Genomic DNA, 72,089 nt, shown 5'->3' with positions numbered 1-72,089 from the left:
ATGTACAAAGGATAATAGAACAGTGTACGTACGTACGTAGTGTGAGTATCTTGACTGATAGAAAGTATTGGAAGCGGCAGGAAGTATATACTGAATGATCATATTAGGTAGTACATGGCAGTTCTTCGAAGTAAACCAGAAAAATGATGCTGAGAGAAAAGGGACGTAATAGGAAATAATTTGTTAAATGTCTAGAAACTTTGATCTTAAAGTAGTCGTCTTGTGTTGGGTCATCTTTTAAACACCAAGAGGAGAACATAGTCTGTGTTTTGTAATCATTAATAAATATATATTCTCAACACCTTTCATCACTTCTTCCAGACCTTAACGGATTTTGGCTGAACGATCTTGGCCCTGTGACGGCCACAAAATGCAGCACAATACACATTTATTACAAAAAAAAAAAAATTTATCAAAACAGTCGTTATGTTTTTTACAGGAATCTTTAAGCTTTCAGTAGCATTTTTAAGTACATAACACATTCATCTGCCTCATTTACATGCATATAGATATGTCTACAAGTGTATATGTACATGTTTTATATTATCTATCTGAATTTAAAGTTTATCATGATATCTGTGTAGACAAAATACTAATGGATACCACAAGATATGTACAGTTACTAAAAGATTATTCTGAGCCTCTACCATGTTATGACACACTCGACCCTGGCCTCCTGACCTGCCAGGGCAATAATCCGTTATTGATAAAGAATTGATCATATTCTTAGTTGATAACCTAAACCTGCACCAGTGCGGTGGGAATGTCTAATACAGAGAGAGAGAGAGAGAGAGAGAGAGAGAGAGAGAGAGAGAGAGAGAGAGAGAGAGAGAGAGAGAGAGAGAGAGAGAGAGAGAGAGAGAGAGAGAGAGAGAGAGTATGTTAACCGACACACTCCAGTATTTCTGGAAGCGCCAGTCAGAAGTAAACGTGTTTTCGTCACACAAGACAACGTGATCCCAGAAGCCAGTATCTTTATCACAATGTTCAGGTTCATATTGCCTTCTCTTCTCCATGTTTAAGTTACTCAGAAGCTGGTGTGTGTGTGTGTGTGTGTGTGTGTGGCTGTGTCAGTCCTTGGAGTGAAGTGTGTTTTCGGACAGTGTGAGTGAGGGACGCATCATCATCATCAGAGATGAATCATTATGCCAATGATTAGGGCAAGGCTAACCTGACCTCAGGTCTCATCACAACACGGTATGGCGTAGTGGTGGTCTGTGTTTAATATTAGTATACAGAACTGATGGTACTGGTGAGTAATGGGTAAATGGGGAAAATTTCTCTTAACTTAGTGTGAAAATAAGGAATAAACAAAACTAAATACCAGACGAGGATAACAATATATACACACAACAAAATTCCCGTAACAAAAAGATGAAACAAACCAAAGATGTTGCCCATGTAATATGTGATATAAAAATATCACACAAAAACAATAAAATACAATGAAGAAAATGCAAGGCTCATATAATATAAGTAAAGAAAAGAGAAAGAGAACTAGAAAATATTGAAGTTCTCATACAAGAAAATGACATATAGACTTGGCTGTCCATCCAACAACAGATTAACGTATAATAGGAGATTAAAATCATAGATTTTACATCTTACATTAGTAGATAAAAGGCAAAGAAAATAACATATGCAAATTATGAATAAAGTGTATGCTTATATAAGATTATGTAGTTTATGACACCAATAGAACAAGCACTAACATTCAAAAATATAATAATCTATGGAAATACAAAGTAAGACATCAAATTATGTTGCAGCAAAACAAGGATGGGATAAATCCAAGGCAAATAGATAACAAACAACCACATTTTTCTACAAACTCAACAAAGATAAAGGCGAAGGTTTTAGATATCAAGAAGTACATACCATATTTCCCCAATACCTACAGTTTTGTAATTAAAGTAAAAAATATTCTTGAGCTTACTTATTGACGAGTCACTTATGCTAACTAACTTTGTTTTCAAGCTCATTATTGTTAGAGTATTTCCCATCATCTCTTATCTGCATAATCACTTCATCAGGATCATTAGGCTTACGTGGACCAATTACAGGATATGTATGTAAATATGTTGCTTTAATGTTAAAGAATGAAATATGTCCTGGTTGATATGGCATGAATGTTGATGAAACCGTCTAGTTGATTTAGTCCCTAACATTGTGTTTAATGTTACCTATATATGTTATTGCTCATAGTTGTCTCAAGTCGTCCGTATAATACTTCATCCTTGGGAAAAACATAAAAAAACAAGTTTTAGATTATTTTCTTCTTTTTTTAAACTGAAAACTCACTGTAAAGTTTTCGTCAACAAACAGACAGCCAGACAGCGCAAGGGTAATTAGTACCACAAGCTGTTGACAACGCGCACAATTAAAGCAGTCATTGCTCACGCGAGATTACTCCTGCTTTCCTGTCTTTCTTATATAGTCTTTGTACCACTACACACACACACACACACACACACACACACACACACACACACACACACACCATCATTGATGTCATTATCTTTCCACTACAAGCTACATTACACTCTCCACAAGAGGTAATTCTGCCCAGTGTACACTCTCTATCGTATCCTGCCATCTTCACTATATTGATGTTTCATCTTCACTACACTAGTGCTTCAACTTCACTCTGTTAATCTATCATCTAGGATATTAAATCAATGAGGAAACGCTAGTCTACTATATTTTTGTGTGGCTTCACTATATTTTTGCAAGTGCTGGTCTATGAAAGTTTACTTCGTCAAGTAAATCACTCATCTCACCAGATCGCAGAAATGACTCACGTCCGCGCTGCCCATCGGTACCCTGGCAAGGAATCCTTCCTTGAATTTTTCGAGGCTCACATCCAGCAAACCGGGGCTGTTAAAGATTGTATAAGCCGAACTGAGCTATATTTGCGATACTGTGAATTCTGCGAAGGGTTCGGGTACGAGAAAGCTGCCGTCCTGAACGTCGGCAGAACACTGGGACGGTGGGGCATCAAGGCAGATCGCAGACTTGGAGGACGCAACGGCCGCCACCAGGAGTACGCCTACACCAGAATTGCCTGGTTGTCCGGCAGTGAGGGCCTGGCCCAGGGAGGAAAGCGGTGCCTTCCAGAATGCCAAAGGCCTTCCAGGAAGAGATCACGTCTGGATATCGAACCCGTGCACGAGAGAGTAGTGGTGAAGATCCAGACTCGGCATCAAGATGATGATGACCTGTGCAAAGGCGGACCCAGCGAGGAAACTGGTGTAGTTGACACAGGAGCAGCCGCCATCCCCATCAATGTTTCTTTGGCTCCCACCAAACAACGGGGCAAAGTGATGCCTACCACTGAATTGGTGACCTTGATCCCCTACTTCTATGGGGATGAATCAGGCTTGGTGGATCCCGACGTACTCGTACTGGTCGTCGATGAAGACCCTGATGTGTCCGTCACTGCGACTGGAGGATCAGCAGCACCTGCAGCAGCAGCCGACCCTAAAGCTGAAGCTGCCGTGTTGAAGATTAAAGTCCATACCACCAACATTCATCCCTGAAATTCCTTGAACCTTAAGTTCCCGTCCCTGAGATTGGAGAAGCTGCTCCTCCTCCAGCAGTCGACCCTGTTATACCCGGTCCTCAGAAGACATTTCCTATGGCAAAAGTTCTCATTCAGTTGCAAATTATTGTCAAACTATTTTACGGATGAAGCGGTTATCATAAAGGATTAAATCGTTAGGAAAAGTTCCAAACATTTATGAGTCCCATCTACTGGGAAGGAAAAAAAAATAAAAAAAATACATCCATTCTGTTGGTTGACATAAACATGGCACAAATGGACCCTAAGTCGAACTGCTGACCTCCTAGTGGTAGGGTCCGGGCAACTTTGAGGGAACATTAACCTTCAAAGGCTAACAGCAGTCGCACAAAAACAATAAAGATTAATCATTATTAGTCATTTACAATAATCATAGACGATGGTTATAGCCTCGCCTATCTATCATCTCATTCGCTGTGAACGAAATCATAGGCGACTCTGATTGCACCTACATGTATCAGTTTACCTATTTATATAACCTTTTATCTGTCTATCGTCCCTGTTCGATGATTTTCTGTATCATGTAAATCTCAGCCATTGAAATGTCCTGAGATCAATGTCGAAGAAGTGAACAAAAGAATTCTAGTTTGGACTGAAATACTTAGCCCCGTTTTTGCACATTTTCTCACCATTTATCCACCATTCATTCCCCTTAAGGATCTACGAACTATCTTCAGAGTTGTATTACAAATATATGAAACATGTCACCAACTCACTGTTTTGTTCATATTTCTTGCTATATTACATCTGTCAGTTTCTAAATGCAATCATCGGATGATTATGGCTGTGTCTACACACTCCCGCCATCTGGCCAACCTTGTACATATGATCATTTAAACTCTGACATTTTAACAAATTGTTTCAAAACGACTCCATGAAACGCGAACTTAAAATTCATCCATTTAACTCCCTCATTCATTAACGAACATTTAAACATCATCATTTGAACGTAAATCTTCCAGCTGCATTATGACAACAAAGTCCTTTTAGATACGTCATTAGGTTTGGTTAGGTTAGGTTAGGTTAGGTTAGGTTAATTAACCTCGTCAATTAAACACTTTAATACTACCATGCAACAGTGAACTTTTACACACCGTCATATTGCAGCTGTTGTATGAAATGCTTCACATAACCAAAGAATTTTAAAGTGAATTATTTTAACGATATTCTTGGAATTCTGCACTTTAATATGAACCTTTAAATTCTGACTGTAGAGGTACACATGACCTTTAAATTCCACCAGAGCAATGGAAGTCTGTACAATTAATTTAACTCTGCCACTGAACGCGAACTTTTAAATCTAGCTTGGCGGCCTCTTATTCCCTGACTGCCATTCATACTTTGTTCTTTTAAACTGAGTGTTTATATCGCTCTCATTCACTCTTAATTTCGATCGTCTGATATTTCAGTCGTAAAATTTGTTCATGTTCCCATATTGCTTTAGTTTAGGTTTATGGTTAAACTTAACGAATCTACAGTGTCTACAGTGACGGAGCCACCTGTATGTTGTATCACACAACCAATAATATATGGTGACTGACGTCTACAGTGACGGAGCCACCTGTATGTTGTACCAGACAACCAGTAATGTATGGTGACTGACGTCTACAGTGACGGAGCCACCTGTATGTTGTACCAGACGACCAGTAATGTATGGTGACTGACGTCTACAGTGACGGAGCCACCTGTATGTTGTACCAGACAACCAGTAATGTATGGTGACTGACGTGTACAGTGACGGAGCCACCTGTATGTTGTACCAGACAACCAGTAATGTATGGTGACTGACGTCTACAGTGACGGAGCCACCTGTATGTTGTACCAGACAACCAGTAATGTATGGTGACTGACGTCTACAGTGACGGAGCCACCTGTATGTTGTACCAGACAACCAGTAATGTATGGTGACTGACGTCTACAGTGACGGAGCCACCTGTATGTTGTACCAGACAACCAGTAATGTATGGTGACTGACGTCTACAGTGACGGAGCCACCTGTATGTTGTACCAGACAACCAGTAATGTATGGTGACTGACGTCTACAGTGACGGAGCCACCTGTATGTTGTACCAGACAACCAGTAATGTATGGTGACTGACGTCTACAGTGACGGAGCCACCTGTATGTTGTACCAGACAACCAGTAATGTATGGTGACTGACGTCTACAGTGACGGAGCCACCTGTATGTTGTACCAGACAACCAGTAATGTATGGTGACTGACGTCTACAGTGACGGAGCCACCTGTATGTTGTACCAGACAACCAGTAATGTATGGTGACTGACGTCTACAGTGACGGAGCCACCTGTATGTTGTACCAGACAACCAGTAATGTATGGTGACTGACGTCTACAGTGACGGAGCCACCTGTATGTTGTACCAGACAACCAGTAATGTATGGTGACTGACGTCTACAGTGACGGAGCCACCTGTATGTTGTACCAGACAACCAGTAATGTATGGTGACTGACGTCTACAGTGACGGAGCCACCTGTATGTTGTACCAGACAACCAGTAATGTATGGTGACTGACGTCTACAGTGACGGAGCCACCTGTATGTTGTACCAGACAACCAGTAATGTATGGTGACTGACGTCTACAGTGACGGAGCCACCTGTATGTTGTACCAGACAACCAGTAATGTATGGTGACTGACGTCTACAGTGACGGAGCCACCTGTATGTTGTACCAGACAACCAGTAATGTATGGTGACTGACGTCTACAGTGACGGAGCCACCTGTATGTTGTACCAGACAACCAGTAATGTATGGTGACTGACGTCTACAGTGACGGAGCCACCTGTATGTTGTACCAGACAACCAGTAATGTATGGTGACTGACGTCTACAGTGACGGAGCCACCTGTATGTTGTACCAGACAACCAGTTATGGTATGGTGACTGATCGTCTACAGTGACGGAGCCACCTGTATGTTGTACAGACACCAGTAATGTATGGTGACGACGTCTACAGTGCCGGAGCCACCTTATGTTGTACCAGACAACCAGTTGTAAATGGGTGGACACCGTTACAAACATAGCACCTGTATGTTGTAACCGTTATGAAATCATGAAGTATCGGAACTCTTGTGCCGCTCACGGTATGGAACCGAAATCATGATGGTATGGAACCGTTGTGAATCATGATGGTATCGGAACCGTTATGAATCATGATGGTATCGAACCGTTATGAATCATGATGGTATGGGAACCGTTATGAATCATGATGGTATCGGAACCGTTATGAATCATGATGGTATGGGAACCGTTATGAATCATGATGGTATGGAACCGTTATGAATCATGATGGTATGGGAACCGTTATGAATCATGATGGTATGGGAACCGTTATGAATCATGATGGTATGGGAACCGTTATGAATCATGATGGTATGGGAACCGTTATGAATCATGATGGTATGGGAACCGTTATGAATCATGATGGTATGGGAACCGTTATGAATCATGATGGTATGGGAACCGTTATGAATCATGATGGTATGGGAACCGTTATGAATCATGATGGTATGGGAACCGTTATGAATCATGATGGTATGGGAACCGTTATGAATCATGATGGTATGGGAACCGTTATGAATCATGATGGTATGGGAACCGTTATGAATCATGATGGTATGGGAACCGTTATGAATCATGATGGTATGGGAACCGTTATGAATCATGATGGTATGGGAACCGTTATGAATCATGATGGTATGGGAACCGTTATGAATCATGATGGTATGGGAACCGTTATGAATCATGATGGTATGGGAACCGTTATGAATCATGATGGTATGGGAACCGTTATGAATCATGATGGTATGGGAACCGTTATGAATCATGATGGTATGGGAACCGTTATGAATCATGATGGTATGGGAACCGTTATGAATCATGATGGTATGGGAACCGTTATGAATCATGATGGTATGGGAACCGTTATGAATCATGATGGTATGGGAACCGTTATGAATCATGATGGTATGGGAACCGTTATGAATCATGATGGTATGGGAACCGTTATGAATCATGATGGTATGGGAACCGTTATGAATCATGATGGTATGGGAACCGTTATGAATCATGATGGTATGGGAACCGTTATGAATCATGATGGTATGGGAACCGTTATGAATCATGATGGTATGGGAACCGTTATGAATCATGATGGTATGGGAACCGTTATGAATCATGATGGTATGGGAACCGTTATGAATCATGATGGTATGGGAACCGTTATGAATCATGATGGTATGGGAACCGTTATGAATCATGATGGTATGGGAACCGTTATGAATCATGATGGTATGGGAACCGTTATGAATCATGATGGTATGGGAACCGTTATGAATCATGATGGTATGGGAACCGTTATGAATCATGATGGTATGGGAACCGTTATGAATCATGATGGTATGGAACCGTTATGAATCATGATGGTATGGGAACCGTTATGAATCATGATGGTATGGGAACCGTTATGAATCATGATGGTATGGGAACCGTTATGAATCATGATGGTATGGGAACCGTTATGAATCATGATGGTATGGGAACCGTTATGAATCATGATGGTATGGGAACCGTTATGAATCATGATGGTATGGGAACCGTTATGAATCATGATGGTATGGGAACCGTTATGAATCATGATGGTATGGGAACCGTTATGAATCATGATGGTATGGGAACCGTTATGAATCATGATGGTATGGGAACCGTTATGAATCATGATGGTATGGGAACCGTTATGAATCATGATGGTATGGGAACCGTTATGAATCATGATGGTATGGGAACCGTTATGAATCATGATGGTATGGGAACCGTTATGAATCATGATGGTATGGGAACCGTTATGAATCATGATGGTATGGGAACCGTTATGAATCATGATGGTATGGGAACCGTTATGAATCATGATGGTATGGGAACCGTTATGAATCATGATGGTATGGGAACCGTTATGAATCATGATGGTATGGGAACCGTTATGAATCATGATGGTATGGGAACCGTTATGAATCATGATGGTATGGGAACCGTTATGAATCATGATGGTATGGGAACCGTTATGAATCATGATGGTATGGGAACCGTTATGAATCATGATGGTATGGGAACCGTTATGAATCATGATGGTATGGGAACCGTTATGAATCATGATGGTATGGGAACCGTTATGAATCATGATGGTATGGGAACCGTTATGAATCATGATGGTATGGGAACCGTTATGAATCATGATGGTATGGGAACCGTTATGAATCATGATGGTATGGGAACCGTTATGAATCATGATGGTATGGGAACCGTTATGAATCATGATGGTATGGGAACCGTTATGAATCATGATGGTATGGGAACCGTTATGAATCATGATGGTATGGGAACCGTTATGAATCATGATGGTATGGGAACCGTTATGAATCATGATGGTATGGGAACCGTTATGAATCATGATGGTATGGGAACCGTTATGAATCATGATGGTATCGGAACCGTTATGAATCATGATGGTATGGGAACCGTTATGAATCATGATGGTATGGGAACCGTTATGAATCATGATGGTATGGGAACCGTTATGAATCATGATGGTATGGGAACCGTTATGAATCATGATGGTATGGGAACCGTTATGAATCATGATGGTATGGGAACCGTTATGAATCATGATGGTATGGGAACCGTTGTGAATCATGATGGTATGGGAACCGTTATGAATCATGATGGTATGGGAACCGTTATGAATCATGATGGTATGGGAACCGTTATGAATCATGATGGTATGGGAACCGTTATGAATCATGATGGTATCGGAACCGTTATGAATCATGATGGTATGGGAACCGTTATGAATCATGATGGTATGGGAACCGTTATGAATCATGATGGTATGGGAACCGTTATGAATCATGATGGTATGGGAACCGTTATGAATCATGATGGTATGGGAACTCTTGTGAATCATGATGGTATGGGAACCGTTGTGAATCATGATGGTATGGGAACCGTTATGAATCATGATGGTATCGGAACCGTTATGAATCATGATGGTATGGGAACCGTTATGAATCATGATGGTATCGGAACCGTTATGAATCATGATGGTATGGGAACCGTTATGAATCATGATGGTATGGGAACCGTTGTGAATCATGATGGTATGGGAACCGTTATGAATCATGATGGTATGGGAACCGTTATGAATCATGATGGTATGGGAACCGTTGTGAATCATGATGGTATGGGAACCGTTATGAATCATGATGGTATCGGAACCGTTATGAATCATGATGGTATGGGAACCGTTATGAATCATGATGGTATGGGAACCGTTGTGAATCTCGTACCTATGATTCATAGTGAGTGAACCCAGGTGCCTTGGTGTGGTAACATAGCTGTTCTGGTGAGGGTGGAGGTGACGGCTACGGACTTACCAGTGAATTATCATCCATGGCATTATTTTGGACGGGTTTAATGACGTTTTGTCACACCTGCCACACTTGTTTAGTGTTAATTCTCATTTATTTCACGATTTTGGGTTGTTTCCAGCCTATCTATTTTCCAGATTATATTGTTATAATGGCCACTACCTGGACACAGAGTGTCACATAATGAAATAATTGCTTAGGGTTAAATTAAGAACAGAGAAACTTGGCAACTTGAGCTTGAACAGTTATGTGCTACCCTGCCGCCCGCAGTCATGTTGGCAACGCTGGTCAGTCGTGATGGCTTAGTCCCGGCGACTCCACTTCCCCCCTGGCCGTCTGGGGGGGGGCGCTCCAATCTGGACTTTTTTTCGCTCTGGATATTTCTTTTTGTCTCCTACTTGTTATCTTAAATAATCAACATAATGTAGATGTTCACCGCAATATAATGATACTGTGTACGCAGAGATATAAAACTGATACAGTATCGATTTAAATTTTAACGATAAAATTGGCGGTCAAAATAGCAACAACCAATGAGGTGTGCGTGTCAGGTAGGAGGGAAGTGGAGTGGGCCGGTTATGGTAGTAGTGTTGCCAAGATGACTGCGGTATAGCTATAGGTAATGATAGACTTTACGTTTGTCTTACACAACAACACAGAGCCGGGCCCCCGGGGAACTGAGTGAGTCTTTACCTTTCCAAGGTTTCTGGGAATCGAGACTAAACACTGGAGACTGAGTTTATATCCCTCATACATCAGTATTATAAGGATCCGTTATACTGCTTCCAGCAATTAGAGAGAGAGAGAGAGAGAGAGAGAGAGAGAGAGAGAGAGAGAGAGAGAGAGAGAGAGAGAGAGAGACTGATGGGGTTGTGTGATTAGAATAACCATACAGGACGAACAGGAACATTAGTTTATTGCAGTAACATGACAAATTAACCTTAATTACATTTAATGTGACCTTCATCCCCCAGCCACGGCCATCAACAACTTGGTGAATCCTTGTGGCAACACAATGGACGAAGTTTGTGCATAAAGAGAAGAATGACACAACAATACCAGGCATTAGAAGCCTCCCATATGTAGGATAACCAGACTTACATTCCCTCGAAGGCCACACAATGAGGGCTCATGTGATACAGGTTTAGAAAAGCAGGTTTGTTGATTGATACACACCAGACCTTAGATTTTAGCCTGACAACAATGAACCTTTATTACCATGAATTTCCATATGACAACAAACAAACAGAGAAAAAAGATCAATACCTGGCCATAGATATGTCTCAAGATATCTTGCTATATATAAGGACTGTAAAGATCAATATATGACCATAGATATGTCTCAAGATATCTTGCTATATATAAAGACTGTAAAGATCAATATATGACCATAGATATGTCTCAAGATATCTTGCTATATATAAAGACTGTAAAGATCAATACCTGACCATAGATATGTCTCAAGATATCTTGCTATATATAAAGACTGTAAAGATCAATATATGACCATAGATATGTCTCAAGATATCTTGCTATATATAAAGACTGTAAAGATCAATACCTGACCATAGATATGTCTCAAGATATCTTGCTATATATAAAGACTGTAAAGATCAATATATGACCATAGATATGTCTCAAGATATCTTGCTATATATAAAGACTGTAAAGATCAATATATGACCATAGATATGTCTCAAGATATCTTGCTATATATAAAGACTGTAAAGATCAATACCTGACCATAGATATGTCTCAAGATATCTTGCTATATATAAAGACTGTAAAGATCAATATATGACCATAGATATGTCTCAAGATATCTTGCTATATATAAGGACTGTAAAGATCAATATATGACCATAGATATGTCTCAAGATATCTTGCTATATATAAAGACTGTAAAGATCAATATATGACCATAGATATGATTCAATATATCTTGCTATATATAAAGACTGTAAAGATCAATATATGACCATAGATATGTCTCAAGATATCTTGCTATATATAAAGACTGTAAAGATCAATATATGACCATAGATATGTCTCAAGATATCTTGCTATATATAAAGGCTGTAGAGATCAATATATGACCATAGATATGTCTCAAGATATCTTGCTATATATAAAGACTGTAAAGAGCATCAGAGATAAAACAGAAGTAATGAAAAGTAGATTACTTGTGTTGATGGTAAGGACAAGTAGGGACTTCATGACAACATGATGAAGGTACTGTAACAACCAATGATTTCTAATATTTTTATGATTAAATAAAACTAATATGTATTTGTCTTAGTTAACTGGGTTGACTATTGGGGTTGATTTATAAATTTTGCACAATTATATCAGTCAGAGTTAACCAAACCTCTGGTGGACCATTGCGGTGTGTAGGAAGCAATTTCTTCCCCATCCAAAACATTAATGATGAAGAGGTAGTTCTTGGCTATTATAGTGAACAACCGAAAATAATGGCAAGTCACTTGTTCAAGCAGGAGTCTGGCATCTACGTCAGGTACTCAGTATAAATCATCATTGATTTTAATCTTTGCACACATATTTACAATCAATTCTGATTATTTCATTTTGCGTAGGTCATGAAAAATCCATGTTCCCACCACATTGTTCAGATGTGACTGTTGCTCTGCTGTTATAAGAACTGCCTCACATATGCACAAGTGGAGTGAGTGGATGATATCTGGATGTCACAGAGAATTTAAGGATAATATACAAAACTATTCTTCCAGCATCTTCATCTGAAATCTAACACTGAAGCCAAGTACTTTGTGGGAAACACATTATGACGGATCTTCTGTTATTTGTTTAGCTTCTTTCCTTCTCTTTCCCTTTCCATCTTCCTTTGTGTCTTTTCTGACCCCTGATACATCTTCATTAATCACAGTCTCTCTCTCTCTCTCTCTCTCTCTCTCTCTCTCTCTCTCTCTCTCTCTCTCTCTCTCTCTCTCTCTCTCTCTCTCTCTCTCTCTCTCTCTCTCTCTCCACTTCTCACATAACATGACAAGACGTAACTCACGCATTAGTTCTTCATAACTCTGGATTTTCCAGCAGTGATCGCTAGCTACGCGTTATCTCTGCTGCATTCTGGTCAAATCTTGCCAACACTCGTCAGCCTCAAGACAAAACACAATTAAACCTTTATTAATCATCGTTAAAGGAAGTGAAAACTCGACCTACACCTAGGAAAATCACTGACTAATATTCATTTTATCAAGCCTCAGTTGCCATACTCAGGTGTCTCCAGCTCCTGCCTCAGTTGCCATATCCAGATGTGTCGGCTGCTGCATCAGTTGCCATATCCAGGTGTGTCAGCTGCTGCCTCAGTTGGCAGGTGTTCTCAGCAGATGAGGTCACGCCGGAGAGAGACTGAGCCAAGACAATTTAGGAATGTTGTGTTTACTACAAAGCAACATGAAGCACTTCTGTAGAACTCAAGCTACCAAGGTTAGTCATCATTCATATTTTCCTTATTGCATCAACATAATTATACATTTTTGCTAAAACCTTTTATGGATATTTTATTATATTTTCACACCACATGTCTAAGTGCTACGTAATAGGTGACTGTTATTAATTATACAATTAAGTAATAACTGTTTATGACATAATATCAATATAAGGTACTTACTTAACATACAGAACTAACATACACTTTATATTTTTGGATAAGTGTGTTATTGTCATTTCCAATTTGATGAGCAATCATTTCGTCCAGTATATACAACCTGGGGTTATGTTCTCCAGCAGTCATACACGGACGGTGGTGTGATGTGTGGCTTCACGTGTCTGGCTGCTACACACACAACATGGCCAATCCTTCTGCATGTCTTCTGCTGGTATTTGTATATCTATAAAGACAGTCTTAATGGTGCTGGACTTAGGCGTAATAATCATAGCTAGGCTCCCGTTACTATATGTATTCCTTTTATAATAAACAAAATAAGAAATATAGGAGAATGTTCGTGACCGGTGTTGGGAGGAGACCATATACTGTTCACCAGCCTTACGTATACAAGAGGTGTGGGAGTGGGTCGTCAACACAGCTCAGTAAGACACCAACAGTGGCAGTTAATTGTCAGCAGCGTTTCAAGTGAGCAGTTGCAAGGTGTGGTAATGGTGGTCAGGAAGACTGTTCCTTGTAGCTCGCTAGTTAGCCCAGAGTTGAACGAGGCGGAGCTCAGTAGTGTACCTTCGTCGTGTGTAATGACTGGATCATCTCTGCCACGTGAAGCAATCTACTAATCAACAGTTATGGAGTCAGGATTCATATATGACAACAAATAGTTAGATAGATTGTTGTTGTTAGATTGGGTAGGTGTCCGCCTGACATGGGCCCTTGTCTTACGACAGCCCGTTCTTAGAAGTCTGTTTACTGTACAGTTATGTTATTGTTAGAGTCACCAGCAGGTCTCCTCGTAGCAGTTATCTACTGTCGTTGTCTCACTAGTGAGGTCTTCACCTACCTGTTGTTTGTTGTCGTTGTTAGATTTTCTAGGTTTACGTCCTACATCTAGAGTGTGGACGGCCCCTTCTCTGATCTAGTTTAACAGGTCATTTCTTGTTTACAGATTCGTCAGGTCCTTGCCTGGCTCGGGCCCTTATCATACGGCCTCTGTAACACGTATGTTTTATTATCTCTGAATTTACAGCTATCAACAAGTAAAGTTCGTTAACCAGAATGTGTACCGTACGGAAAAGCAAACAAATAACAAAATTTGCAACATGATAACAGTCGATATTAGCCATCAGCAGGTAAGGTCATCAAGCCGCACCATACATACGTCAGACAGTAACATCAGTTGTATAACAGGATGTATATATGTTGTTGGATTTAAGGGCTATCACCTAAAGGTCATGAAGCCAGAATGTGAACCATAAGTTCAACATAAAATGATCGTCCAGGTCCAGCAGGTAGCTGCATATGAAGCTATGAATGTCTGTCTTGATTACTGACGACGTAGAGGGAAGGGTTTGGGTAGGAAAGGAATTCGGGAGGAGTATTTTGAGGGGTTCTCGGGAGTGTGATGAGTAGGGACACAAAAATAGTCCTTCTCAGGAGGAGGGTAACAGGTCCTGAGGCTCAGCCCAGGTGATGGTGTGAGCAGTACACACATCACCAGCACACCTTTGATGGCGCTCCTACACCTTCGTGGCTGCTGCACTCTACACAGGAGCAGGGGATGATGGCACATATCTATGAAGCGAAAAGGTTTTCGATGAGACTGTGCTATTTCTTCCCTTCCCTGGTCGATGATACAGCCTTTCCCCAAGGTTACTTGTCATTCCTGGTGTAACGACTTATGGGTTGAGTCCGGTAACACCTTTTGAATAATAGTATGGAACAGAGTGGAGTGACCAAGATGAACAGCGTGTTCTGCACCTCAACTGATTAATTATATGATAAGAATTAAGAGAATTACACACCATAAATGTCACTTGCAAGGATCAAGCCAGAGATGAAGCATAGATAACTAGAAGGGTTAAGGAAACAAAAATTGTAAAATACCTTTACCCGGGATCAGTAGCACCTGTGGCAATGGACACACCTTCGTAATGCTTGATCACTTACAAGCGACAAACTATGATACGTAAACCTTAGGTACTGTTCGTCAGGAGAACAATTTACAAATATTCATAAAAGACATATATATGTTAGATATATCTTTATCCGAGACGTGTAACACTTGTGTGGATAGACACAGCTTTGTAATGCATGATCCATTACACGAAATGAACTTCACTAACGAAGAGTTATACAACGCGTCGTTGAAGAACATTAATCAAATACCTATACAGAATTTTTATGTTACGTAAAAGATATTTCTTGATAGTAGTAAACACAAGAAATGGTGACGAAAGAAAAGGGATGTAGAGGTAAATATTTTGTTAAAAAATGAATTGCTCCTGCCTTAAACTAGCTCCTTGCAATGGATTTTGTTTTAGATACCCACAGTAAGATATATTGTGTGATTAATCACTATAAATGTTTATGTTTAACAGATCTTTTATTTCTTATAGTATTTCACTGATTCAGGTTTAAGAACCTTGGTTCTGAACAACCATTATAATGCAACACCATACATATTTATCATAAATAAATCATTTATCACAAAAACCATTATGTTTGTACCAGATTCTTTAAGTCCTCAATCACGTTTGTTAATATATAAGGAATTTTTCCGCCACATTTCAATACATAACATATATCTACACGTGTGGAAATATATGTATATGTTTTTATAAATTTTTCTTTGGCTTTTATAATCAAGGTGTAAGATATCCTTCTGAAGAGAATACTAGATAATATTATAGGTTATGTGTGTGTGTGTGTGTGTGTGTGTGTGTGTGTGTGTGTGTGTGTGAGCGCACATAGGAGTGAAAACATATTTTACACTTACAAGGTTAAGAGACGGGGCAACACGAGTGTACAAATCCTTCCTCAAAAGACTCACGTGATAATGATTAAAGTAGTATACACACACACACACACACACACACACACACACACACACACACACACACACACACGCACACGCACAAACACGCACACACACACACACACACACACACACACACACACACACACACACACACACACACACACAGCGGCGCTTTCAATTTTTGATGTAGATTGATTTCCTATCTTAGTTTCGTCTACGGAATTCTACATCTTTAGTTCAGCACACCATTGTGGTAATGAAGGGAAAGTCACCACATTTACAAGCCGAGTGCACGTAGCTTATCCCACCTCGTTAGAGAGAAAACTTACCTGTATTTGAATTAATGAACGGGCACAGAGAAGACAAAATTTTATTACACATTTATTATACAACTATATAATTTATATTATATACATTACCACATTTCCTGCACTTTCCATCACAAATTTGCTGAGGTCATAACCTTGTAGTTACCATTACCTTACAACCTTAAGGATGGTGGTCTACAACACCTCTAGATTGATGGAGAAAACAAAAAGTTTCGTTTTACTATTAAGACCACAGAAATGCGGTAATTCCACTTCACTACCACTAACTACTAGTTATTTTACTTGTTGATTTTCACGGCTAAGATTTTCATCCTCTGAGCGAAGCCATACAATAATCGTCCTTATCTACTCTGAGCATTGGATAGCTTCCTGATGATCAAGATTGCTGTTTTGGTTGTCCGTTTCCCTTGTTACTGCTGCGCCTCACTGCACACCTTACATGAGTGCCTTCCACAGTATTATGGACAGCTGCTGGGCCTCACTGTAGCTACTTCTGGGACGGTTGCCAATCTTCCTCGTATTCCCTCATGACCACAGCGCCAAACCGACTCCCGCCATCAGGCCGAAACGCACAAACATTTCTGACAAAATTGAGACAACCACTTTCGCGTCAGTTTTGACACCAAGTGAATTTCTACGACAATTACGTTCAAGATGCTTGGTTTTTCGTTCATGGATTGAACAGAAGCAACCAACGATGGTTGCTACTGCCCAATCCATGAAGTCCCCCCCACCACGGAAAGGTAACCAAGCTTCGGGGGGGATGGGTGTTTACCCTGACGCCAACGGAGAAACTCAATATTAGTGCAGAGATCTTTTCCTCAATAAAGAAAGTGTAGCCGGACTCCGCCCTCATGAGGTTACTGCACGACAGCAAAGATCACCCTTTGGTAGGCTGTGCTATAGGCAGCACAGCTCCGTCAAAGATCTCACTCCATAAGTGAACTTATATAGATTCCTTTTTTAACATTTTGTCTTGTCTATAAGGAACTCATCAGTTCTTCTCCAGTGAAAGCAAAAAATCATCGAGAAATTCATTTGCTTCCTCAATATCAGGATCTTGTGGCTCTGTGTGGGGGACGGGGCTGGTGGGCTGTGTGTCTGGCTGTGTCTGGGGAGCGGGGCTGGTGGTCTCTGTGACTTGCTGTGTCTGGGGAGCGGGGTTGGTGGTCTCTATGACTGGCTGTGTCTGGGGAGCGGGGCTGGTGGTCTCTGTGACTTGCTGTGTCTGGGAAGCGGGGCTGGTGGTCTCTGTGACTGGCTGTGTCTGGGGAGCGGGTCTGGTGGTCTCTGTGACTTGCTGTGTCTGGGAAGCGGGGCTGGTGGTCTCTGTGGCTGGCTGTGTCTGGAGATCAGGGGAAGTCTTGGGCATAAATTTCAATATACTGTGAGCGATATCGTCTCTCAACCGATTCCTCTCGATCTTCTCTTGCACGGCCTTCATGATACGTTTGGGTGGCTTTCTCCATTTTCTTTGCATTTCAGTTGGTGATCCTGCGCCATCGAGCCACATGATACCAGAATAGTATCGTTCCTGTTTCCCAACGGGTCCAATCTTGGTGTCACACATGATGCCGAGTGAACCCAAATGGCGGCCGATGTTTACGTTGGAAGCCACGGGCTCGTTATGTATCTTGCAGTAACTTTCATACCGTTGCTGCAGCTCTTTCCTGCTGATAAGGTACCGCTTCATAGTAATAGTCTTTCCCTTCATTTGAACGAAGGTATTCATGAAACTAACAAAGGAAGCCTTTCCTTTGTAATCCCGTTTGTAGTAACAGAAAGCCATTGAAGACTTGGATTGGTTCAGGCGAAGTTACACAGACTAACAAGATAGTCCTGTAATCAATGGTCCTGTATCAGCACTGAACTCGAGATACGTCAGAACGACAATTTGAACCCAGGGCTGGAGGGCCAATTGATGATATTCTCACGTCTTGCTCAACCAAGTAACCTCGGTTAGACCTTGTTTATATTTAAATATAGTAAAGCTAATATAGTGAAGTTTGATGATTCTATTCATATGTAAGTTGCAATGTAGTTTATATATATATATATATATATATATATATATATATATATATATATATATATATATATATATATATATATATATATATATATATATATATATATATATATATATATATATATATATATATATATATATATATATATATATATATATTTTCAATGATGGATGGAACTTGGCTCCTAAGGTGATTTTGTTGTTGGAGTGGGACCTCCAGCCATTCTGTCCACCTTTTCCCTTTGTAGACGTGTGGTGGTGCATTGGGTAGTGTGGCAACCTTCTTCTTCATCTTTTTGGGTGCAGGCTTGCAAACCTCGTGGAGTAGTTGTGGGGTTTGCTTCTTTGCTGCACCCGACATAGCCATCTGGGTGTAGCTATCTACCCGGGCTGGTGGGTCAGCCAGCATAGCTACACGCTCACTCGGTACCTGGGCTGGTGGACGAGCAGCCTTCCTTTCTTCCATGGCTACAGTCTGCCTAACGACCTGGGGTTGTGGAGCAGCCATCCTTACTACCACCCAGGTTGGTTGGGCAGCTTTCTTTCGTTTCTTTGCTACACCCTTCTGGTTGGGCTGGTTGGGCAACCTTCTTTTTCCTCTTCTTCGATACAACCTGCCAACCGAATTCGTCTGCTGGTGGGTCCGTTTCTTTCATGGATACAACCTCTGTAGCCACTTGGGCTGGCCGGTCAACCTTCGGTTGTAGGTAAAAGTATATATATAGAATAATGTGGTTATCATCAGCAGCCAGAGGCCATTCCTCCCTCCTTGCCTGCAGAGTTCTTGATTTTCTGGAAAGTTCTACGAGATTCTGGTAAGATAAATACCATTGAGAGGACGTTGTTAGGGGACAGTCAGGTTCAGTTTAGAGTTGGTTGTGGGATGGTCCTTTTACTGTGTCGTATCAGCCAGATGGGTATTTCTTTTCACAGTTTTCGTTAAAGTTTGTTTTCTAGAAACATAATCTAGAGCACTATTTTCCATATGTTTATCATTTTTGTTGTTATAGTTTCATTATCATCACTAGTTTTGTTATTGTTGACTTTCAGATATTTGATGTTATGTTTGTGATTCCCGTGGAAGTGTCTGACATCTTGCTAGAAGACTTTCTGGTCACAATATTTCTGCACTGGGGAGTTGATCGTATGCTTTTATTGCAGGTTTTGTTATTATCTTGCTTTACATTAAGGTCTACTGGAGGTTTTCCCAATGATGGTTGAACATATGTCCAGCAACAGGATATGGCGTAAGATACAGTATTTATGAAACTTATCTATCAATATACCTATCTAAAATATCGCTCTATCAGTCTATCAATCTAACTATCTATCTATCTATATATCTATCTTTATCTGAAAGTCAACAATAATAGAATCATTGATATATGAAGTATAACAACGTCCTCTCAATGGCAATTATCTCACCAGAATCTTCTAGAACCTTCCAGAAAACTATGGTTTTCTAGAAGGTTCTCGAAGATTCTGGGTAGGAACTGCCATTGAGAGGACGTAGTTATACGTATCATTAATGATATTATTGTTGACTTTCTGATTTAGAAAGATAGAGAGATAGATAGATCGATAGATAGATAGACAGGTAAAAAACAGATATTAGATAGATCGATAGATACGTAAGGCTGTATATGTCAATTTTCACAGAAATCAGTGATGTCAGCGTTATTCTGCAAGAAATACATGTACATGGATGTGGTGATAATATGGGTTAGGTATAAGACCAGTCGTGTTGAGATTGTAGTGAATGTGACCATTGACTTCAACCTTAATGGTGTAGTGAAGATAAAGTTGTAGTGAAGATAAATCTTGAAGTGACTCATAAGGTTGTTGTGAGTACAAGGATGCATCGTAAATGAGTACTTCCTACCTGAAAGTCAACAATTACAAAATTGATCAAGTATAACAACATCCTCGGACAACCAACTACAAACACCAACCATAGAGTGAACCTGACTGTCATCTAACGACGACCTCTCAAAGGTAATGATCTTACCAGAATCTTCGAGAACCTTCTAGAAAACCTTGAACCCTGCAGGCAGGGAGGGAGGAATGGCCTCTGGTTGATTATATGTAAAACATTTAGATGAAATCACATCTTTTCTTATCAGGTCCCATGGTGTAAGGGTTAGCACTCTGGACTCTGGATCCAGCAATCCGAGTTCGAATCTCGTTGGCACCTCACCTTTTCAGTTTTCTTAGAAACTGATGATGGAACTGAGCCATATAGTTGACCTTCGATGGACATATATTTCTTACGGCCCACCATTTTATTTAAGTATGAAGATCTCACGGCAGAGAGGAAACGTGTGATATTCAAAATCAAAAGCCGCAATTGCCCTCATGGTAATGGTCGACATGTTTGCAGACAGATGACACAGACATGTGAGAAGTTAGACAAATATGGACGTTCCTGGTTGCTGTATAGCCTAGGTTTATTATCACTTGTAATGAAGGAGAAATGTTGCACATTATTCCACACCTTTTTATTTAGGCTAGGTTAGGCTAGGATGACTAGGGTCCATAACGTAACAGAGCTGGGAAATGCATCATATCGGATCTGTATTTGTGCAAAATGGCGCAAGTTTGTGGAAGTGATTTACGCAATGCCGGAGAGAATCCACCTCCACCAGAAATAATGTCTCAGACCATACAATATCTGCTGTTGGACGAGCAGGGGACATTAGACCAATATATTCCTGTAGTTTGCTGCTCTTCCCAAACACGCAGCAAGACATTCGTAAAAGCGTTAAACTGAACTTTTCCATCGGTTTTCATATCTTTAATTACTTACACCAGTTCCAACAGATGGAAAAAATCATTTGAAAAATCAGAAATTATTTGCCTATAAAAAGCATTTTGATCGATCGTACCAAATATTCAATTATTTATGTACCCGACAAAATATTCAGTCACTCCTATATCCGACATATTTCCTGCTGGCTGGTGCCGTTAAAGTCATATGGTAATTTACCGCAATTAGATTATAGATATATTCATCTATATGGAATGGCTCAGCGTGAAGAAACACATATATTTTCACTAAATCCTCCTCTTCACTACACTCCCATCTTCACTACATAGTTCTAACACAACATCTTCACTACACCATTGTATGACCACATTATCATATCATTGTGTTCTTATCTTCACCACAACCTCGGCAAAATTGATGTTTTCTTTACACATCAGGGTAGACGGCCATCTTTATGATGACAGAGAACACACATAACATATTAAACCACTTATCTTTAGTCACTTTAATCTAATTTCTGCTGATAAAAACGAATTATAATGACAATCCTTGTGTTCTGTGACAGGACATTGTACGGGTGAAGGAACTGTTGTTAGGCACATGTATTAAACTATTGAGAAATAAACTTAACTGTATTAAAGTATTAACTTCACTATACTAGACTTCTCTATATTAAGCTATGCTAGGATATGATCAGTTCCCAGGGTATATAAGGGCGGGAGCCTGGCCGAGAGCATCATTTGAGCTGTGACCTCTGTCGAGTGAACATCTCTGCTCCGCCTTGCAAGCTCCCTCAACCTTTCCTCGAACACTTCAATATAATAATGTTCACCAAGGAGGTAGGACGATCCTCCTTTGTCCAGGAGATGGAATTTGAATATGTCCATGTATTTGACATGGGCTATGGCTGTGTGGACATGGAAGTGGAATACCCAGACGTAGAAGTGATGGATGGAGTGGAACTTGGCTGTGTGGATATGGAGGTGGAATACCCAGACGTTGAAGAGATGGATGGAGTGGAATTGGTGGAATACCCGGACGTGGAAGTCATGGATGGAGTGGAATTTGGCTGTGTGGATATGGAGGTGGAATACCCAGGAGTGGAATTGGAGGAAATGGAATATGGGTGAAGCTGGTATGAACGCCATATGGATTTGGTGAAGGTTGACCTCGTACTGTGTTGACGTAAAATAGGTCAACCACTGTGACCATGTTGGGGGGAGGGCCACATCCACCAACTACGAAGCGAGCCCCACCACGGAGAAGTATCCTGGCCCTCACGCCCTACCAGACCCACCATCCATGAGGAAATGCAGCCCACCCCACTTGTCAGGCCCACCTTCAGGGAGACATGGCAGGTCTCAAGACCTGTCAGGCCCACCATTCAAGACCGACTTGGTCCCCCAACACATGTCAGGCCCAGCGTTCTAGACCGACTGGGACCAATAACACATGACATGTCCTCCGTTACAGACCGACTGCACTCCGCACCTCGTACGGGCGTTAAAAGGCGTGTCGAGATGACACACGCTCCCCGTGCCAAAAGATTCAGTTGGTGAGGAACCTGAGTTCTTTCTTCCTGCTGGTGCTGCAGGAGAACACGGCCCTAGAGTGGACACTGGAGGCGTGTTTGTGTTTGTGTTTGGGTTATCACTGAGGAACCAACACCAAGACAACTTTAGTTTCGCCCCGCCAAGGATTACGTTAATCTGGCGGAAGTCTGGCTTTCTCCCAGTAGTGGATGACACATAATTCATTTTTCAAGATTAAGGAAAGTTATAATAAAAATATTGTATTGAGTTTCTCCGTTGGCGTCAGGGTAAACACCCATCCCCCCCGAAGCTTGGTTACCTTTCCGTGGTGGGGGGGACTTCATGGATTGGGCAGTAGCAACCATCGTTGGTTGCTTCTGTTCAATCCATGAACGAAAAACCAAGCATCTTGAACGTAATTGTCGTATAAATTCACTTGGTGTCAAAACTGACGCGAAAGCGGTTGTCTCAATTTTGTCAGAAATGTTTGTGCGTTTCGGCCTGATGGCGGGAGTCGGTTTGGCGCTGTGGTCATGAGGGAATACGAGGAAGATTGGCAACCGTCCCAGAAGTAGCTACAGTGAGGCCCAGCAGCTGTCCCTAATACTGTGGAAGGCACTCATGTAAGGTGTGCAGTGAGGCGCAGCAGTAACAAGGGAAACGGACAACCAAAACAGCAATCTTGATCATCAGGAGGCTATCCAATGCTCAGAGTAGATAAGTACGATTATTGTATGGCTTCGCTCAGAGGATGAAAATCTTAGTATACAAGCTAGGCTTTTAAAGTGTCTCAAATCTATGGAGAATAAACAAAAATCTATGAAATTATTTCTTATAATATAGTAACCTGTAATGAGGTTAGTGATTTTGTATATTTTATGCAACCTACGTTAACAAAGGTGATCAGGGATTGGCCAGATATATATATATATATATATATATATATATATATATATATATATATATATATATATATATATATATGTTTTTTTTTATTTGTTTTTTGTTTTTGCTTTGTCGCTGTCTCCCGCGTATGCGAGGTAGCGCAAGGAAACAGACGAAAGAAATGGCCCAACCCACCCCCATACACATGTATATACATACGTCCACACACGCAAATATACATACCTACACAGCTTTCCATGGTTTACCCAGACGCTTCACATGCCTTGATTCAATCCACTGACAGCACGTCAACCCCGGTATACCACATCGCTCCAATTCACTCTATTCCTTGCCCTCCTTTCACCCATCTGCATGTTCAGGCCCCGATCACACAAAATCTTTTTCACTCCATCTTTCCACCTCCAATTTGGTCTCCCTCTTCTCCTCGTTCCCTCCACCTCCGACACATATATCCTCTTGGTCAATCTCTCCTCACTCATTCTCTCCATGTGACCAAACCATTTCAAAACACCCTCTTCTGCTCTCTCAACCACGCTCTTTTTATTTCCACACATCTCTCTTACCCTTACGTTACTTACTCGATCAAACCACCTCACACCACACACTGTCCTCAAACATCTCATTTCCAGCACATCCATCCTCCTGCGCACAATATCCATAGTCCACGCCTCGCAACCATACAACATTGTTGGAACCACTATTCCTTCAAACATACCCATTTTTGCTTTCCGAGATAATGTTCTCGACTTCCACACATTCTTCAAGGCTCCCAGAATTTTCGCCCCCTCCCCCACCCTATGATCCACTTCCGCTTCCATGTTTCCATCCGCTGCCAGATCCACTCCCAGATATCTAAAACACTTCACTTCCTCCAGTTTTTCTCCATTCAGACTCACCTCCCAATTGACTTGACCCGCAACCCTACTGTACCTAATAACCTTGCTCTTATTCACATTTACTCTTAACTTTCTTCTTTCACACACTTTACCATACTCAGTCACCAGCTTCTGCAGTTTCTCACATGAATCAGCCACCAGCGCTGTATCATCAGCGAACAACAACTGACTCACTTCCCAAGCTCTCTCATCCCCAACAGACTTCATCCTTGCCCCTCCTTCCAAAACTCTTGCATTCACCTCCCTAACAACCCCATCCATAAACAAATTAAACAACCATGGAGACATCACACACCCCTGCCGCAAACCTACATTCACTGAGATCCAATATATATATCATCTTGGTGTATGGGAAGGCCATATGGGAGACGGAGAGAGAGGCAGGAGTAGGAGAGAAATGATCAAACCTTCCCGCTTGTTCATAGTTGCTGCCTGAAATTTGTCTTCTGATAGTTCTACAGTTTTTGTCTGTGTTTGTTATGCTAATTATTAACATAAGAAATTGTAATATAATGATTAAAGATAATTATAGTAATTATAATTTAGAGTTGTTATAGGTCAAGATTTGTACGTGAAGCGGAAGACCAAAATATGGTACGGGTCAGCCATTCGTGAGTGTAAGCGACAGCTATTGATAGTTACTGGCTTTAATTTATGATCATTTATGATATCTATTTTTTACTTTTGTGTTAGCTGTTTTAAGTATTTGTTTTGTTTGCACACTAAAACTTCTCTTATATGTTATTTTTTCTTGGGAAATTCTAGTTAATCGAGACGTTCATAAAGAATTATTTTTGGTCAGTTTGTTTTGTTTGAACCGACATGCATGGTGGTAAGGGACAGAATAAAAGTTACGGTTTGTTTATATTTGTTATTATTGATTAGTATTTTTCTTTTCATTTCTAACATTAGCTGTTTAAAGTGTTTGTGTTGTATTTAGACAAAGTTCATTTTCAAATCTTATTGATTACCACATGAAAGCTAGGCTCTATAAGTGTCAAGTAAACAATATGTGATATTTTGAGTTAAGTCGAGGTGCTATTTACCACTGGCGTTTAGATATTTGGGACACTTGGGGATAGATTTGCCAAGATTATCACGGCCAAATTGACTGGATGGCAACCTAGGAGCTAGGCAGAATTGGATATCATAAAAACCCTAAACAGTCGGTGGTTCCTGGGGCCTACCCTCCATCCTCTTGTAACTACGCTGCTGATTAGCATTTTGTTCTTTATATTTTTCAGAGGAACAAGACACTTCTGCATCTCTGTAAAGTTAAGGACTCATTGAAATTAATTCTTCAGATATTATCTGCAGTAAAAGGTAAAGCTGACAAGTTACTTTGCTCTTCTTCATAATGGGTCTCCCCTGATGTTATCAATTAATGTTTAGCCTACCTAAATTTTCCAGTCGTACTTATATATTTATGTGTTGTTTCCAAACGGTAATTTGAAAGGAATGGCCTCGCTGAGCCCCAAGATGACCCTGTTTAAGAGAATACTCTTATTGTGAAGTAACATTGTCGTACAAGATGTAAAACAATTCCAAAGCTTTTTTCTTTTCCTCATGTTGCCACGTTGTTTAAAGTATTTAGTTGAGCTATTTGTTTTTCATTGAAACTGCATGAAATATTTATTTGTGTGGAACTATGATTATTCCAATGATAATTTTATTTTATGGATTTCCCATGTTTTATGCTGATATCTATCTTCTTGTGTTTAATTACTTCATTCTGGTACCAGTTTTCACAACGCATTTTGTACTTTTGATTCTTATATTTAGATTCCAGTTTATTCTTGCATTATGGCTTCACCAGTCTAGCGACAACAAAATTGGCTGTAATATTACTAATCCATGTAAACTGTTTCATTGTTTATCTTTGCTATGTACTGTACACCTCCAGTTGCCTTTTTTTTGTACCTTGCATCAAACCAATAATTTTCATATGTATTCCTCTCAGTGTTATTGTTTACCAGTAAATTAGTTTATGTACATGATTGCAGTCAGTTTTGTGTTTAAGGTTATTATATTTCTAGTCCTGGACATTTTAGTGTTGTGTGTTCCATATGTTTTCTTTAGCTTCTATGTTAGAGGCTATTTTTGTTTCTTATTTGATATATTATATATGGAGAGTCTTCCTACGATCATAACATTATGTTTGTATTAAACCATGTTCACAGCTCCCTTATCGACTGCCACTGTGGTGTTGTGTGTTTTAGTTATCAGTTTTGTTTCTTGAATTAGACCATCGTTGGGATATTGATTTCATCCCATATTTCTACTCCTTGTATATTTCGACATGAAGGATATTATATGGGAAATCTATACTGCCATAACCTTAACAACAATATTGTTTTCCTTTAGTAAGCTTAACAATATTATTTTTCATTTAATGAGCTTAGCAATATCTTTTTCCCATTGGTGTGATTGACAAGATTTTTTCCCTTTACCGCTGCTCTTACTACGTCTCTTCAGAAAACTAGTATAAAAATGGTATTTTCACTTTCAAAGTAATGTAATGACATAACGACTAAAAGATCTGATAACATACCAACCTCTTTAAAGCTAACAGGTGATCAATTTGAGACCTGTCATTCACCGGTGTAAAGTTAATTTTTGTACAGTGTGTTATTTAAGGTTATACTCAGGCATCTGAAGAATTCACACATATGTGTTAACTACAGGGAGGTAATGGCCAGGTCATCTAACTACTAATTCCAGCTTATGACATGTGTTCATAGTGCCAATTATATCAAAAAGCACTACTACAATTTGTGCTTTAACTACAGTCAGTGGTATCACCTCCACTGTACATCACTGTCATCCACTGGAGACTACTCAGAACACTGGACGTACAGCAGCCATTCAGAAAATAACTTACAACACTCCGTCACAAACACCTTCACCTCGAGCACAAATTTCCAATAAACAGCATTACAGAATGCGCATTTTCAGTCTTCACAAATAGATCATTCTACGCCACAGAACTGCAATGACAAACTAAAGATTTTGCAATTCAGTGCTAGTAATGATAAGAACAAATACACAGAAATTCTCAGCTAATTAAGAGAATGCAGTATCCTTGTAGTACTCATCTAAGAAGCTAGTCTCACATCCAGATCTCACAGCTGTAAGAAATAACAGACAAGGAGTAGGTACTCATAACACTTATTCACCAAACCATAATTTTTTCCACAACTGACACCATACAACAGCTCACAGACAACAACAATATCCTATAAACACAGTACTAGGTGCAAGATAATCAACATCTGCATACCTCCTCACTCTACATACCCCATAAGATACACTACCCAACAGCAGAACCTCGGTAAGATGCTACCATTATTAAAGATTTGAATGTCCACTTTGTTCAGCATTCACACTTATGATCTCTGAGGTGAATCTCTTCAACTGTAACTTCTCAGTATACTTAACCTATGCAACCAACCAACCAACCAGACTCCTAGTCCACCAGCTCCTGCAGCTAACTTTGTGAAACAACATTCTGCTCACACCAGCATTACATGGAAGGATGCTACGGCAACCATCCTCTGACCACTTACCCATCCTGAGCACACTCCATCCAGCTCACCCAGTCAATACAAAAGACAGCTACCTGGGTCAGAGGAGTGCAACGTGACGACCACCTGAGTGCTGGATCACTAAACAGGCGTCACTAACCATCCAGATACCCAGTCGGTTAGTACTGGTAATATACGTCCCTGGTTGTTAGCTTCCTACAAACTACTACCTACTCCCATAAATTACACACATCGTAAAGTAAAGAAACCACCTTACACATAACCACCCACCATTGATAGAAATCAGAGATCAAATAAATATTCTTAAATAAATCTATCATTAAACTAATCATATAGAGGCAAACAGATAACTGGCACTCCTTCATCAACACAATGAACCGAAAGACCCACATCACCACTCGTCTCACCAGTCCTCACTCATGAAGCACACCTGACTCATCACAGTAAAATCTATTATCCCAAAGAACTTACAAACATACTCATGAGATACTTCTCAAAAATTACCCACAAACCAATCTCGCCTTTAAAAAGGAAAGTTGTGAAAAATCTACCCAAAATCCATTCAGAGACAATCGCCCACCTACCCTTCACTCCCAATGATACAAACAGTGCCCTTAAAATCTTAGGGAACTTTCCTCCTACAGACCTTAATAATGTAACAGACTTTCACATGAAACACTATGGTCCATTTGCTAATGGGTTTGGAAGCCTCTCACCAACATGCTCTTGAACTGGCCCAAATGCAGAAGTCACACAACCAGTCTTCCACCACCTAAAACAGTGTTCCTGGACAGAAGTCCCACAGACTTTACATATGCAATGAAAATAGATAATCAAGGTTTGTCGTAGTCATTGATTATGTTAAAATTTCAAGTTTTCTGAGTCTAGCTAAATTTTGTGAGTCTATTTAGCGTATGTGAGCACATTAAAAAAAAATGGGTAGTAAGGATAACAATCTGACCTCAACAGGAAATATGTAAACATTGTGTTAGGGATGAATGTTTCACAATCAAAGGTTCAGCTAAGGATTTAAAAACTTCCATTAGTTTCTTATATATTAGATGTCCTCGCTGCTCTGATATCTAGAAACTGTACCTTTGATAGAGGTTATATTCTAACTTCCTTTCATTTCTATGTAGCCCTTAAACTTGCACCTTTAAAATGCATTTTTGTTGCTTAATATTCTGTTTGGTGACTTTCTAAGGCATATTTGAAGGCAAGTCTGCCTCCACATTGATAGATCTATTAGGTCTTGCAGAACAACAGATGCTGCTGTCCTCAAGGCAAATGACCTGTATGTAGAAAAGGTCAAGAATCATTGTTTAAGCTTGTATTTTAGAGAACTGATATGATATACAGTTTGTTGTGCAACTATGTAGCTATTTTTCTGACAGTGGAAAGTAGAATCGGTTTATTTTTCAGAAATCAGCTTGAAGAATCCTGCCCTGAGCCCTTGCTTGCTTAATTCAAAATGAAGCGCATTAAGATGTTGCAGCAAATAATGGAGAAGACTTACACGCACTTAAACATACAGATGCTTGACTAGGAAGCACCATGATTTCTAGAAACTGCCAATCCCTCCTCAGAAAAGTCAGCAGACCCTGCAGTCTCAGCCATCTTGTTCAGACCAACAACCCAACTATTCCAAGGTCAGACATAATTGAAACTTTTCTCTGTAATGTGAAAATTCCTGCAGCAATGTAGAACTTTCAGAGCTATGTTGTATATGTTCGTGGTAAAGGCTACTTTAAAATGTCATACATGTTGTAGGGGTTTCATACGATGAATCTTTTTTCATGTTCAAAGGAGTAAGTGGTTTTTAAAGTAGTGAAGGAGCCCTTTTTTTCGGCTTCTTTGAGGAAAAAGACTTGTCTGCTACTGCTGGCATCATGCCACGCCTGTTTTATGCTGAACTATCATAACATTGTCATATTGACAGAGCAATATGGAGGCTTTAAATACTATGATTTACTTGCACACATACGGGAATCACTAGCAGGGCGCAGCTGGCTATCTAGTGGTGTGCTCACCACCCAACAGTACCAAATAATTTCCTGTCAAGTGGAAAAATGAAACTCTGATCTAACATTTCTCACAGAAACTGAAAACAAGGTGTAGGGAAATGGAATGACAGTGGTCAAAGATAAGAGAAAATGAATTATACTGTAGCATGACAGGCATGAAAGAGCTGGTCTTCAGAAGAGTTAAAACAGAGATTTTATCAGGAATACAATATAAATCTTAAAGTAGAGCTTACAAAAATCCTATAAGGCAACTTGCAATAAGTGTGATCTTAGAGCACATAAAAATCACAATCCAACCAGGTGTAGCTCTCAAAAACCAATGAGGTAGCAAAGTTGAATAACAATACAAAGGCTAACTGAACAATGTGCAAAGGTGAATAAAAATAATATTCATGTATAGGATTTTTGTAAGCTCTACAGTAAATTTGATGGAAGGTACTAAATTGTTAAGTAAGGGGAGAAATATTTGTAAATTTTCATTTGTTCGTCAAACACAAAGAACATCATCTACATACCTAAACCAAATTGCATTAGAAGGTAAGATATCCTTTAGTAATTTTGTTTCAGAAAATTCCATATTAAGATTACTTAGTACAGGTCAAAGAGGGTTACCCATTGCCATACCAAATCTTTGAGCATAATAATCTCCATTGAATTGAAATACACAGTCTTTTATACACAATTTCATCAGTTCAATGAAATTTGACCTTGAAGCAGGTAAATGAATATCATCCAAGACATCAAATAGATATTCTAAAAGGTCATCAACTGGAACTTTAGTGGGAAGTGAGGAAACATCAAATCTAACTAGTTTAAAATCAAAATTAACATTGATATTGTTTAGCTTGTTGACTAAATCTACTTTGTTCATGATATTAGAATTTGATACCTTACCCACTAAAGGGCTTAATAAAGAAACTAACTATTTTGAGAATTCATATGTGATGGAGCCTACTGAACTCACTATAGGTCTTGCTGGAAAATTCTGTTTATGTGTTTTGATAAGTCCATACATATATGGGCATGAAGGGGACAAAGATGACAAACTTTTGATAAGAAAGATGTTACCTTTCAACAACTTCATTTCTTTATTGAAATGAGAATTAACTGCTTCTAAGGGAGTTTTACTAAGTTTAGAATATGTTGTGTCATCATTTAAAAGATCATTCATTTTAGATAAATAATTACTTTTGTCTAAAATCACAACAGAGTTAGACTTATCTGCTGTAGTAATATGTATATCCTTGTTTTTCTTTAAGGTGTTAATAGCTCTTATGAACCTTTTAGGGCAATTAGCTTCCACTGGTTTTGACAAACTGGCATACACTAAACCCTTACAGATATTAATTTCATCATTACTTAAATTACTTTATTTTTCTAAATTACAAAAAGACTTTGTGACATCAACACAGCTGGCTTCCCTGTCAGAGCACACAAAACAAACCATAGCCTAATGCACACAAGGAATCTTTATCTAGTTTATTAGATAGGTTTACCACAAAAGATGGGTTTGTGTTCTTGGTCCAGTCGCTGTTTTCAATAAGATGGTCCAACTTACAATTTAGTGACACTTGTAGCCTATTGCATTCTTTCCTTAATTTATCATAGCAATAGTCCAACATCCAGTTCTTCCAGTGTGTCAGTATTGCCATTTGAAAGGCACGTTTCTTCTCTCTTGAAATGCGAAAAGCCTCCTCCATTTCAAGTTTCTTTAATTCAATGTTTTTCTTTAAAATAATATTTTGGAATTGGTCAAATCGTCGACCAGACAGCTGAATCAAACGTTGAGGTAGGACAGATCTTGGCATCATTTGTTCATCAGGGCATTTCCAAAGGAATCCAAATCGTAACTTCAGTTGGTAAGGCTTGATTAGCGATTTGGAGAAAGCAGTAACGAAAGGAGAAAGTCCAGGACAGATTGTAGAGAAGAAATAGAAGAGCCGTGTGGAATCCATGTTGGAAAGGATCACAGTTTTGCGCGTTATCAAGATATTCCTATGAGTCCACGGGGAAAATGAAACACGATAACCTTCCAAGTGCACTTTCGTGTATTAATCACATCATCAGGGGAGACACAAGAGAGAAATATGTCAGTTGATATACATCGAAGAGACGAAGCTAAGAGCCATTTGGTAAACATGTGATTGTCCAAAACATACAACGAGCGTTCATAAACGTATCATTTTACAAATTTTATCAACAATAAAGTTGTCTAATTTGTATGGACCATCACTAATATTAAGATTACAATTCTTTGTGTACTTAATAATAGAAGATTCAATGATATTCCTCTTGGTAATAGAGTTAGAGTTAATAACTGAGATGGCGTTACTCCAGTCAATACAATGATCATAGTTTTTAACGTGATTAAACAAGGCAGATAAGTCTAACTCTGTTGTGATTTTAGACAAAAGTAATTATTTATCTAAAATGAATGATCTTTTAAATGATGACACAACATATTCTAAACTTAGTAAAAATCCCTTAAAAGCAGTTAATTCTCATTTCAATAAAGAAATGAAGTTGTTGTTGAAATGTAACATTTCTCTCATCAAAAGTTTGTCATCTTTGTCCCATTCATTACCATATATGTATGGACTTATCAAAACACATAAACAGAATTTTCCAGCAAGACCTATAGTGAGTTCAGTAGGCTCCATCACATATGAATTGTCAAAATGGTTAGTTTCTTTATTAAGCCCTTTATTGGGTAAGGTATCAAATTCTAATATCATGAACAATGTAGATTTAGTCAACAAGCTAAACAATATCAATGTTAATTTTGATTTTAAACTAGTTAGCTTTGATGTTTCCTGACTTTTCACTAAAGTTCCAGTTGATGACCTTTTAGAATATTTATTTGATGTCTTGGATGATATTCATTTACCTGCTTCAAAGTCTAATTTCATTGAACTGATAAAATTGTGTATAAAAGACTGTGTATTTCAATTTAATGGAGATTATTATGCTCAAAAATTTGGTATGGCAGTGGGTAACCCTCTTTCACCTGTACTAAGTAATCTTTACATGGAATGTTTTGAAACAAAATTACTAAAGGATATCTTACCTTCTAATGCAATTTGGTTTAGGTATGTAGGTGATGTTCTTTGTGTTTGATGAACAAATGAAAATTTACAAATATTTCTCCCCTTACTTAACAATTTAGTACCTTCCATCAAATTTACTGTAGAAAAATGAAAATAATGGTATGTTACTATTTCTAGATTCCATGATCCATAGACAAGGAAACAAGTTTAAGTTTAGCATATACAGGAAACCCACCAATGTATGCTCATATATCCATTATTACTCATCTCAACATGATCAGTACACCTGCACCCTGAGCCACCGACTCTCGCTCCACTTACAAGAAGGTGGAATCAAACATCATCATGAACAAAAGCATGGAACGAGACTAACGAGGGAGATTATAATGAATAACATCAAAATCATTACTAGTTGTAGTGATCGCAGGAGACTACAGAGATTAGAAGCCATTCACATAAGAGAGGAAGCCCCTGTCATCAACATACAGACAAACATGACCACAGCCTTATAGCTCTATGATGGCCCGCCAATAGGACGTAGAGCTGATAATGCTTTGTCAAATTCCCGATTGCTCAGATGTGATTAATTACTGTGTTGTTACAAACATTCCATTATACAAAGGAATGTAAAGGTATCCATACAGCAGTGGACCACTGGGTCACTTCGAGGCTGATGGTGATAGTGGAAGATATCAGGAACTCACACATTAGTGTAGTGGAAGATATCAGGAACTCACACATTAGTGTAGTGGAAGATATCAGGAACTCACACATTAGTGTGTGGAAGACATACAGATAATCTAAAGATAAACCTGTATATTGTCAGTTTGACTAATGATGAGTCGCAAATAATGTTAGTCTTGAACTTGAAGGGAAATATTTATCAAGTTTATTGTGAAAGGTATTTATAATGCTGCTTCCAACCACTCTAACTGGTACATTATTCCATGTTAACAATCATATTGAAGATAAAATACTTCACCTCATCTGAGGTCAAACGTTTGCCCACCATCATTACTACGAGTGACATCAGACGTGACGTCATTAGTAGATAGATATCTATACCTCATAGTGATTTTTGTTGGTTATACAGACAGTTAGTTTCACTCTATTTCCTATGAACGTAACTTTAAAGTAAAGTAAATACGGTAAAAAAGTATCTTCCCGGATGTGTCCGATGAATTTAGAAATGATCAATACGACTCGTGTTGTCTGGGTAGGGTTGGTGAGTGTGAATGTGGACATGTTTCCTCATAATTATGGCAACTCATCTTTATTCTTAATTCCATCATAATATGAATTCAATATACAATTCAATATTACAATTTGTCCCAGCATTGGCACGGGGTCTTATCATACGATCATGATGAAATTGGTTCAGAGTTAGACCTGCCAAGTCTCCTCAAATATGGAATGTTTCTAATTGTTGGATTCACCAGGTCTCCATATGAGTGGTCTGTACCATGACAGGTCGCTAGGTCTATGCTTGGTACGGGCCCTCACCTCAACCCGGCTCTTTATCTGATCTTGACTAACAGGTAGTTTGTTGTTAGGGAGGCTGGCTGCCTGGCTGGCACAGGGCTTTACAATATGACGGATCTCTTTGTACCAGGTAAACATACATGTGTATTATTGGAGTGATCAGAATATCTCCTTTATGACCAAACAATTTAATGGTAGTATTTCGTATAGAGTCAATGTAATGTTGGTATATTTGAAAACATATGAACAGTCATAAAGCCTGAATCCATAGTATATGTCAAACATTAAAGTTATATACATGTTGACTTTTATCATTACCAGTACAACATTGGTGAACTAATGGTCTTCAACCGGCGGTATGCACAACCTCAACAATCAGGAGTTGTTCATTATTTCTGTTATAAAGACTCAGGTACGTCATCCAAGGTAATGATTACTATCTTCTTTACAAGGATCACTTAAACTTGGAATAAAAAGATAATGAATTAAGAACCATCTATATATATATATGAACATGGAGATATATGTATCTACTTGAGTCAGACGAATGTGTTATATACTTAAGAATGTGACTGACAACTTAAAGAACAAGGTACAAACATTATAGTTGATGTAATAAATGATTCATAATAAATATGTAGTGTGTTGCATTTAAATGGTTTTTAAGAACGAAGGCCTTTTAAAAAGCCAGTAAAGATGATAAGAAATTGGAAAAAGGTGTTAAAAGCATCATAATCATAAGGCCCAGAATATATTATCCTCTGGATATCTAAAATAAAATCCATCACAAAATAACTAGGTTAAGACAGGATTCTTTCAGCATTTAAGAAAATATGTACTTTCCCTCTCCTTATCTCCTATCATCATTTCTTATGTTTACTTCCAACAAATATCTTGTATACCATATAAAGTTTCGTTATAGGTATTTGGTGAATATTGTCCAGCGACGCGTTGTATAACTCTCTGTTGTCAAAGTTCACCGGTGGAGTAGATCATATATTACAAAGCTGTGTCTCTCCACACAGATGTTACACGTCCCAGGTTAAGATATTTCCTTGATATGGCGTTTATCTAACATAGATATGTCTTCTATAAAGATCTGTAAACATGTTCTCCTGCTGGTCGATACCTAACGCTTTCGTATTAATCATTTGTAAGTGACCAAGCATCACAAAGTTGTGTCACTTCCCACACTCTGTTTCATTAATCATTCTAACTATATTTGTTTCATCATTGATTTGATCTTTACAATAGATGTTTATGTTTGTACTTTTCTTGATCATATCATTAGTCAGTTGAAGTGTACAATACGCTTGTCAACCTGGCCAGTCTACTGTTTTGGTTATATTATTCACAAGGTGTAACAGGACTCCATCCGTCAGCTGTGTCACCACCAGTGACAAGTCATCCTTAGCAAGGCTGTGTCATCCTCAAAGGACGGAGAGAAAGAGTACAGTCTCGTCGGAGAACCTTCTTGCTCAAAGATGTCCATCATCACCTCCTCCTGTGTAGAGTGCAGCAGCCACGAAGGTGTAGGAGCGCCATCAAAAGTGTGCTGGTGATGTGTGGTAATAATAATACTACTGTTCACACCATCATCAACAACCATTTCTCTGTCATTGCATATGTCTTCCTTGAACGTACACCTTCCTATATTTCACTGTCCCAACTATTTGGACAATAATACGTTGAAAGGATTGTTAGCTGACTTTAAAGTGGAACATATAAAGGATTAGTGACCTAATGACCTTTCATTGGTCGCTGTTCGTTTGACTCCACCATTCGTCGTACGAACAGGGTGAGAGCGTGTACGGTCTCAGAATCATCTTGAACCCCTGGGAAAACTGTTCAAGAATATTCGATTGATGGTTATAACATGACCTTTACCGCAGGTATGACCCTTGCAATCAACAGGGGTGAAAACCTTACTTATATGGGCCAAATATTTAGTGAGCGTGTGTATGACCTTATAACTATCTTCAACACGTGAAGGTGTTCAAGTATTTTTGGTTGAGGATCATGACTAACTTGTTGACTTTATTAACCCTGGCAGTGGATGAGCCACAAGCCCAAATAACCAACCAACCTGGCGATTATTTTAGATGTCTTACTTGAGTGACAATGTAGCACCTAGGTTGAGCCCAAGAACTTGTTACCCTCCTCCTTTCAGTCTGTTTTTCTATCTCTTCCTCACAACACTCCCGAGAACCCTCCAGCAAACTCCACCACACTCCCCTTCCTGCCAAACCCTTCCCTCTACGTCGTCAGTAATCAAGACAGACATTCATAGCTTCATATGCAGCTACCTGCTGGACCTGGACCATCATTTTATGTTGAACTTATGGTTCACATTCTGGCTTCATGACCTTTAGGTGATAGCCCTTAAATCCAACAACATATATACATCCTGTTATACAACTGATGTTACTGTCTGACGTATGTATGGTGCGGCTTGATGACCTTACCTGCTGATGGTCAAACATGTTATCATGTTGCAAATATCGTGATTTGTATGTTTTGTTGTGTGGCACAGATTCTGGTGTAGATATCTTTAATAACCTTTACCAGTTACTATCCAGTATAGTGAACGATAGACAGACTTACGTGTTACAGACTCCGTATGATAAACACCTGACGAACCTCGACACAAACATTTATATGTTGGTTAAGATCAGAGAACGAGTCGTCCAGTGGCAGAACATAAACCTACAACATGTAACAACAACAACAACAACAACAACAACAACAACAACAACAACAACAACAACAAACAACTGTTATGTGAAGATCTAGTTATTCAAAGTGAGATGATCACAAGGAAGTTAGGGATATAGAAGAGTAGGAGTGAGGTATAAGCTGGAGGCGGACCCACCCACCGTGGCTGGTGCTATATAGAGCAGTGAGGGATAACACCATATCTTAACCCCTGGTGATGTGTGAGCTTATAAACACTGGTGGTATTTATGGCGGCCACCAACCAGGAAGTAATGTTCACCAGGTATTGCTCTGCTCTACACTGATCCAACAACTACAAGGATAATGTTGTTATAACCTTCTTGATCATGCTGGTTATAGAAGTATTATAAATACATGTTGGTGACACAAGGATAATGTTGTTATAACCTTCTTGATCATGCTGGTTATAGAAGTATTATAGATACATGTTGGTGACACATCATAATGATGGTCTCGTCTGGTGTCCACATAACCACAGTACTTTACTACAGTACATACAGCAATATCAGTCGTAACAACACTATGTATGTAGTCGTGATTACCGTAACATGTGAGTGGCAAGATTGGATGACGTAACGTAACAATATCAGACTTCATCATTCTCAATAGTTTAGGTGGATCATGTAATATTTGGCGTTGCTTCATGTTTTATCAGATGATCAAATGATGGCTGGCCTAATGACCTTCACAAGTCAGTGGTCATTAAGTCCAACACAGCAACCAACCACTCAGGATGACCAGGAGGGAGCCACCTGGTGCAGACCAAGTGTACCAGCCTGGTGGAGAGGATCAACTGCTCCACCTCAGGATAAGAGCTGCTCAAGTTCTGTAGTGAGGGACACTCCAAGTGGCATGTGAAACTACCAGTCTTAGTTATAAACTACCGCCCGGCTGGCCGGTGGGTGGCTGTGGCCAACATGAACCCAGGGGCTACACACACACACACACACACACACACACACACACACACAGAGCGGCGCCAGGCTGGAGGCGGGGCATCGTGACGTCACAGGCAAGTCCCTCCCCCCGCCAGATCCAAACATGTGTTGTGTCTGGTGATGGCGGTTCAAGATTTCCCACATTTATATTGATCTTTACATTATCATCCACTCCCAAAGTCACCTGGCATTCTTGTGTTTCAACAACAGACGTGATATATGCAACACCAGGCAAACATTGTACCATTATCTGATAGGTTAATTGGTGCACAATCAAGAACCAGTGAATTTCATCGCCGCCATAAGTAAGTAAGGAAGGTGACTTTAATGATGATAAATACGACCTGGTATGGCTGTGTCTACACACTACCGCCATCTGGTCAACATTGTACATACCAACATTTAAACTGTGACATTCAACCACAAGGTTTAAAGTCGCTCATGAAAACGCGAACTTAAAATCTATCCATTTAAATCTACCATTCATCAATAAACATTTAAACACCGTCATTTCAACGTAAACCTTCCAGCTGCGTTATTTTACCAGAGTCCTTTAAGATACGTCATATAAACACAAAACTTAAATGTACGTTAAGCTTGTGCAAACCATCATTGAAACTCAAACTTTTGAATTAGAATTGTAATGAAAATGCGAACTTTTAACTCTGTCAAATTACAGCTATTGTACAAAATGATTTACTTAATTGACAAATTTTAATGTCAGTTAATTTAACGATATCCTTTGTGGTTCATCTTTGAAACACAAACCTTTAAACTTTGTCTCTAGAACTGAACACAACCATTAAGTTTCATAACTGGAATGGAAATTTGGATAATCTATCAAAATTCGTCATATAACGCGAACTTTTAAATCCTTCCATTCAGTTGGGCCGTTACTTGCCTGGCTGCCATTCATAATATGTCCTTTTATATTGTATGTTGACTACGCTCTCATTCATTCGTCATTTGGATCGTCTCACTGATATTCCATTCATAAACTTCATTCCTAAAGCTTATTTTTGACCGCCATGTTGTTTCCTTAAGGTTTATAATTCTTTGTGTATTTAATAATAGAATTTTCAATGATATTTCTCGTGGTACTGGAATTAGAGTTAATAATGCCATCTCAGTTATTAACTCTAACTCCAGCACCACGAGAAATATCATTGAATCATCTATTTCTGAATACACAAAGAATCATAATCTTAATATTAGTGATGGTCTATACAAATTGGATAACTTTAATGTTGATAAAATTTGTAAACAATTCACCTTCTTGTCCACATAATAAGTTTATGATGCGCTTGTTGTCTGTCTTGGACAATCACATGTTTACCATATGGCGTCCTAGCTACGTCTCTTGGTTGTATATCAACTGACTGTTATATTTCTCTCTTGTGTCTCCCATGATGATGTGATTATTACACGAAAGTGCACTTGGGAACTTATCTTGTTTCATTTTCCCCGTGGACTCATGGGAATATACTTGATCACGCACAAAATTGTGATCCGTTCCAATATATATATATATATATATATATATATATATATATATATATATATATATATATATATATATATATATATTTTTTTTTTTTTTTTTATACTTTGTCGCTGTCTCCCGCGTTTGCGAGGTAGCGCAAGGAAACAGACGAAAGAAATGGCCCAACCCCCCCCCCCCATACACATGTACATACACATGTCCACACATGCAAATATACATACCTACACAGCTTTCCATGGTCCACCCCAGACGCCTCACATGCCTTGATTCACTCCACTGACAGCACGTCAACCCCTGTATACCACATCGCTCCAATTCACTCTATTCCTTGCCCTCCTTACACCCTCCTGCATGTTCAGGCCCCGATCACACAAAATCTTTTTCACTCCATCTTTCCACCTCCAATTTGGTCTCCCTCTTCTCCTCGTTCCCTCCACCTCCGACACATATATCCTCTTGGTCAATCTTTCCTCACTCATTCTCTCCATGTGCCCAAACCATTTCAAAACACCCTCTTCTGCTCTCTCAACCACGCTCTTTTTATTTCCACACATCTCTCTTACCCTTACGTTACTTACTCCATCAAACCACCTCACACCACACATTGTCCTCAAACATCTCATTTCCAGCACATCCATCCTCCTGCGCACAACTCTATCCATAGCCCACGCCTCGCAACCATACAACATTGTTGGAACCACTATTCCTTCAAACATACCCATATATATATATATATATATATATATATATATATATATATATATATATATATATATGTATATATATATATATATATACATATATATATATATCCTCCAGTATGTTTACTTTCGATAATGAGGAATAGAAGAATAAGCCAAGCAAGTAAATTTCGTCAAAGACATCTCTCTTTTCTAAACGCTGCCTCGCAAAGATTTTCATTAATTCATATTGAAGAAACAGACGTATTTTTCTATTGTCTGGTTAGCTCAGTGGTAGAGCGTGAGTCTCACACACTCAAGGTCGTGGGTTCGAACCCACACCAGACATATTTTTTGTCTTTTTCTTGTTTCATTTTGTCCGCATCACATGTGTGCAACATTCAGTATGTTCGTCCAACGTTATAGTGAAGATCTTCACAATAAATTGGGGTTTTCGACCTTATCTGAAAGGGTCAGGTCCACCAAGACGTCCTTGAAATCTTCCAGAAGCTTCTGGCGATCCTCCTCCAACTGCTGGGCACATCAGAGTTAACATGGGCCGGACATCGGTTGTGGAACGACTTAATCTGCTTCCGGTAGTTAGCAGGGATGATAATGAGGGCTCTGACCTCATACCAGGTCAGCTTAGTTCCAGTCTATTACTTAGTTCCAGTCTATTGCTTAGTTCCAGTACATTACTTAGTTCCAGTTTATTGCCTAGTTCCAGTCTATTGTTTATTTCCAGTCTATTGCTTAATTCCAGTCTATTGTTTAGTTCCAGTCTATTGTTTAGTTCCAGTCTATTGTTTAGTTCCAGTCTATTGCAACGAAAATAAAAAAGTAAAACTCATTTCTTCGTGAAAAATTGAGAGGAAAACACGACAGCAACATGGAGATTTACCCTGTGGTTATTTTGCCGGCTAATCGGCAACGGTCGGTCAAATAGTATTTTGCCGTGGTAATCTCAGTGCTTTATATAATACTAAGTCCCAGAAAATGTTCTTGGGGACGTAGCTCAGTGGTAGAGCACTCGCTTGGCATGCGAGAGGACCCGGGTTCAATCCCCGGCGCCTCCATTTTTACGTGGAAAATTCATTTTCAGTCTTGTAAAAATGTATATGTCTACATATATATATATATATATATATATATATATATATATATATATATATATATATATATATATATATATATATATATATCGTCCGATCAGGGAAGTTAAGCAACGTTGGGTCTGGTTAGTACTTGGATGGGTGACCGTCTGGGAACACCAGATGCTGTTATCCCTGGGGATAGGGAAGAAAGTATACTTGCCACGTATTCCCTGCGTGTCGTACAAGGCGACTAAAAGGGGAGGGAGCGGGAGGCTAGAAGATAAAGATATTGTAAATATTTAGCGAATATAAGGCTGCACTGATGATATGGATATAGCCGAAACAAGTAGTAATGAAGATTAAGGTGCACTGAAAATGATTCTGTAGTGAAGATAAATATACATGTTGAAATTTTGTATTGTACACCAAGGAGTAATGGTAATGATGAGAGTGTAGTGACGATGAAGGTTTAGTTAGAGTAGTGACAATTGCCTTTGCAATGATAATAAGGGGGTAACACAATGAGGAACACAAACTTTCCAAAGCTACGTTCAAGTCAGACTTTGAACTAAGTTCGGTAAACAGAAGGATGATGTTAAGATGAGAGTGTAGTGAGGAAGAGTATAGTGATGATAAGGATATTGAGAAGATAGGTTGTATTGAAGATACGAATGTAGTGAAGATACGAATGTAGTAGAGATAAGGGTTATTAAAGAGTAAAGTTAATTCAAAATGATTATGTAGTGAAGATAAGAACTATTTTTAGTGAACATCAGGGAGTACAATGATGATGGTATGGTAGAAATAACGGTGTAGTGAAGGAAAGGGAATAGCGAAGATATGATTTAATGAATATACGCTTGTAGTGAAGATACACGTTAGTGAATATGATGTTGTAGTGAACTTAACCCTACTGACCTGATCCCCCGAAATTTCTCCAAACTACGTTCAAGGGCGGATCCAAAGCCGACCGAAAAGGTGGTGGTGGTGCGTGTAGGTGTGGATAATGATCTATTTGCACCGTATTAGGAGGAAGTTTTACACTCGTGGGGCCCCGTGTAAGTACGTTGTTTGTGTGAGCGGGTAAAATCTAAAGCCTTCCTTGAAACCAGCTTAGTCAAGATAAGGTCATATGAACTTGAGGTTGTAGTGAAGATTATAATAAGCCTTGCATAGTGAAGATAAAGGGATTAAGTAGAGGAGATGTAGTAAAAAAGATTATAGTGAACACAAAAGGATTCAAGCTAAGTGCAGGGTCGGCATACTGGCTTGAACTTACATTTTAGGTCAAAGGCATCACCAGTACACCCCGGCCAGCCTTAAAGTTTATCAGCACACACACACATATATATATATATATATATATATATATATATATATCATACAAACCTCCAAGAGCCAGGATAGAACCCGGGACCACTGTGCAAGAGGCGGGAATGCTAACCGTTAGGCTATGGGCTAGGTCCATAGCCTAGCGGTTACATTCCCGCCTCTTGCACAGTGGTCCCGGGTTCAAACCTCTTGGAAGTTTGTATGTTCTATGAAGGTGCGCGTTCGTATGCACTTTATTCGTATATATATACATATATGTATATATTGGAAAGGATCACAATTTTGCGTGTGATCAAGATATTCCTATGAATCCACGTGTTTCAAAGGAATATATATATATATATATATATATATATATATATATATATATATATATATATATATATATATATATATATATATATATCTTCCATACTATTCGCCATTTCCCGTGTTAGCGAAGTAGCGTTAAGAACAGAGGACTGGGCCTTTGAGGGAATATCCTCACCTGGCCCCCTTCTCTGTTCCTTCTTTTGGAAAATTAAAAAAAAAAAAGCAAGAGGGAAGGATTTCCACAAACTTGATGTTTTTGGTTAGTGCTAGAGACAAAGTTTAAAGGTTTATGTTTCAGAGATGAACCACAAAGGATATCGTTAAATTAACTGACATTAAAATTTGTCAATTAAGCACTTTGCACAATAGCTGTAATTTGACAGAGTTAAAAGTTCGCATTTTCATTACAATTCTAATTCAAAAGTTTGAGTTTCAATGATGGTTTGCACAAGCTTAACGTACATTTAAGTTTTGTGTTTATATGACGTATCTTAAAGGACTCTGGTAAAATAACGCAGCTGGAAGGTTTACGTTGAAATGACGGTGTTTAAATGTTTATTGATGAATGGTAGATTTAAATGGATACATTTTAAGTTCGCGTTTTCATGAGCGACTTTAAACCTTGTGGTTGAATGTCACAGTTTAAATGTTGGTATGTACAATGTTGACCAGATGGCGGTAGTGTGTAGACACAGCCATACCAGGTCGTATTTATCATCATTAAAGTCACCTTCCTTACTTACTTATGGCGGCGATGAAATTCACTGGTTCTTGATTGTGCACCAATTAACCTATCAGATAATGGTACAATGTTTGCCTGGTGTTGCATATATCACGTCTGTTGTTGAAACACAAGAATGCCAGGTGACTTTGGGAGTGGATGATAATGTAAAGATCAATATAAATGTGGGAAATCTTGAACCGCCATCACCAGACACAACACATGTTTGGATCTGGCGGGGGGAGGGACTTGCCTGTGACGTCACGATGCCCCGCCTCCAGCCTGGCGCCGCTCTGTGTGTGTGTGTGTGTGTGTGTGTGTGTGTGTGTGTGTGTGGACTACTTTAATCATTATCACGTGAGTCTTTTGAGGAAGGATTTGTACACTCGTGTTGCCCCATCTCTTAACCTTGTAAGTGTAAAATATGTTTTCACTCCTATGTGCGCTCACACACACACACACACACACACACACAGACACACAGACACACACACACACACACACACACACACACACACACACACACACATAACCTATAATATTATCTTGTATTTTCTTCAGACGGATATCTTACACCTTAATTATAAAAGCCAAAGAAAAATTTATAAAAACATATACTTATATTTACACACGTGTAGATATATGTTATGTATTGAAATGTGGCGGAGAAATTCCTTATATATTAACAAACGTGATTGAGGACTTAAAGAATCTGGTACAAACATAATGGTTATTGTGATAAATGATTTATTTATGGTAAATATGTATTGTGTTGCATTATAATGGTTGTTCAGAACCAAGGTTCTTAAACCTGAATGAGTAAAATACTATCATAAATATAAGACCTGTTAAACATAAACATTTATAGTGATTAACCACAGAATATATTTTCCTCTGGGTATGTAAAATAAAATACAGTACAGGGAGCTAGTTTGAGGAAGAGTATTTCATATTTTAACAAAATATTTACCTGTAATAGCGTCCCTTATCTTTCGTCATCATTTTTTATGTTTACTATCAAGAAATGTCTTTTATCTAACATAAAAATTCTGTCTAGGTATTTGATTAATGTTGTCCAAGGATGAGTTACATGCCACACGTGGTCAGGTCACATTGGTGGTGGTCAGGTCAGTGGGCGGTGTGTGTGTGTGTGTGTGTGTGTGTGTGTGTGTGTGTGTGTGTGTGTGTGTGTGTGTGTGTGTAGCCCCTGGGTTCATGTTGGCCACAGCCACCCACTGGCCGGTGGTCAGGTCAGTGGGCGGTGTGTGTGTGTGTGTGTGTGTGTGTGTAGCCCCTGGGTTCATGTTGGCCACAGCCACCCACTGGCCGGTGGTCAGGTCAGTGGGCGGTGTGTGTGTGTGTGTGTGTGTGTGTGTGTGTGTGTGTGCGTATGTGTGTGTGTGTGTGTAGCCCCTGGGTTCATGTTGGCCAGAGCCACCCACCGGCCAGCCGGGCGGTAGTTTATAACTAAAGGTAGGTTTACACTTACGCACTTTTGTGTTACGGCCTGGTACGGCATGGGCCGCACTAAAGACGCCAGCGAGGTGGCGCGGTGAGAGGCAAAATGACCGTTATTGGGCGGCGTCCCTTGTTTTCGTGCGGTGTGTTACGGCGTGTTGTTGCGGTAATGTTGCGGTGTCTTGCGCAGTGTCACGGCGGTGGCGCGGTGTTCGCGGCTTTTGATGGCGCGGGTTCATACGGCATGGCACGGCCTCTTGCGGGTGGTTGCGGTGTGTCGCGGGTAGCTTGCGGTGTTGTTGCGGGTAGCTTGCGGTGTTGTTGCGGAGTGAGCGCACATGTGCACGAGACACGACGTGGAACGATGCATGATTGTTGCACATGCACCGTTCCAAACCGTGTCGGATATGAACCAAGGGTATATATAGAGGTCTGGCAAGCACATGCCTCATTCTTTTGCCAGCCAGCATACAGTATGGATATCCAGAGCCTCTCACCCCAGGAGACCCAGAGAATTTTGGCAGCTGTACTCTGTATTTGTGCAGTCCAGGTCGTCTACGAGTGGAGAAAAAGAAGACGTACTGCAGTGCCACACCCACCAGAACGATTGCGAAGGAAGGACGGCAGGGCAGGGCGGTTATGGAGTCGGGAGTGGCTGACACGGCGACAATTATATGGAAACTATGACCAGCTGCTACAAGAATTGAACAAAGAGGACCCCCGAAGGACACAAGAATTTCCTACGCATCTACCCAGAATTGTTCCAGGAGATGGTTGAGAGGCTGACGCCCATTTTGAAGAAGGAGGACACTAGAATGCGGAATGCACAAGAAGTGGGACTTAAGTTGGCGGTCACCCTCCGGCACCTGGCAACTGGGAACGACTATCCAAGTCTCCAATACAGCTTCAGAGTCTCCAAGGCTTCCATATGCCGGTTTATCCCGAAAATCTGCGATGCTACTATCGACAGCTACAAACCAGAAGTGATGAAGTGCCCCAAGGCACCAGAAGAATGGAAGAACGTAGCACAACGATTCGCCTCAAAGTGGAACTACTTCAGTTGTGTGGGAGCCCTGGATGGGAAATACGTCGCAATCAAGAAAGCCAGAGGTGGAGGCTCACTGTACTTCAATTACAAAAAGTTCCACAGCATCGTCCTCATGCCCCTCTCCGATGCAAATTACAAGTTCTTGTATATCGACGTCGGTGCAGAAGGAGGCGCTGGGGGTGGAGGTACCTGGCAGATGTGCACCCTGGCCAGGGCCATTGATAACAACCGTTCACACTTCCCTCATGACACAACTCTGCCCAACGACGACGAACCCATCCCCTACCACATAGTCGCCGACGATGCCTTCCCTCTCAAGACGTGGACGATGAAACCCTACTCCCACCAATCACAAGATCCCACCGAACGACTATACAGCTACAGACTATCTCGCGCTCGTCGTGTGATGGAAAACGCATTCGGGCTGCTATAGATGAGATGGCGAATCTTCGGAAGGACGATGCAACAAGATGTCCCTGTTTGCAAGAAGCTAACGATGTGTGCATGTGTCATGCATAACCTGACACTGCAACACTACCCAATTGCTCGCACCGTTGTCGACCATGAGGACCAACAACATGATGTCGTCCCTGGTACTTGGAGGGAGGAGTCACTGAACCTCATGGTACAACTCATGGCAAGAAGGGGACCGAACTACACACGGCGAGCGAAGGCAGTCAGAGATTACCTGGCCCAGTATTATTCATCGGATGCAGGCGCAGTGGAATGGCAAGAGCGAATGGTGTTTCCTCGAGGACGACCTCCTCCTGACAACTAGAGGACACACACACAAATATATATAACCCAACCCAACCAGTGAATGTACATAATTGTAAATAAAGTTCATGATGTACTTAACATTGTTTGATACTCCCATATTTGTGTATTGTCTGATAGCCATATTAATGTGATAGAGATTATTTGATGGATGATTGGGAATGAGAAAGAAACATGAAAAGCATATTGGTCATAACATAAATACAGTATTTAAAGTTCATATTCTGACGCCAAATACCCCACGATGGTTGGTGCACTTATAATAAACTAAAAATACATAAAAAGCATATTGGGAAGAACATATAAAAGTTTTAAATATTTAATGTTCACACTCTGGCGCCAAATTCCTCTTGATGGTTGGTGCGTGAATGCATATGCTTAATATAGTTCAGTGGTACAATGTCTAGGATTTTAAAGTACTATTGTCTAACATAATATATTTGCATATAGGGAGGAGATAAAATCAGTGGACCTGTAATTGAGTTGTACCTACTCGGTTGGAGTAGGAGATGAACCACACAGGTACGTAGTCACAAACAGGTCAAGCCGACATGCTGAGATGTGACTACACACAGGACACCGCGGCTCCAGTGAACCAACTATCGAGAGATTAGGGAGTTTACATGGATTTCATATATGGTGTTGTGATGGTGTAGGAATCGGTTGGGGAGCTAAAGCCACTGGTTCCGTCTGCGTCCCTTTGGGTGTTTGATTTTGCGGCAAGTTTATGGGCATCCCCCGAGCCAAAGCTGCTTTCTCCGTGGCATTTTCTTCTTTGGGGCCCGCCAATTTGTGAATCGTAGTGATGACTGTGTTGAAGAAGGGCTGCTGGTATTCTTCTGGCACGAACTCAAGGTGTTCTCTGATGTATTGGACGAAGACGTTCATGGTACTCTGTTTCTTGCTTTGCCCTTCAGGTATCAGTTGGTTCATTCGATCCATAATTCTGCTGAGTTGCGAGTGGACTGCTTCTTCAGCCGAATCAGGTGTGCCAACACGTCGCTCCCCTCTTTCGGTCCTCCTCTGCTTCAGCTGCCGCTTCCTCCGCTGAATCGAAGTTACAGAGAGGCCCGACATGTCACCACTGGATGATTCTCCTCCGCCTATTTCCATTGTTGGTGAGGCGACGTCAGGTGCAGGTGAGAACCTGTTTTGGTATTGTCGGTTCGTGGGTGATGTGACCACCCAGGAATCCCCACACTGACATAACTTCATCCTCCCGTGTTGTCCGTTGTCGTGCTGCCGCCCCGATCTTGTTCTCCTCTATTTTTCCGAAGTCGGTTCGCCGTGCTTCGAAATACTTGCGTACTTGCTGGAAGGTGCAATTTTCGAATTCCCGTGCCAGTTCCCTCCATAGTTCCTCCTTCGCCCTTGGATTCGACCATTGCTTGTCCCGCTTGTCGTATAAAGTAGGGTGCTCCTTGAATTCGGCGATCTGCTCCTTCTGCTCGTGTGTGAACTTGTAGTCTGAAATTTCCTTCTTGCTGGGGCGGTATCGTTTCTTGGGCTGCACGATACCACTCAGGCCTGCGATGTCCTGGTACTCGATGTTGGATAGGCTGACCTCAGGGGGGTAGCTCTTCCACGGGTTCAGACCTCTCCTCCGGTTCTGCAGGCTGGGTGTCCTGGCTTGCCTGGGACACCTGGGTAGGCATAGAGGTGGTCTTCCTACGAGGCATCTGGGTGGTAAAGTGGAGCGAGAGTGGCTGGTAAAGTGTGTCGTCTGGCTGTCAGAGCACGAATGATGCCCCGTTTTCTGTCCGGACCCTTTTGTACACCTCCCCAGGCGGCACGCGGCAACTTTCCCTACAATCCCCTAGGAAGGCGCCGCACGGACCCCGCACGCACGCCGCATGCCCCGCAAGATGTATGAATCATGTATGAAGACGTTGTAACACTCTCGCACGGGCCCCGCAAGACGCCGTGCCAGCACGCCGCAACACTCCCGTACGGATAGCATGAAGCCGCTCAAGGCCGTACGTGGCATGGTGTGGCGCGGAACCGTGCGGACCCGTGCGGTTTCTTGCGGGGTTTGTTTAGGCGCCGCGCCACGCCGCTTACGGTTTCGTGCGGCGTCATCAAGCCGCATGGTACCGCTCGAAAATTTGAAATGTTTTAAAATCTGAGCGGCGCCGTACGGATTTGGCGCGCGGCAACAGATGCCGCCAGTGTCATGGGCACACTTTGCTGCGACTTTAGGGCGACATTGGTGCGGCCCACGCCGTACCAGGCCGTAACACAAAAGTGCGTAAGTGTAAACCTACCTTTAGTTGTTGCTATTTTGACCGCCAATTTTATCGTTAAAATTTAAATCGATACTGTATCAGTTTTATATCTCTGCGTACACAGTATCATTATATTGCGGTGAACATCTACATTATGTTGATTATTTAACATGACAAGTATGAGACAAAAACAAATATCTAGAGCGAAAAAAAAAAGATTGACATTTGATATTGGCAGACTCCAGATTGGAGCGCCCCCAGACGGCCAGGGGGGAAGTGGAGTCGCCAAGACTAAGCCATCACGAGAAGCCAGCGTTGCCAACATGACTGCGGGCGGCAGAGTAGCACATATATAGTCAAGCTCAAGTTGCCAAGTTTCTCTGTTCCTAATCTAACCCTAAACAATTATTTCATCATGTGACACTCTGTGTCCAGGTAGTGGCCATTATACCAATGTAATCTGGAAAATAGATAGGCTGGAAACAACCCAAAATCGTGAAATAAATGAGTGTTAAGCACCAAACAAGTGTGGCAGTTGTGACTGAACGTCATTAAACCCGTCCAAAATAATGCCATGGATGATAATTCACTGGTAAGTCCGTAGCCGTCACCTCCACCCTCACCAGAACAGCTATGTTACCACACCAAGGCACCTGGGTTCACTCACTATGAATCATAGGTACGAGATTCACAACGGTTGCCATACCATCATGATTCATAACGGTTCCCATACCATCATGATTCATAACGGTTCCCATACCATCATGATTCATAACGGTTCCCATACCATCATGATTCACAACGGTTCCCATACCATCATGATTCACAACGGTTCCCATACCATCATGATTCACAACGGTTCCCATACCATCATGATTCATAACGGTTCCCATACCATCATGATTCATAACGGTTCCCATACCATCATGATTCATAACGGTTCCCATACCATCATGATTCATAACGGTTCCCATACCATCATGATTCACAACGGTTCCCATACCATCATGATTCATAACGGTTCCCATACCATCATGATTCATAACGGTTCCCATACCATCATGATTCATAACGGTTCCGATACCATCATGATTCATAACGGTTCCCATGCCATCATGATTCATAACGGTTCCGATACCATCATGATTCATAACGGTTCCCATACCATCATGATTCATAATGGTTCCGATACCATCATGATTCATAACGGTTCCCATACCATCATGATTCATAACGGTTCCCATGCCATCATGATTCATAACGGTTCCGATACCATCATGATTCATAACGGTTCCCATACCATCATGATTCATAACGGTTCCCATACCATCATGATTCATAACGGTTCCCATACCATCATGATTCACAACGGTTCCCATACCATCATGATTCATAACGGTTCCCATACCATCATGATTCATAACGGTTCCCATACCATCATGATTCATAACGGTTCCCATACCATCATGATTCATAACGGTTCCCATACCATCATGATTCATAACGGTTCCCATACCATCATGATTCATAACGGTTCCCATACCATCATGATTCATAACGGTTCCCATACCATCATGATTCACAACGGTTCCCATACCATCATGATTCATAACGGTTCCGATACCATCATGATTCATAACGGTTCCCATACCATCATGATTCACAACGGTTCCGATACCATCATGATTCATAACAGTTCCCATACCATCATAATTCGTAACAGTTCCCATACCATCATGATTCGTAACAGTTCCCATACCATCATGATTCATAATGGTTCCGATACCATCATGATTCATAACGGTTCCCATACCATCATGATTCATAACGGTTCCTATACCATCATGATTCATAACGGTTCCGATACCATCATGATTCATAACGGTTCCCATACCATCATGATTCACAACGGTTCCGATACCATCATGATTCATAACGGTTCCCATACCATCATGATTCATAACGGTTCCGATACCATCATGATTCACAACAATTCCCATACCATCATGATTCATAACGGTTCCGATACCATCATGATTCATAACGGCTCCCATACCATCATGATTCATAACGGTTCCGATACCATCATGATTCACAACGGTTCCGATACCATCATGATTCGAATACGAGAGCCGTGACCTCGCTAGTGGACCCTCACCATTTTAGTCAGAGACTGTACAACATACAGGTGGCTCCGTCACTGTAGACGTCAGTCACCATACATTACTGGTTGTCTGGTACAACATACAGGTGGCTCCGTCACTGTAGACGTCAGTCACCATACATTACTGGTTGTCTGGTACAACATACAGGTGGCTCCGTCACTGTAGACGTCAGTCACCATACATTACTGGTTGTCTGGTACAACATACAGGTGGGTCCGTCACTGTAGACGTCAGTTATCATACATTACTGGTTGTCTGGTACAACATACAGGTGGCTCCGTCACTGTAGACGTCAGTCACCATACATTACGTCAGAGACTGTACAACATACAGGTGGCTCCGTCACTGTAGACGTCAGTCACCATACATTACTGGTTGTCTGGTACAACATACAGGTGGCTCCGTCACTGTAGACGTCAGTCACCATACATTACTGGTTGTCTGGTACAACATACAGGTGGCTCCGTCACTGTAGACGTCAGTCACCATACATTACTGGTCGTCTGGTACAACATACAGGTGGCTCCGTCACTGTAGACGTCAGTCACCATACATTACTGGTTGTCTGGTACAACATACAGGTGGCTCCGTCACTGTAAACACTGTAGATTCTTTAGGTTTAACTATAAACCTTAACTAAAGCAATATGGGAACATGAACAAATTTTACGACTGAAATATCAGAGACGATCGAAATTAAGGGTGAATGAGAGCGATATAAACACACAGTTTAAAAGAACAAAGTATGAATGGCAGCCAGGGAATAAGAGGCCGCCCAGCTAAATTTAAAAGTTCGCGTTCAGTGGCAGAGTTAAATTAATTGTACAGACTTCCATTGCTCTGGTGGAATTTAAAGGTCATGTGTACCTCTACAGTCAGAATCTAAAGGTTCATATTAAAGTGCAGAATTCCAAGAATATCGTTAAAATAATTCACTTTAAAATTCTTTAGTTATGTGAAGCATTTCATACAACAGCTGCAATATGACGGTGTGTAAAAGTTCACTGTTGCATGGTAGTATTAAAGTGTTTAATTGACGAGGTTAATTAACCTAACCTAACCTAACCTAACCCAACCTAACCTAATGACGTATGTAAAAGGACTTTGTTGACATAATGCAGCTGGAAGATTTACGTTCAAATGATCATGTTTAAATGTTCGTTAATGAATGAGGGAGTTAAATGGATGAATTTTAAGTTCGCGTTTCATAGAGTCGTTTTGAAACAATTTGTTAAAATGTCAGAGTTTAAATGATCATATGTACAAGGTTGGCCAGATGGTGGGAGTGTGTAGACACAGCCATAATCATCCGATGATTGCATTTAGAAACAGACAGATGTAATATAGCAAGAAATATGAACAAAACAGTGAGTTGGTGACATGTTTCATATATTTGTAATACAACTCTGAAGATAGTTCGTAGATCCTTAAGGGGAATGAATGATGGATAAATGGTGAGAAAATGTGCAAAAACGGGGCTAAGTATTTCAGTCCAAACTAGAATTCTTTTGTTCACTTCTTCGACATTGATCTCAGGACATTTCAATGGCTGAGATTTACATGATACAGAAAACCATCGAACAGGGACGATAGACAGATAGATAGATGGTTGAATAAATAGGTAAACTTGGTAGATGTAGGTGCAATCAGAGTCGCCTATGATTTCGTTCACAGCGAATGAGATGATAGATAGGCGAGGCTATAACCATCGTCTATGATTATTGTAAATGACTAATAATGATTAATCTTTATTGTTTTTGTGCGACTGCTGTTAGCCTTTGAAGGTTAATGTTCCCTCAAAGTTGCCCGGACCCTACCACTAGGAGGTCAGCAGTTCGACTTAGGGTCCATTTGTGCCATGTTTATGGCACCCAACAGAATGGATGTATTTTTCTTATTTTTTTTTCATCCCTATGGATGGGACTCATAAATGTTAGGAACTTTTCCTAAGGATTTGATCCTTTATGGTAACCGCTTCATTCGTACAATAGTTTGTCAATAATTTGCAACTGAATGAGAACTTTTGCCATAGGAAGTGTCTTCTGAGGACCGGGTATAACAGGGTCGACTGCTGGAGGAGGAGCAGCTTCTCCGATCTCAGGGACGGGAACTTAAGGTTCAAGGAATTTCAGGGATGAATGTTGGTGGTGTGGACTTTAATCTTCAACACGGCAGCTTCAGCTTTAGGGTCGGCTGCTGCTGCAGGTGCTGCTGATCCTCCAGTCGCAGTGACGGACACATCAGGGTCTTCATCGACGACCAGTACGAGTACGTCGGGATCCACCAAGCCTGATTCATCCCCATAGAAGTAGGGGATCAAGGTCACCAATTCAGTGGTAGGCATCACTTTGCCCCGTTGTTTGGTGGGAGCCAAAGAAACATTGATGGGGATGGCGGCTGCTCCTGTGTCAACTACACCAGTTTCCTCGCTGGGTCCGCCTTTGCACAGGTCATCATCATCTTGATGCCGAGTCTGGATCTTCACCACTACTCTCTCGTGCACGGGTTCGATATCCAGACGTGATCTCTTCCTGGAAGGCCTTTGGCATTCTGGAAGGCACCGCTTTCCTCCCTGGGCCAGGCCCTCACTGCCGGACAACCAGGCAATTCTGGTGTAGGCGTACTCCTGGTGGCGGCCGTTGCGTCCTCCAAGTCTGCGATCTGCCTTGATGCCCCACCGTCCCAGTGTTCTGCCGACGTTCAGGACGGCAGCTTTCTCGTACCCGAACCCTTCGCAGAATTCACAGTATCGCAAATATAGCTCAGTTCGGCTTATACAATCTTTAACAGCCCCGGTTTGCTGGATGTGAGCCTCGAAAAATTCAAGGAAGGATTCCTTGCCAGGGTACCGATGGGCAGCGCGGACGTGAGTCATTTCTGCGATCTGGTGAGATGAGTGATTTACTTGACGAAGTAAACTTTCATAGACCAGCACTTGCAAAAATATAGTGAAGCCACACAAAAATATAGTAGACTAGCGTTTCCTCATTGATTTAATATCCTAGATGATAGATTAACAGAGTGAAGTTGAAGCACTAGTGTAGTGAAGATGAAACATCAATATAGTGAAGATGGCAGGATACGATAGAGGGTGTACACTGGGCAGAATTACCTCTTGTGGAGAGTTCATGTAGCTTGTAGTGGAAATATAATGGTGTGTGTTGTGTGTGTGTGTGGTTGTGTGTGTGTGTGTGTGTGTGTGTTTCTGTGTCTGTGTCTGTGTTGTGGGGTGTGCGTGTGTGTGTGTGTGTGTGTGTGTGTGTGTGTTGTGTGTGTGTTGTGTGTGTTGTGTTGTGTGTGTTGTTACGCGTTAGTGATACAAACACTATATAAGAAAAACAGGAAAGCAGGAGTAATCTCGCGTGAGCAATGACTGCTTTAATTGTGCGCGTTGTCAACAGCTGGTGGTACTAATTACCCTTGCGCTGTCTGGCTGTCTGTTTGTTGACGAAAACTTTACAGTGAGTTTTCAGTTTAAAAAAAGAAGAAAATAATCTAAAACTTGTTTTTTCATGTTTTTCCCAAGGATGAAGTATTGTATGGACGACTTGAGACAACTATGAGCAATAACATATATAGGTAACATTAAACACAATGTTAGGGACCAAATCAACTGACGGTTTCATCAACAATCATGCCATATCAACCAGGACATATTTCATTCTTTAACATTAAAGCAACATATTTACATACATATCCTGTAATTGGTCCACGTAAGCCTAATGATCCTGATGAAGTGATTATGCAGATAAGAGATGATGGGAAATACTCTAACAATAATGAGCTTGAAAACAAAGTTAACTAGCACTAAGTGACTCGTCAATAAGTAAGCTCAAGAATATTTTTTACTTTAATTACAAAACTGTAGGTATTGGAGAAATATGGTATGTACTTCTTGATATCTAAAACCTTCGCCTTTATCTTTGTTGAGTTTGTAGAAAAATGTGGTTGTTTGTTATCTATTTGCCTTGGATTTATCCCATCCTTGTTTTGCTGCAACATAATTTGATGTCTTACTTTGTATTTCCATAGATTATTATATTTTTGAATGTTAGTGCTTGTTCTATTGGTGTCATAAACTACATAATCTTATATAAGTATAAACTTTATTCATAATTTGCATATATTATTTTCTTTGCCTTTTATCTAATAATGTAAGATGTAAAATCTATGATTTTAATCTCCTATTATACGTTAATCTGTTGTTGGATGGACAGCCTAGTCTATATGTCATTTTCATGTATGAGAACTTCAATATTTTCTAGTTCTCTTTCTCTTTTCTTTACTTATATTATCTGGGTCATGCATTTTCTTCATTGTATTTTATTGTTTTTGTGTGATATTTTTATAGCACATATTACATGGGCAACATCTTTGGTTGGTTTCATCTTTGTGTTACGGGAATTTTTGTTGTGTGTATATATTGTTATCCTCGTCTGGTATTTAGTTTTGTTTATTCTTTATTTTCATACTAAGTTAAGAGAAATTTCCCCCATTTACCCATTACTCACCAGTACCATCAGTTCAGTATACTAATATTAAACATAGACCACCACTACGCCATACCGTGTTGTGATGAGACCCGAGGTCAGGTTAGCCTAGCCCTAATTATTGGCATAATGATTCATCTCTGATGATGATGCGTCCCTCACTCACACTGTCCGAAAACAGACTTCACTCCAAGAACTGACACAGCCACACACACACACACACACACACACGTGTAGTGTTGTAAACACTGGGTTTCACAACCGTCCACACACTAGGCTCGTGCCACATCCTGCCATATCATGGCTGGAGTGTGTGGACTGCACTTGTCAGGGAAGCTCAGCCCCACAACATGGCCAGCCGTAGCCGAGCACGGGTATCGCTCACGTGAGCCAAGATGGCATCATGGCAAGATATGAGGGACCTCGCTGGACAGGCTTTAACCCTGAATGTGTGTGCGTCCATGACTGACAGGTTATATTGTGTCAAAACAACAGCGGCTGCTTGCACTAAGTGTTCCTCCCACACAAGTCCCATAGGAGGAGAAACCGGTGAAAATTAACTCGCGAGGCGGAGCAACACATGGGGGGTATCAAACAGCTCGAGTCTCGTGGTGTACTGAGTTTATTTACTTCGCTGAGTAAATATGATCTCTTCCAAACAACAATGGGATCTTATACATTCAATAAGGCATCTTACAGACTGACGTGTCCACAATGGATTAAATGCGTCATTCCATTATTTTCGCAGTCAACTTTCATAAGTCTGGCGCCAACATCTCCCCACCATAGGAGTACCTTTAATAACTCCTATCCTTACTCTAACAACATGATCATATGGCATCAGGATGTATAAATACAAATGTCTCACTAAGAGTCAACTCAACCCTCACCCTGGGAAGCAAATGATACAATAAAACAATAAACAATACCCAAAGGGACTATACTGATCATCAACCTAAATCTACAATACATCTCAAACCCTCCAATCTCACATATTCAGTCTCTGAGGAGGCTTTACAGTTCGTCCTGTTCTAGACACATAAGTTGACGACGGTGTCATGGAGTGAGCCTCATCAGAACCTTGAGCATATGCTGTTGGTGGTAAGGGACTATGAGCTTCATCTGTTGTAGCATCCTCCCCTGCAGATGAAAGCTCCAAGTTATGCAGTTTTTGCACTGGCCTACTAATTACTCCCTTTGCAGTCTTAACTTTGACACTACGAATTATTCCATCCTTCCCAGGGAATAGCTCAACAATCACTCCAAGGGGCCATTGCAAACGAGGAGAATTATCTTCCCGAACCAGCACAACAGATCCCTTCTCCAGTTTACATCTGGGTAAATTCAATAAATAGTCAGACACCCACACATTCCAAAACTTATCAAGTTGTTGATGTCTCAGGCTTTCTCGCTCACATAGGTCCTTATATGACATTTCAGGAACCTGGCAATCACCCTTAAGCTCTCTATGAAATCCAGTAGTGCGTCCAATTAAAAAATAAGGTGTTAAAGGGCTTACAGAATTAGAATCATCTGCGGCAAAAGTTAAGGGTCTGGAATTTACACATGCCTCAGTTTCATGTAAGGTAGTCTCTAGCTCACATCTTGTTAAACATTTTATACCAAGAGTCTTTCTCAGAGCTAATTTAACAGATCGGACTAACATTTCCCACCAACCTCTCCACCATGGAGCATGGGCTACAACAAACTTCCACTGGGGAGCAAGGGTGCCGAAGAACTGATGCATTTGTTTAGACATACTAATAAAAGTCTTGGCATTGTCAGAGTAAATAACTGATGGAAGGCCTCTTCTGGCAGAAAACCTACGAAAGGCAAGTAAGCAATCATCATAAGACATAGAGTTAGTCAACTCTAAGTGTACTGCACGGACAACTCCACAAGTGAATAACAAAATGTACAGCTTCTTGCATGGAAAATCAACACAAAACAGTGTCCAGCATAATCTACACCTGTCACACAGAAAGGAGGAGCAGAGTTAATTCTTAGTCCTGGGAGAGGAGCTACAGGCTGACGGCAAGCTTGTGAGTGATGTCTACGACAAATCATACACTCTCTACAAACTACCTTAGCAAGCTTTCTTAATCCGACAATTAAGTAACAAGATCTTAATGTTGAAATTAAAGTGGAAACACCAGCGTGCTTCAGAAATACATGTTGGAAACTAACTAACAGCTTGGCAATGTGACCTGCTGGAATAATCATAGGATACTTGCAATCATAACTTAATTCAGCCTGGTCCAGCCGACTCTTACTTCTCAAAAGACCATTTTCATCCATAAAAGGATTGAATTTCCTAATGCCAGAACTCTTAGGGAGTGACTTTCCAAGCATTAAGGCATTGATCTCTTGCTGTACCTTTCTCTCTGAACACAAATTATTAACTTTGTCTTAGCTTGATCTAACTCTGTATAAGACAAGGGCCCAAACCATTTAACAGCATGAGGTTTACAATTGTTCACAAACCTTATTACCCAAGCTACACACTTAATAGCTTTTGTAAAATGACTCCAGCGGGCGTAGTCAATCCCTACTGATGGATGCTCGGACACTAAGCATGTCACTGGGCTGTCTGGGAATACCTCCTCTACAATGGGCAGTGCTGCTGGTACCTCATCCTGTTGCATGGGAGTAAAGTGTTCAGAGAGCCAAGCAGGACCATTCAGCCACGAGGTACAGGAAATTAAGTCTTCAGCAAAGGCACCTCTGGAAATAAGGTCTGCTGGATTATCTTTACCAGGAATATGCTTCCACTGAACTGGGGGGATTAAACTCTGAATCTCAGTTACTCTATTCGCTACAAAAGTCTTCCATCTATTAGGGTCTCCCTTTATCCATGACAATGCTACTTTAGAATCAGTCCAGCAGTACACTTGTACATCAATGAAGTGTAGGGAAGTCTTCACAAATACAGATAGCCTAGCACACAAAGAGCACCCATTTGTTCCAACCTCGGCACCGACAATTTCTTGATAGGTGCTACCCTTCCTTTGGCTAGAACTAAGATTACCTTAAATGACCCGTCATTATCAGGAACTCTCAAGTATACACAGGCACCATACCCCTTCTCGGAAGCATCTCCAAAGGCATGCAGTTCTACATTTTGTAGCTTGTTCCATACAAGTTCTGGAAAGTAACAACGATTAACTTGCCATGTGTTAAGAACTTTTATATTTTGAACCCACTTCTGAAACCGGTGTTGCAATTCTGTAGGCAAGATCTCATCCCAAGAAAGTCCAAGTCTCCAAATATCTTGGAACATATTTTTTGCCATCATGATTACTGGGCATAGAAGGCCAAGAGGATCAAATAATTTACTGATGACACTGAGAACTGCTCTCTTTGTGGATGCTACCTCAAGATCCTTCAATTCTAAACAATCAAATGAAAAACTATCTCTAGTCAAACACCACTGTAAACCAAGATTCTTTGTCTCTGCATGCTTGCTGGGCTCTTACTTAAGTAGTCATTAAATCTGTCTTTTAAGGCATTGCAGTTCGAGCTCCACTTTGAAATTGTCATACTGGCCTTGAATAGAACTGACCGTGCCTCATCAAACTTAGCAAAGGCTTCCTCTGCACTGTCAGCTCCTGACAACCAGTCATCCACATATAGGTTATCCTTTAGCTCTGCAATAACTTCAGAATCAGGAGAGCTTTTAAGATGATGTTTAACAGTTGCGTTCAACAGAAATGGACTACTTTTATTACCAAATGGAACTCTAGTAAATCTCATTATCCGAATGTTACCATTATAGTTCCAAAGAAATCTATGCACGTCCCTGTCTTCTTTCCTTACATTAATCTGGAGGAAAGCTTCGGTGATATCACCAGTTAAGGCAACCTTCCACCTTCTGAACCTCATAAGTACCTCTACCAACTGTGGGTTAAGAGGGGGACCCACCTCAAGACAGTGATTTAATGAGACTCCATTATAGCTCAGAGCAGATGCGTCAAAAACTGGTCTTACTTTACTTGTGGTGCTGACTTCCCTGACGACAGGATGATGAGGAAGGTAGAATGTGGGGTATGGGCTGTTCATCTCACCCTCAGGTACCTCTTCAATAATGCCTTCCCGTTCGTAACCCTCAAATACAGCATCATACTCCTCCTGAAGTTTAGGATTGGATTTAAATTCATGCATCAAACATAACAACCTTTTCCTTGCAAGCCTTTCATTATTTTGGAGGCTACACTTATGCTCTGATTTCCAGGGAAGAGCAACCTCATATCTATCATCCTTAAACTTAACTGTCTCTGAAAAGGATTTTAACACAGGATGGTTGCTAACATCAGGATATACTTCCTTGTTACAAAGTCCCACTGACTCTAAATCCCAAAACTTATGTAATTCATTCTCATTGAAACTGTTAATGCATAACATCTGAGACAACTTAACATTTCCCTTGGATGCCGAAGCACAAATCCCAGACAGGATCCAACCAAACACCGTCTCTTGAGCCACCAAGTCCCTCAACCTGCAAATTCTTGTTGGGGATTACAAATTCCGATAGGCATCAAGTCCTATCAAAATGTCAACATTTACCTTCCTGTCCCGCTCATACTCATCTGCTAACTGCACAAACTTAAAGGGCAATAGGGTTTCAGCTGGAACACAAGGACGTAATAATGGAGTACATATTGTGGGCACTTCAGCTGCAAGTAAACACACTACTTCATTATTAACATCAACTAAATTCAGGTCATAAATATTACACTGGGTAGATCTAGAACTCTTACTTCCCCCAAAGGCAGAATAGGACATCTGTTCAAAAGATACACATGTAGGCCTAACCTTCCTTACAAATTCACTCGACACATAGGATCGATCTGCCCCAGAGTCGAACAACAAGGTAGCTTCACTGTACTTGCCATGCCTTCCATACACTTTAACTTTTGCTGTCGGCAAGACACAACACCTTTGTTTAAACTGTGAAGAATGAGAAACACCAACTAGATCACCAGGCATAACATTGGTATCTCCCGTTTCCCCTTCACTCTCCTTGGCCGGTTGACTAACAGCCCTGCCCTTAGGTGAAACATTATCCTTTGAGCAGAGAAGGCCATTATGGTTGCCTTTACACTAAGAGCACTTTGCCTTGCAACCTCCAGCTACGTGCCCCCTTTTTAATCACTTAAAACACAGCTCAGCAGAACGAATATTTTCCAGTCGTTCTGCACGTGGAAGTTTGATAACTTTAAAGCACTTTTCACTGGAATGGGACTTATCACAAAATCCACACCCACCTGAATATGTCTCTGAGACTGTCTGAAGAGCAAATGCAGAAGTAGGAGACTTCTTTCTTCTCTCAGACTCCCTCACACTGCGGCCGTCTGTCCCTGCAGCAGTAGTCACGTCCTTAAAGGAGTCTGAGCGTTCACGGCGTTCAATCTCCTTCCTAAGAAAATCCAGCAGCCATGCGAGATCCCTTTCGTGGCCCGATCCTTCCCTCGACCACTCCAAACGGATGTCGCTCGGCAGACGAGACAAAATCACTGGGGTGAGGAAGAGGCCAAACTCACTGCCACTTACCCCCAGTGCCTCCAAACTCCTGATGTGGATCAGGAGGTCATCCTGCAGCTTCCTCAAGGCGGACACATAAGTCGTAGATCCTTGAGGCTTGAACGGCAGGCTCAAGCCAAGAAGAGCTTGAATGTGGGCGAAGATAATCCTCTGTGGCTTCCCATACCGCTCCTTCAACAGATTACAGGCCACAGCATAATTAACTGCAGTAAGTGACAAGCCTTGGATGACAGACTTGGCCTCACCTTCCAATAAGGCCTGCAGATAGGTGAACTTGCTGATGGCTGGTAGAGTAGAGTCGTCTACCATGGCCACAAACAAATCCCAGAATGACTGCCACTGGGTTAGTTCCCCACTAAACTTCGGCAAGTCGAGCCGTGGAAGGTTCACACTGGCACTAGTAGACACTGCGCTTGCATTTGCAGACTTATCTTCACTACTTCCCGACCCTTCATGGACGGCAGTCTTATCCAGTTTCGCCAACAGTTCGCCAGCCTGCACCCGAACAGCTCTAACACCACTGCGTAAACTATCTGCTTTGTCCAGGTCTGCTTCCAACAACTCAGGGTCACTTATTGTCAGTTCATATTCCGCTTGAACTCGGTCCAAGGTGTCTAGACGCTTATCTAAATCCGCTATAGCGTCTTCTAGCTGCACCCTGGACACAGTTGGCAGTTCAAGCAAAGTCAGCAAAGCCTTGGAGGCTCTCGTACACCATGCACGAGCAGCCGCCCGTCCTCTTTCAAGTTGCTCCTTCTCCGCCATCACGAGTAATCACCACAGCTTGCTGCACGTATACACAAGTTCAGTTCGCTTGAGCACGTAAAGGCTGCTCCCGGGTCTGGGCACCACTTGTTCCTCCCACACAAGTCCCATAGGAGGAGATACCGATGAAAAATAACTCGCGAGGCGGAGCAACACATGGGGGCATCAAACAGCTCGAGTCTCGTGGTGTACTGAGTTTATTTACTTCGCTGAGTAAATATGATCTCTTCCAAACAACAATGGGATCTTATACATTCAATAAGGCATCTTACAGACTGACGTGTCCACAATGGATTAAATGCTACGGTAAACATGGCATAATTTTATGCGCCGCTGTACAGCTCAGGTAAACAAACAAACGATGTCAGTGTCAACATCATTCCAAAAACCTGGCGCCAACAGTCGTTTTCTGTGATGAGAAAACGTTCTCTACTGACGCCCTGTACAGCAGCAGGTCAGGTTGGGCCACAACCAAGAGCCGGAGCCATTTGACCTCGTCGTCCACAAGTGCCCCATCCACAGGTGTGGGTGGGTGGGTGGGTCGGGGTGTTAAGGTGTGGTTTGAGCCCCACTGGAAAATGTTGCCCCCAACCACATGCCCTGACCTGAACCCCACTGAACATATGTCCTGAATCCAGACTTGCCACACCATGTCATCACTGATGATGACGTCAACACCACCACATCATGACGTCATCATCATCATCATGTCATCACTGATGATGACGTCAACACCACCACATCATGACGTCATCATCATCATCATCATGTCATCACTGATGATGACGTCAACACCACCACATCATGACGTCATCATCATCATCATCATCATGTCATCACTGATAATGACGTCAACACCACCACATCACACTTGCTGACGTCATCATCATCATCATCATCATGTCATCACTGATGATGACGTCAACACCACCACATCACACTTGCTGAGGTCATCATCATCATCATCATCATCATCATGTCATCAGTGATGACGTCAACACCACCACATGACACTTGGTGACGTCGTCATGATGATGTGGTAGTCTTGTGTTGATGATCAGGTCAGGTCAGGTCAGGTTTGGTGGCTGGGTGATTGTAAATATGGCTTCCTCCTCCTCCTCCTCCTCGTCCGTTGTTGTTCTCTGGTGATCGAGATATGATGATATACCAGTAATTGCTGTGTCACATACAACATACCATCATTATTGTTGCATCAAGACAAATGGCTTCGTACAAGTAGCATTGGTTTATTTATGATTACATCATCATGATGATGACATCCACACATAATGGTGACGAGCCCAACCTAGAAAGTTATATATCATCATGGTTCATCATGTCCTCACACATCTCACGTTTGTGCTCACCTGACCCACCACAATTACCTCCAATGATCCAGCAGTCATCCACCATCACATGGGTATCCCAGTGTCCCAGGTATGGGTATCCCAGTGTCCCAGGTATGGGTATCCCAGTGTCCCAGGTATGGGTATCCCAGTGTCCCAGGTATGGGTATCCCAGTGTCCCAGGTATGGGTATCCCAGTGTCCCAGGTATGGGTATCCCAGTGTCCCAGGTATGGGTATCCCAGTGTCCCAGGTATGGGTATCCCAGTGTCCCAGGTATGGGTATCCCAGTGTCCCAGGTATGGGTATCCCAGTGTCCCAGATATGGGTATCCCAGTGTCCCAGGTATGGGTATCCCAGTGTCCCAGGTATGGGTATCCCAGTGTCCAGGTATGGGTATCCCAGTGTCCCAGGTATGGGTATCCCAGTGTCCCAGGTATGGGTATCCCAGTGTTCCAGGTATGGGTATCCCAGTGTTCCAGGTATGGGTATCCCAGTGTCCCAGATATGGGTATCCCAGTGTCCCAGGTATGGGTATCCCAGTGTCCCAGGTATGGGTATCCCAGTGTTCCAGGTATGGGTATCCCAGTGTCCCAGGTATGGGTATCCCAGTGTCCCAGGTATGGGTATCCCAGTGTTCCAGGTATGGGTATCCCAGTGTCCCAGGTATGGGTATCCCAGTGTCCCAGATATGGGTATCCCAGTGTCCCAGGTATGGGTATCCCAGTGTCCCAGGTATGGGTATCCCAGTGTTCCAGGTATGGGTATCCCAGTGTCCCAGGTATGGGTATCCCAGTGTCCCAGGTATGGGTATCCCAGTGTCCCCGGGATCTTTCTTCCATGGTTCTTAAATCTTGGTGGAATGGTTGAGCCAGTTCCTCACTTAGGTTGTCTGGCCAAGTGGGTGTGGAGGTAATGCACTTTGATGTTCATTTTACAGCCAAGTTGAGGGAAAGAAGATGGCAGGTTCTCCACTAGTTCAGGGTAGTTATCTGCTTTATGGTGACCAAGACAATTCCTTACAACCACAGTGAACGAAGACCAAGCCTCTGCCTCAACATTGGTCATTGAATCTTGGAAATGTGGGTCTTTCATGAGTTCCATGGTTTGTAACCCGTCGACAATACCTGCCTTCACCTTCTCCATGATCAGCGCTGGACATTTTCTGCCTTTGTAGTCAAAGCAGAGTGTTCTTCTTTGTTCCAAACCTTCATAAAGTGTTTCATTAAACCTAGTTTGATGTGCAGTGGTGGTACAATGATCTTATCTCTATCAACCAAGGGTTCTGCCATTACATTCTTGTCTCCAACCAACATGTTTTCTCTCAGAGACCATTGTTTTCTCAGCCAGTGCTCATCCTCAGCTCTACTATCCCAGAGACAGATAAAGCTGGGCTACTTGTTGTACCCACTCTGCTGACCCAGGAGAAAAGTCACCATCTTAAGATCCACACACATTAACCATTGGTCATGGTGGTATGATATCTTGTGTAAGACCAGGACGATTGTGTCCTGATGTTCACTCATCATAGTTGAACCACCAATTGGGAGTGATCCATATTTGTTGTCATTGTGTAGAAGCACAACATTTTAAGCTCCACTTAGAACTACCTAAGCTCGTGAGTGGTCCATTTATTGATAATTGCATTATCTGAAAACCTGTATCTACTGGAAGGAAATGAAGGTCATAATCTTAGTCAGTGGCGTAAATATACCTTGATTCATGTCCAAAATCTGAGACACCAAAATGGTTTTATATATTTACTCCCCAATATATATATATATATATATATATATATATATATATATATATATATATATATATATATATATATATATATATATATATATATATATATATATATATATATATATATATATATATATATGTATGTATGTGCATTATTACATGACAGCTAGAGACTGAGTGTAAACGAATGGGGCCTTTGTTGTCTTTTTCTAGCGCTACCTCGCACACATGAGGGGGGAGGGTGTTGTTATTCCATATGTGGCGGAGTGGCGATGGGAATGAATAAAAGCAGACAGTATGAATTATGTACATGGGTATATATGTATATGTCTGTGTGTGTGTATATATGTATACATTGAGATGTGTATATATGTATATGTACTGTGTGTGGACGTTTATGTATACACATGTATATGTGGGTGGGTTGGGCCATTCTTTCGTCTGTTTCCTTGCGCTACCTCGCTAACGCGGGAGACAGCGACAAAGCAAAATGAATAAATAGAATATATATATATCAAAAAAAACCTACGATCAACTTTACAAGACAAACAAGTAATTCAGAAGTTTGGCTACATTGAATTTCATAATTTCGAATATTTTGATGAGAGAGAGAGAGAGAGAGAGAGAGAGAGAGAGAGAGAGAGAGAGAGAGAGAGAGAGAGAGAGAGAGAGAGAGAGAGAGAGAGAGAGAGAGAGAGAGAGGAAAAAGGAAGGTAATAAATTCACAGCACACAGGAAAGCTGCTCAGTCGTGGTTATCTCACATGTTTTCACTAACATCGAGAGTTAAGTAGTACAAATGCCATTTCAAAATGCTTGGGACACTTCAATTTGTTCTTGTATGAAAACATACAACTGGACCAAGTCAGTCTTTTATAAGGTTCAAACTACTAATGATATTAGAATAACATGCAAATTTATGATGGACGACTGAAAATGGGCCTTGATAGCAAGGCTAAGATTATCTATCGTTGTCCATGATAGTAAGGCTAAGATCATTTATCATTTTGCATGACGGCTATGCTAAGATAATTCAGCGTTGTTCATGATGGTTAAGCTAAGATCACTTATCGTTGTCCATAATAGTTAGGCTAAATCATTTATCGCTGTCCATGATAGCTCGTCTAAGACCATTTATCGTTGTCCATGATACAGTCTGGGCCCAGCCCGAGCTGTAGGGGATAGAAGACCTCCAAGATAACACTAGCCAAACTCTAAGAACATTTAAGATCATAAGAACATTATCCAGTTGTCTTTTACTTATCAGGAAATACGTTTGTATGCAACTCTTAGCTGATAAGAGATGTTTGATCTCTTATCACCCAGAACTCACCACGAGGAGGTGGTTGCATGTCGAGTTCCATAATTTTTTCCCGTTTTAAATAAATATCTTAATTTCCTCTAAAATAAAGGTCTATCCCGTTTTAAGATATGTAAAAATAATAATTTCCTCTAAAACAAAGTTCTATTGTGAGGTAGATAGTTGAGGAAGGGCACCTCATTTCCTGCCCTTCCTCTGGTTCCGTTGGCCCCCTCCTCTGGTACGCCTCCGGCGGACTGACCTCATCACCTTCTTCAGCTCACCAATAATAAGTGGCAGAGCTGGTCTCTCTGAGGGGTCGCTGTGGGTCGCTGTTTGGTAAAGATCCTGGAGGCTTTCCCGCACACCCTGCTTCCTGACCAGGATGGACACGTGCCTCATTAGATGCCCAAAAGAGAAGACGTCACTGGCTGGGGAGACCGGCTTGCGCTCCCTGACCTCAGGGGCCAACCACAGGTCAGGAACATTGTACTCAACGCAGCTTCCCTTCTTAACGCTCAAGCCGAAGTCGATGATGTGAAACTCTGGCTTCTCACCCATCGTCACGGTCACATTCTCGACCTTGACGTCATTATGGACAATGTTTTTCTTATGGATTTCCATCAGCCGACGAGCGACCATGATGGCGGACTCGACCAGTTCCTCGTCCGACCGACATGTTCTCATGTACTTATCATAAGGCTGGCCAGTGTGGCTTAAGATGATCAGTGGGGGGTTGCGGCACACTGCTCGAAGGAGAGGGGCTCCTCCTGCCCCAGCCAGTCTCCTGTGAATGTCGGCTTCATCCATAAGACTTTTCCAACTCACTCCGTCCAGAAGGGTTTTGATGACGCAACACGATCCACGGAACAACACCGTTTCAATCTTGGCGTTGCCTCCCCGACCCACCTCTCTCATGACCACCAGGTCATTCACATCCTTCTGGGTCAACTTTACAACTGGAACACTCATTTTGATTCCGGCCTGAGGCGCACTTACCAAATTTTCTTCTTGCCGGAGAGTGTGAGAGGAGATGTTGTCGGTACGGAGTCCCATCCTCAAATGATTACACTTCTCTCGCCGCCGGCCTTATATACCCCTAGGTTATGTGACGTCACATAACCAGATCTATCCAGATTAAATCCCATACAAATCCGGATATGTAGACGGATTCATTTAGTTTTGTTGCGATCATTATTTGATGAAATCTAAAGGTGTCGAAGAAATAGTCAAGATGGCTAGTGGTGTTGATAGTGTAGTGAAGATGGCTAGAGATGTTGAAGGATCTAAATAGTTTCGAAATACCAATACTTTTTGAATCAATAAATCATCATAAGTAATAATAAGACAAAAACCACTTTGACGAAAATTTAGCCATTTTCAAGCATCGAAATAAAAGGATATGAGGTAAATGGCTTTTGGGAAATCATTGTTGAATAGTACACAGTTACTTTCTGAGAACACACACACACACAAAACTAGAGAACATAGCATGAAATTAGGGCAATATTGTTCAAATATATTCAGAGAAGTAATTTTAAAGTTTATATAAGAGTGGTTGATGAATGGAATAAGAAGAATGAGGTCATGGTTAAGGCAGACACCATACATAAATCTTACAAGTTGTATAATAGTACAGAATGTTCTAGAGATTTGGCCTGGCGAGTGTAGAACTCTCTCCTCACACAGTAAAAATAGGTAATTACACACTCACAGATTCAGAGGTTATCATGTTGAAGGAGAGGTGAAAACTGAAGATTCAAATCAAAGAACAATAAGAAGCGTCATGATGAGATGGGAGAGGGAATTGGTCAATTGACAAATATAGTTTAATCTAAAACATGAACGGTAAATCACTTCGAGTGAAGAAAGTCAAGTGGAAAACATAGAAAATGAAAGACCAAAGAGAAGAATTTTTGATATCTGGGATAACATTTAATGTGAGGAAACACGATTTCACCAAATGAGCTTTTGTTAACGCTTCTGGTACAGTGTAAATACACACACACACACACACACACACACACACACACACACACACATATATATATATATATATATATATATATATATATATATATATATATATATATATATATATATATATATATATATATATATACTTATGTGTGTGTGTGTGTGTGTGTGTGTGTGTGTGTGTGTGTGTACGGATAAACTTTAAGGCTGGCCGGGGTGTACTGGTGATGCCTTTGACCTAAAATATAAGTTCAAGCCCGTAGGCCGAGCCCTGCACTTAGCTTGAATCCTTTTGTGTTCACTATAATCTTTTTTACTACATCTCCTCTACTTAATCCCTTTATCTTCACTATGCAAGGCTTATTATAATCTTCACTACAACCTCATCTTCATATGACCTTATCTTGACTAAGCTGGTTTCAAGGAAGGCTTTAGATTTTACCCGCTCACACAAACAACGTACTTACACGGGGCCCCACGAGTGTAAAACTCCCTCCTAATACAGTGCAAATAGATGATTACACACACCTACACACCACCACCACCACTAACAATACACAGAGAAATAGCCTTTTTGATTGGTTTTGGATCGGCCCTTGAACGGAGTTTGGAGGATTTGGGGGATCAGGTCAATAAGTTAAGTTCACTACAACCTCATATTCACTAACGTGAATCTTCACTACTAGCTTATTTTCACTTAATTATATCTTCACTATACCCTCTTCTTCACTACACCGTTATTTCTACCATACCATCATCATTGTACTCCCTGATGTTCACTAGAAATAGTTCTTATCTTCACTACATAATCATTCTGAATAAACTTTACTCCTTGATAATCCTTATCTCTACTACATTCGTATCTTCACTACATTCGTATCTTCGCCACAACCTATCTTGACATTATCCTTATCATCACTATACTCTTCCTCACTACACTCTCATCTTAACATCATCCTTCTGTTTATCGAACTTAGTTCAAAGTCTGACTTGAACGTAGCTTTGGAAAGTTTGTGTTCCTCATTGTGTTACCTCCTTATTATCATTGTAAAGGCAATTGTCGCCACTCCCTAACTAAACCCTCATCATCACTACACTCTCATCATTATCATTACTTCTTGATGTTCAATACAAAATCTCAACATATACATTCATCTTCACCACAGAATAATTTTCATTGCCCCTTAATCTTCATTACTCCTTGTTTCAGCTACATCCGTATCTTCCATTCATTCTTATATCTTATATTAATTACATCTTTACAATATCTTTATATCTTCTCTGTTCCGTCTTTTGGAAAATTGAAAGTGAGAGTAAAGGATTTCCGGCCTTCTGCTCCCTCCTCTTTAAGTCGCCTTGTACGACACGCAGGGAATACGAGGCAAGTATACTTTCTTCCCTATCCCCAGGGATAACAGCATCTGGTGTTCCCAGACGGTCACCCATCCAAGTACTAACCAGACCCAACGTTGCTTAACTTCCCTGATCGGACGATATATATATATATATATATATATATATATATATATATATATATATATATATATATATATATATATATATATATATATGTATATATATATGTATATATATCATATATATATATGACTGAAAACAATGAATTTCCCAAATAACAAAAATGGAAGCGCCGGGGTTTGAACCCGGGACCTCTCGCATGCCAAGCGAGTGCTCTACCACTGAGCTACGCCCCCAAGAACATATTTTGTGACATAGTATTATATGAAGCACTGAGATTACCACGGCAAAATACTGTTTGACCGACCGTTGCCGACTAGCCGGCAAAATAACCACAGGGTAAATCTCCATGTTGCTGTCGTGTTTTCCTCTTAATTTTCCACGAAGAAATGAGTTTTAATTTTTTATTGTCGTTGCAATAGACTGGAACTAAGCAATAGACTGGAACTAAGCAATAGACTGGAACTAAGCAATAGACTGGAACTAAGCTGACCTGGTATGAGGTCAGAGCCCTCATTATCATCCCTGCTAACTACCGGAAGCAGATTAAGTCGTTCCACAACCGATGTCCGGCCCATGTTAACTCTGATGTGCCCAGCAGTTGGAGGAGGATCGCCAGAAGCTTCTGGAAGATTTCAAGGACGTCTTGGTGGACCTGACCCTTTCAGATAAGGTCGAAAACCCCAATTTATTGTGAAGATCTTCACTATAACGTTGGACGAACATACTGAATGTTGCACACATGTGATGCGGACAAAATGAAAAAAGAAAAAGACAAAAAATATGTCTGGTGTGGGTCTCGAACCCACGACCTTGAGTGTGTGAGACTCACGCTCTACCACTGAGCTAACCAGACAATAGAAAAATACGTCTGTTTCTTCAATTTGTATTAATGAAAATCTTTACGAAGCAGCGTTAAGGAAAGAGAGATGTCTTTGACGTGTAACACTTGTGTGGATGGACACACCTTTGTAATGCATGATCCATTACACTAAATTATATCTTCGCTATACCCTCTTCTTCACTACGCCGTTATTTCTACCATACCATCATCATTGTTCTCTTTGATGTTCACTAGAAATAGTTCTTATCTTCACTACATAATCATTCTGAATAAACTTTACCCCTTGATAACCCTTATCTCTACTACATTCGTATCTTCACTACATTCTTTTCTTCACTACAAGCTATCTTGACAATATCCTTATCATCACTATACTCTTCCTCACTACACTCTCATCTTAACATCATCCTTCTGTTTACCGAACGCAGTTCAAAGTCTGACTTGAACGTAGCTTTGGAAAGTTTGTGTTCCTCATTGTGTTACCCTCTAATTATCATTGCAAAGGCAATTGTCACTACTCTCTAACTAAACTCTTATCGTTACTACACTCTCATCATTATCATCACTTCTTCATGTTCA

At 40.8% G+C, this 72,089-nt stretch overlaps 1 protein-coding gene across 1 annotated transcript; it reads left to right on the top strand.

The window, feature by feature from the left end:
- The first annotated feature begins 46,580 nt into the window (after window positions 1–46,580).
- Window positions 46,581–47,291, top strand: LOC139747742 (uncharacterized). Its single transcript, XM_071660336.1, has one exon. The coding sequence runs from the start codon at window positions 46,581–46,583 to the stop codon at window positions 47,289–47,291; it is 711 nt and encodes a 236-aa protein (XP_071516437.1).
- The last annotated feature ends 24,798 nt before the right edge of the window (window positions 47,292–72,089 follow it).

Source organism: Panulirus ornatus, chromosome 70 (assembly GCF_036320965.1).
Source record: "Panulirus ornatus isolate Po-2019 chromosome 70, ASM3632096v1, whole genome shotgun sequence".
Classification (NCBI taxonomy): Eukaryota; Metazoa; Arthropoda; class Malacostraca; order Decapoda; family Palinuridae; genus Panulirus; species Panulirus ornatus.
This window is presented reverse-complemented; position numbering and strand designations above follow the sequence as displayed.

Bases quoted from the DNA above. Each gene is read 5' to 3' on its own strand.
- LOC139747742 (XM_071660336.1), top strand. From the start codon at position 46,581: ATGGTTGAGAGGCTGACGCCCATTTTGAAGAAGGAGGACACTAGAATG.